The sequence below is a fragment of the Jaculus jaculus genome, chromosome 12 (genome assembly GCF_020740685.1).
Source record: "Jaculus jaculus isolate mJacJac1 chromosome 12, mJacJac1.mat.Y.cur, whole genome shotgun sequence".
NCBI classification, from domain to species: Eukaryota; Metazoa; Chordata; class Mammalia; order Rodentia; family Dipodidae; genus Jaculus; species Jaculus jaculus.
This window is the reverse complement of record NC_059113.1, coordinates 21,463,945-21,534,666: the sequence shown is the minus strand read 5'-3', so window position 1 is coordinate 21,534,666 and position 70,722 is coordinate 21,463,945. Positions and strand designations below refer to the sequence as shown.

General features: G+C 48.1%; 2 protein-coding genes and 1 non-coding gene across 4 annotated transcripts; 2 read left to right on the top strand and 1 right to left on the bottom strand.

The window, feature by feature from the left end:
* The first annotated feature begins 9,167 nt into the window (after positions 1–9,167).
* On the top strand, positions 9,168–9,241 carry Trnan-auu. Its single transcript has one exon. It is a non-coding gene; the product is annotated as a tRNA-Asn (tRNA).
* Positions 9,242–19,504: 10,263 nt separating this feature from the next.
* Positions 19,505–44,845, top strand: Ctsb (cathepsin B). 2 transcript variants are annotated; one of them, XM_045131621.1, is made up of 10 exons: positions 19,505–19,605; positions 33,564–33,714; positions 34,209–34,294; positions 37,597–37,711; positions 38,732–38,850; positions 41,004–41,089; positions 41,296–41,439; positions 41,803–41,919; positions 43,280–43,408; positions 43,915–44,845. In XM_045131621.1, exons 2-10 carry the CDS (start codon positions 33,589–33,591, stop codon positions 44,010–44,012), a joined length of 1,020 nt encoding a protein of 339 aa, XP_044987556.1. In that variant the 5' UTR covers positions 19,505–19,605; positions 33,564–33,588; the 3' UTR covers positions 44,013–44,845. The 2 variants fall into 2 exon arrangements, with proteins under 2 accessions (XP_044987556.1, XP_044987558.1); XM_045131623.1 differs by lacking the exons at positions 19,505–19,605; positions 33,564–33,714; positions 34,209–34,294; positions 38,732–38,850 and having other exon boundaries at positions 37,638–37,711.
* A 6,495-nt stretch (positions 44,846–51,340) lies between these two features.
* Positions 51,341–70,443, bottom strand: Fdft1 (farnesyl-diphosphate farnesyltransferase 1). The gene is given in 8 exon segments (XM_004671385.2): positions 51,341–51,748; positions 51,750–51,946; positions 59,203–59,355; positions 60,594–60,770; positions 62,198–62,389; positions 64,045–64,173; positions 69,093–69,276; positions 70,103–70,443. Coding segments are annotated over 8 exon segments (1,395 nt in total). The 3' UTR covers positions 51,341–51,726.
* Positions 70,444–70,722: the final 279 nt, after the last annotated feature.

Below are 70,722 nucleotides of genomic sequence, written 5' to 3'. Positions count from 1 at the left end.
GTCAGGTGTTATGGCATACAGATACTTGTTTTTTCTTTTTGGACCTGTAACCCTGACAGCTACTTACAAAATGGGGCCTGCCTTAGTCCTGATTTCTACCAATATGAGCTCTTATTATATAAGCCCAAAACATAACACAGAGATGTTTTAAATGAATAGAGGAAATATCTTCAAGATTTACTTCAGTGACTAAACTATATGCCCCTCGATCACTCAGCAACACTCTCTGGCTTTCCAATCCACAGGGTAGCAGTTGTCACAATAGTAGATTCTCGGGTAATGTTTATTAAGGACTTGCTGGCCTTGGCCTCATTTCTTCTGTTCACTACTGTACTGAGGCACACATGGTCAGGAGTGTCCCCACCCTGTTTGTTTGGCTGTTTTCTGGGATCTTCAAAGTCTGAGGCAGCCCTCTTCTCTAGCACAGAACTGCGACCCTCCCAAACATCAAGAGCCCATCAAGACCCCAGCCCTCAGAATGTGACTGTGTTGAAGGCAGGGCCTTTGATGAGGTAATGAAAATAAACAAGACTAGGCGGGGGATATTATGCTGGGATTGTAGTTCAGTTGGTATAGTGCTTGTCTAGCATGCGTGAGGTACTGGATTTCTTTATTTTTTTAATTTCCTTTTTGGTTTTTTGAGGTAGGGTCTCACTGTAGCCCAGGCTGACCTGGATGGAATTCACTAAACTAAAGAGTCTCAGGGTGGCCTCGAACTCATGGCAATCCTCCTACCTCTGCCTCCCAAGTGCTGGGATTAAAGGTGTATGCCACCACGCCCAGCTTTATTTTTTTTAATATTTTTAAAATACTTTATCTATTTATTTGTCTGATTGTTTATTTTAGAGAGGAAGAGAGAGAGAGAGAGAATGGGTACACCAGGGCCTCCAGCCACTGCGAACGAACTCCAGATGCATGCGCCACCTTGTGCATCTGGCTTATATGGGTCCTGGAGAAATTGAACCTGGGTCCTTCGGCTTTGCAAGCAAACGCCTTAACCACTAAGCCATCTCTACAGCCCAAGGTCTTAGATTCCGTCCCCAGCATCACATAAAGACAGGTATGGCGGTACATAGGAAATGGAGGCAAGAGGATCAGAAATCCAAGGTCTACATAGGACCAGGGAACAGCATCCCGCTTCTGCGTTTCCCAAAGAAGCGCCTGCCCAGACCCTGAGGGGTCTCCAAGGTGCTGCCTATAAGCGTGGATGGGTCACCCACCCAGAAGCCAAGATGCGTGGCCCCCTCTGCTCTGACTAGCTCAGGCACCCAGAGAGGAATGTGTCCCTGAGCTGCACCTTGTGCTGGGATTTACAAAGGAAATGGCTGAGGTGCTGGGAAATGAAGACACTAACGCAGCACCTCATGAAGCACAGGTTACTTTCTTAGTGTCCTTGCTCGTTTTTCGGTGCTAGGGACTGAATCCAAGGCTCTGGGCGCGTGCTGGGAAATGCTGTACCAACCATGGAACCACAGCCCCAGTTCTCTTTTGACTTATATTTCTGTTGGTGGTGGTGTTGCTGCTGCTGCTGTTTGAGGCAGGATACCACTCAGTAGCTCAGGGTGGTCTCATAGCTCGCCGCCTTCCTCAGCCTCCTGAGTGCCCAACTCTCTTTTAGCTTTCTCTCTCTTTCTTTTTCTTTCTTTCTGAGAGAAAAAATGAGAGAGAAAGAGACAGATGGAGAGAGAGAATGGGCATGCCAGCCAGGACCTCTAGCCAAAATCAAACCTGGGTCTTTAGGCTTTGCAGGCAAGTGCCTTGACTCCTGAGCCATCTCTCCAGATCTTTTTTTTTTTTTGAGGTAGTCTCACTCAAGCTCAGGCTGAGCTGGGATTCACTATGTAGTCTCAGGGTGGCCTCTAACTCACAATGATCCCTCTGCCTCCTGAGTGCTGTGGTTAAAGGCATGTACCACCATGCCTGGCTCTTTCTACTTTTGTTTGACATTTTTAAAAATAAGATACTTGAAATCATTTTTTAAATATTTATCTATTTATTAATGAGAGAGAGAGAGAGAGAGGGAGGAAGGGAGAGAATGGGTGCACCAGGGTCTTCTGCCACTGCAAACAAACTCCAGATGCATGCGCCACCATGAGCGTCTGGCTTATGTGGGCTATGGGGAAATGAACCTAGGTCCTTAGGTTTCACAGGCAAGTGCCTTAATAGCTAAAGCGATCTCTCCAGTACTTAATATTTTAAATTATTTTATTAATTAATTTATTTATTTTGAGTGAGAAAGAATAGACACATCAGGGCCCCTAGCCCCTGCAAATGAATTCCAGATGCATGTGCCACATTGAGCATCTGGCATATGTGTGTACTGAGGAATCAAACCTGGGTCCTTAGGCTTCACAGGCAAGTGCCTTAACAGCTAAGCCATCTCTCCAGCCCATCTTTTTTACTTTTTTTTTAAAAAAAGAAAATTTATTTATTTATTTGCAGCAGAGAGAAAGAGTGTAAGTGTGTATGGGTGCATCAGAGCCTCCGGCCTCTGCAAACAAACACCAGACACATGTGCCACTTTGTGCATCTGGATTTACATGGGTACTGGTGAATTGAACCTGGGCCAGCAGACTTTGCAAGCAAGCATCTGTAGCTGCTAAGCCATCTTTCCAGTCCCTCCTTTTTTGGGGGCAGGGATTTTGAGGTAGGGTTTCACTCTAGCTCAAGCTGACCTGGAATTCACTATGTAGTCCCAGGGTGGCCTCGAACTCTCGGTGATCCTCCTACCTCTGCCTCCCAAGTGCTGGGATTAAAGGTGTGCACCACCACACCCAGCCCTCTTTTTTATTTAAAATTTATATTATTTATTTCTTTGCAAGCAGAGAGAGATAGAAGACAGAGAGAAAATGGGCATGCCTGGGCCTCTAGCTGCTGCAAATGAACCCCAGACACATGTGACACTGTGCATCTAGTTTTACATGGGTACTGGGGAATAGACTGTCACTCATTAGGCTTTGTAAGCAAATGCCTTAACCACTGAGCAATCTTTCCAGTCCCCCAGCCCCTCTTTTGCTTTTTATTTTAAGGCAAGATCTGGTTATTATCTGGCCTTAAATTCACTCAGCAGCCCATAAACTTATTGAATTTGTGATCCTCCTGCCTCAGCCTCCCAAATATCTCGAATGACAGGGCTGTACCCCAGGCCCAGCCTCTTGATAGCATTTGATTCTGATGGGTTTAGTAAAGGATTTGGCAACTCCAGCTGTCATCAACCCAGCAGAGCACATTTCCAGTGGATGAGGAGATGGCTGTCTTTGGCCATTTGGAGTTTCTCAGTAAATTTCCCTGTCACCATCCATTATCTAGGGAAATGGATGTGCATTCATGACACACCCATCCTCTTAAAACAAAACCAGAGACTTCCTGGGGCACTCAGTCCTTCCTCTGTTTTTCTCACACAAAAGACACCCTTTGAGTCAGTTCATAGCCTCTGGAAATTGGTGTTCCCTGGACATGAACCCACCAGCTGAGGACACCTGCTGTCAGGCAGGGCAGACCTGGAGGATGCAAACCTCACATCACCACTGCCTCTTTCCTCCACCCTGGAGGCAGGGACCTATCCTGACCCAGCATTCAGGACGGATAATGACCAGCTCTCTGACCCAGGAGATTGGATGGGGTGGGGACCCTCTCCAAGCCAAAGCGTGAACTCTTGACTGTATACTACATGTGACATTGTAGAATAGCAACCCACACCCGAATGAGCCTCTGCGAATCACTCAGAGTAGACTGCCTGTTTGTTTGAAACAGGATCTCCCAGTATAAGCCTAGCTAGCCTGGAACTCATCATGGAGATCAAGCTGACCTCCAATTTTCAGCAATCTGTCTGCCTCAGCCTTCAGAGGACTGGGATTACAGATGCGTACCACCAAATCCAGCCCTAAGGCATTTTTTTCTTATCATTTTTTCTTGTCTTTTTTTTTTTTTTTAAGTAGGGTCTTATTCCATCTAACCCATGCTGACCTGGATCTCACTCTGTAATTTCAGGCTAGCCTAGAACTCGCAGCAATCCTCCTACCTCTACCCCCTGAGTGCTAGAATTAAAGGCATGCACCACCATGCCTGGCTCCTAAGGCTTTTTTTTTTTTTTTTTTTTTGGCTAAGGCATTTTTTTAAGTAGAGATTATTTTGGGTCAGTCCAAGTCTATGTTCTAAAACTCTTCAGAGTCCTGTTGTTAGAAGTTGTGAGAATGAGCCAGCTGTGGTGGCTCACATATACTTGCAATCACATCATTTGGAGGCTATGCCAGGAGAATCGGGAGCTTGAGCCATCTTCAAGCACATAGTGACGATGCCAGCTTACACTATGAAGATCTTGTCTCAAAAATTGGTAAGTTAATTAATAAACAAAAAATTGTGAAAATCAAAAAGTTATGAAATGCGAAAGAAAGATTTGGGCCAGATGTGGGGATGTCTGCCTGCTTTCAGTCCTAGCACTTAGGAGGCTGAGGTAGGAGGATCTCAATGAATTCAAGGGCAGCCTGATGCTACCGAGTGAGTTCCAGATCACCCTGGACTGTATAGAGCAAGACCCAATCTCAAAAAAACTTAATAGGGGTTTGGGATATGGCTCAATGGGTAGGAGTGTTTGCTGTGAAAGTATGAGGACCTAACTTTGATCCCCAGTACCCATGTAAAAATATGGGCACAGCTACACATGCCTGTAACCCCAGTGCTAAGGGGGGCAGAAACAGGAGAATTGCTAGTTAGCCAGTCTGACCAAAAAAAAAAAAAAAAGAGAGAGAGCTCTAGCTTCACTGAGAAGCTGTCTCAAAGAAACAAGGCAGAAGAGTGACACAGGTGAACCTCAAAGTCTTCCTGGGGCCTCCGAATGTACAAGCACAGGGCATGGGCATCTGTACACACACGTATACGCCACATAGTAACTACACCCACATACAAGAGTGAAGTATTACAGTTAATTCAAAGGAGACTGTGAGCCACACCCACATGCATAGGGCAGAAGCACAGCCACTCGGAGGCCTATGGAAGCAGGAAAGGCACTGGGCCTTCTCAGCAGCGCTTCCATGGGAAGAGAATTTGCGTTCTTCTATTAACGTCCAAATTACAGGGTTGTATCATGCTAACAGAAAATTAAAACCACAACGTGGGAGGAGGTGCTGTGGAAAATGAGGCGTGTCCCTGCTGTCAAAGAGCTTGTAGGATAATAAGGGGCTAGATAGGGCTGGCACTGTCATAAATATTAATGATCAAGATGGAATTGATGGCGACACATGCCCCTAGCAAGTGCCTGTCACTGTATAATTGGAAGACAAGCTCACTGAGAGTGTAGGGACAGGAACAAATATTTGCCATTAGATAACTGACAAGGTCAATTTGAGAGAAGGGGGAGACAATTTGGGGCCCTACCCTTCAAGAATAATTTTTGTGGAGTCAGTTTTATTTATTTATTTATTCATTCATTCATTCATTTAGGTTTTTTATTATTTTATTATTTTTTATTTAATTTAATTTATTTATTTGAGAGCAACAAACAGAGAGAAAGAGGCAGAGAAGGAGAATGGCCGCGCCAGGGCTTCCAGCCACTACAAACGAACTCCCGACACGTGCACCCCCTTGTGCATCTGGTTAACGTGGGCCCTGGGGAATCGAGCCTCGAACCGGGGTCCTTAGGCTTCACAGGCAAGCGCTTAACCACTAAGCCATCTCTGCAGCCCATCATTTAGTTTTTTGAGGTAAGGTCACATGGTAACCCAAGCTGACTGGTAGCTCATTTTGTAACCCAGGCTGGCCCTGAACTCCCAGTGATCCTTCTGCCTCAGCCTCTTCTGAGGGCTAGGATTTTAAAGATGTAAGCCATCACACCCAGCTATCAGTTTCAAGTTTTAATTTAATTTTACTTTATTGTATTTTATTTCTTGGGTTTTAGAGGCAGGGTCTCATATTGTGAAATTGGCCAGGAACTCACTATGTAGCAGAGAATGACCTTGAACATCTGCCTTCTCCTCCCAAGTACTGGGATTGCAGATGTGTGTCACCATGCCCAGCTAAGTGGGTTTTATTTTAGATTTTGTGCCACATGCTTGTAAGAGTTTCCGTAGCACAGTGGTTACCATGTTCGCCTCACATGTGCTCATAAGGCAGGAATATTATTCCAACATCTCCAATATGCTACTGTGAATATTTTTAAGATACTATTGCTCATACTGCCGTACTCATAAAAGATACTTTCCTTCCAGATGGCCAAGCCTGTTGTGCAAAATGGCATAGTCTTTACATAGAATCTTTGCACGTCCTCCTGAGTACTTTAATCCCTTGACTGCTTGCGATGCTTAACAATGTAAATGCTATGTAAGTAGTGATCATATATTGTGGAGAGCAATGACAAGAAGGGTGTTTGGTACAGACACAGGTTTTTTTTTTTTTGTTTGTTTGTTTTTTTTTTGTTTTTTTTTTTTTCTCGAGGTAGGGTCTCACACTAGTCCAGGCTGACCTGGAATTCACTCTGTCATCTCAGGGTGGCCTTGAACTCACAGCAACCCTCCTACCTCTGCCTCCCGAGTGCTGGGATTAAAGGTGTGTGCCACCATGCCCGGCTCAGACACAGTTTTTAAAATATGTTTGAGGGGTTGTAGATATGGCTCAGTACTTGCCTTCAAAGCCTAAGGACATGGGTTCAATGCTCCAATACCCACGTAAAACCAGATGCACCAGGTGGCGCATGCATCTGGAGTTCTGTTTGCAGTGGCTAGAGGCCCTGGTGCACTCATTTTCTCTCTGCTCCCCCCCAACAAATAAATAAATAATAGATGAAATGTTTTTTTAAAAATACAAGTTTGATCCATAGTTAATGTAGAATCTGAAGAGACCAAGGCAACTGTGCAAGTTGAAAGAATTTAAGTGAATTTGGCAATGAATATTCAATGCCCACCATCTAGGTTCTACTATGAATATTACTGCATTGGCTCTGTTGTGGGCGATCACCCATCCTTCCTCCCTCCCTCGATCCATCAACCCATCATCTGTCAAACTGTCATCTTAATGCATGTCACAGTGACCTGCAGATGTCCATAACTTCCACATCATGACCCAGAGCTCAGTATTTGTTTACAGATAAACTCTGTTTATTGGTATTTGTTTATAGGTACACTCCATTTACCTACAGTTACAGTATTTGTTTTTTTTTTAATGTAAATGCCTCTATGATAACTACCCCTTAAATCTGAAATGTTTATTCAACAAATATTGTCATACTCATACACCTGAGGCCAGGCACAGTGGTACATATCTGTAATCCAATATCAGGGAGGCTGAGGCAAGAGGATCATGAGTATGAGGTCAGCCTGGACTATAGTACTGGTTTTGTGGGTTTTTTTTTTTTGTTGTTCATTTTTATTTATTTGAGAGTGTTGTTGTTCATTTTTATTTATTTGAGAGTAACAGAGAAAGAGGTAGATAGAGAACAGGCGTGCCAGGGTTTCCAGCCACTGCAAACAAACTCCAGACACGTGCGCCCCTTTGTGCATCTGGCTAATGTGGGTCCTGGAGAATCGAGCCTCGAACTGGGGTCCTTAGGCTTCACAGGCAAGCGCTTAACCACTAAGCCATCTCTCCAGCCCTGGTACCGGTTTTAGATCAGCCTGAATGACAATCACGAGGGAGCATACCTAATAATATAATAGATAACATAATAAATGATAACCTAACAAACCCTTGTTAAAATGGAGAACATAATCGTCACTCCCTAAAGGGGAGCCAGTGTTATGATGCATGTCCCAGCATGGATGAGTTTTGCCTGTTCTAGGAACTCACTTGAAAGGAATCATACAGTACAGTACTCTATTTTTTGCTTGTTTAAATTTATTTACTTCATTTCTTAGGGAGAGAGAGAGAGAAGGGGTGTGCCAGAGCCTTCACCCACTACAAATGAACTGAGGACACGTGCACCGTTTTGTGCAACTGGCTTACGTGGGTACTGGGGAATCAAACTTGCGTCCTTCGGCTGTGCAGGCAAGCACTTAAACCGCTAAGCTATCTCTCCAGCACAAGTACAGTACTCTTGAAACAGACTTCTTCTGCTTGGCATCCGTACTGAGAGTTATCTGTACGATGTGTGCAATGTTCATCTGTTCTTGTGCCTGCAAAGTGGTAAGACAACATTAAGTCCTGATTCCTTCTTCTGTACATTGATGCCTGGTTTCTTAAAAATTTGGCTATTTTATGAGGGGAGGGGAGAATTGGGGGTCTCATTATGCAGCCCAGGCTGCCTTTGAACTCATGACCCTCTGCCTCAGCCTCTTGAGTGCTGATATTGTGGTGATTTTGAGCTATTCTGAAGAAAACTATTGACCAGTCTTCTACAGCTCCTTTTGTGGCTGTATATTCTATTTTCCTCTCTCTTCAATAAACAGTTAAAAATAAAGTTTGGGGGTCACAGAGTAACTCAGCATTGTTTGGTTTTGAGTGCTTTTTAAATTTTCAGTCTTTTCCTTTATTATTATTTTTATATGTTTATATGTGCTGTGTGTGTTCATGTATGTATGGGTGCATATGAATGTGCATGTGAGGGTAAGTCAGAGGGCAGCCTTGGGTGTTACTCCTCAAGTGCCGTTCACCTTTTTTGAAAACAATTTGTTTATTTTAATTTATTTATTTGAAAGTGACAGACAGAGAGAAAGAGTCAGGTAGAGAGAGAGAGAGAATGGGCACGCCAGGGCCTCCAGCCACTGCAAAGGAACTCCAGATGCGTGCGCCCCCTTGTGCATCTGGCTAATGCGGGTCCTGGGGAATCGAGCCTCAAACCAGGGTCCTTGAGCTACACAGGCAAGAACTTGACTGCTAAGCCATCTCTCCAGCCCTCCACTCACCTTTTTTTGAGACAGGGTCTCTCATTGGCCTGGAACTTGCCAAGTAAGCTAAACTGGCTGATTTAAAAAATGCTTTTCATGGAAAATGTTAATAAAAATTAAAAAATAAAAAATAAAATAAATGCTTTTATTTATTTGTACATGTGCATTGGGAGGCACACTAGGGTCTCTTGCTGCTGCAAATGAAAGCCAGATGCTTTCATCACTTTTTGTGCCTGGTTTTACATGGGAGCTGGGGGACTGAACCAGGCTGGCAGGCTTTGCAATCAAGTGCCTTTAACTGCTGAGCCATTTCTCCCAGTCCCTGTATATAGGTGTTTAAAATTTAGTAACAGTGTCTCTGTAGTGCAATTGGTTAGCGCGTTTGGCTATTAACCGAAAGGTTGGTGGTTCGAGCCCACCCAGGGACGAGGGGTGTCTATTTGGGGCTGGAGAGATGGCTTAGTGGTTAAGCGCTTGCCTGTGAAGCCTAAGGACCCCGGTTCGAGCCTCAATTCCCCAGGACCCATGTTGGCCAGATGCACAAGGGGGCACACGCGTCTGGAGTTTGTTTGCAGTGGCTGGAAGCCCTGGTGCACCCATTCTCTCTCTCTCTGTCACTCTCAAATAAATAAATAAAAATGAACAAAAAAAAATTAGTAACACACACCAAAAAAGATGAATAGCACTTGCCGAGGTCTTTGGGTTCCCATCAGGAATAGATGGTAAGACCCTATTGCTGAAGACTCCACATACTTGGGCTGCAAGACCACTGAGAAATCCTGCTGGATCTGAGCTGATAACCTCCTCCATGTAGACCAGCTGACAGAAAGCTGGAAAAAGCCATGCTGCATGCAGTTCAATGGGAGAGAGAGACATCACCAGTGAAGATACTCAACAGTGGACACTGCAAGCCTTATAATTGGCTAGCCAGACCAAATGAGCCAACAGGTGCAATAGTGGCACATCTGTCATGGTGGAAACCAACTGCTCCCTAATTGGACTGGAGGTCTGCTCCATGGGAGAGAATACATCCCTGAAACTGAAAACTTAAAACAGGAGTAGTCGTGAGCCCTAGTGGTGTAATGTCTGCTGCTGTCTGGATAAATGTATACACTATGCTTATCAAACTGCCCAGTAAGCACTTCTTTTAATGTTCATATACTCTCACTTTTGGTAGAGAATCTTCTCTTTGATGGCAGTGACCTTGGGACTACTCAGAGGTATCATGGTGCTGGAAAGAAGTGGCAGGAGTGCTCAGCACTGCAATATCTCTATCACACCTTCCAAAGCTCAGGGTGTATTGTGGAAGAGGTGGCAGAAAGAATGTAAGAGCCAAAGGAAGGGTAGGACTCCTTACAATGTGCTCCCCCCAGACACAAAATGACCTGGATATCCATGACCTCACAGTGCCTAACACTACTTACATAAGACCATTAAAATAAAAGGAAAGGATCATGACATCAAAATAAAAGACAGACTGATTGATAGGAGGAGGGGATATGAAGGAGAATGGAGTTCAAAGGGGAAAGTGGGGGGAGGGAGTGCATTACCATGGGATATTGTTTATAATCATGGAAGTTGTTAATAAAAAAATTTTGAAAAGAAAAAAAAAAAGATGAATAGCACTGATACTTCCTCAGATACTACATAGAAGTTAAAAAAATATAAAGCGCCGGGCATGGTGGTGCATGCTTTTAATCCCATCACTAGGGAGGCAGAGGTAGGAGGATTACCATGAGTTCGAGGCCACCCTGAACTATATAGCGAATTACAGATCAGCCTGGGCTAGAGTAAGACCCTACCTTAAAAGCCTGTGTTAATTTTAAAGATGCTAATCCTACTTAAATTTCCCTGGCAACAATTTCCCTAGCAGCAGAATAAACAATATGTTAATTCTATAACTACGGCTTTTCTGGAGGAAAAAAAAAATTGCAAGTTTTTTTTTCTTTTTAAAATGGTTATTCATATGTGGATGTATGATGTGTGTTTGACTGCACATACATGTGCCATGGTACATGTGTGGAGGTCAGAGGATAACCTAAAGGTGTTGCTTCTTTCCTTCCACCTTGTTTGAAACGGGGGCTCTCTTGTTGTTTGCCGCCGCCAATGCCTGTCCAGGTGGCCTTCGAGGGTTAGGGCTCTCCTGACTATACCTTCCTCCCATTGCTGCAGGCGTATGGGGATTAGAGTGTGTGCGTGGATCACTGTGTGCCAGTCTTTACATGGGTGCTAGGGATCCTTACACAGTGAGCACCTTTGACCACGGAGCTGTCTCCTTATTCCTAAGTGGAGATTTTCCTGGCATTTCCCCCATGGGTTTGATCGGTGTCTGCGACTAGAACACCATTGCTATGATGTTACTAAACAAGATCAGAAATTGCTGGCAAGTGGTTTTAAGACAACAATTTCCTGGCATACTGAAAAGTATGGAAACAGAAAAGAAAAAAAAAATGAATTAAAATTCTATAAAGAATGATCTCCTTGGACCACAAACTTCATCTGAAAATACACACTACAACTCTGGTGTCTAAAGATACATGCATCCTTTGTCACATTTTTTATGTTGTAATCATTGATTTTTTTAAAATATTTTTATTTATTTATTTATTTACGAGGAGAGACAGAAAGAAGAAGGAGAAAGAGTGAGAACACCAGGGTATCTAACTGCTGAAAAGGAACTCCAGATGCACGTACCACATTGTGCAGCCAGCTCTACATGGGTACTGGACAATAGAACCAGGGTTTTTAGGTTTTGCAGCCAAGCACCTTAACTGCTGAGCCACTTCTCAAGCCCTATTTCAATTTTTTTTTTTTTTTTTTTTTTTAGTTTTCTGAGGCAGGGTCTCGCTCTAGCTAAGAGTTGGCCTGGAAGTCACTGTGTAGTCTCAGGGTGGCCTTGAACTCATGGCGATCCTCCTATCTCTGCCTCCCGAGTGCTGGGATTAAAGGCATGCAAAAGGAAACTTCTCTGGCCAAAGGTGAGGTCAGTGCTAATCTATGGCATAAACACAAATAATTAGAGAACAATTTGATGGGCAAAATGTATCCATTTACAACAATTAGTAAGTCTGGAGAGATGGCTTAGCAGTTAAGGCACTTGCCAAACCAAAGGACCCAGGTATGATTCCCCAGGACCCACATAAGCCAGATGCCCAAGATGGTGCAAGCATCTGGAGTTCATTTGCAGCAGCTAGAGGCTCTGGTGCACCCATACTCTCTCTGTTTTTTATTTTTTATTTTTTTATTTTTTCGAGGTAGGGTCTCATTCTAGCCCAGGCTGACCTGGAATTCACTCTGTAGTCTCAGGGTGGCCTCAAACTCATGGCAATCCTCCTACCTCTGCTTCCTGAGTACTGGTATTAAAGGCGTGTGCCACCACGCCTGGCGTCTCTCTTTCAAAAATTTTTTTTAATACTTTTTATTTTTACTTTTATTTATTTATTTGAGAGCAACAGACAGAGAAAGAGAGAGAGAGAGAGAGAGAGAGAATGGGCACGCCAGGGCTTCCAGCCACTGCAAACGAACTCCAGACACATGTGCCCCCTTGTGCATCTGGGTAACGTGGGTCCTGGGGAATCAAGCCTCAAACTGGGGTCCTTAGGCTTCACAGGCAGGTGCTTAACTGCTAAGCCATCTCTCTAGCCCTCAAAAGTTTTTATAAAAGAAACAATTTAGTAGAAACATTATTAACTTCCCTTCTTAGCCTATAACCTTCCTAGCATAGGCTTTTGACTAGGTTTTCAGCACCAAGCATGAATTTCTTCCTCAAATCTCATCAGAGACCACTTGGTTGCCTCCATATCAGTCATGCCACTATTACACTGATGGGCACATCTTTCCTGGCTAGCTGGTTGCGTAGCTCCCAGGGTCCACTGCCTTTATAGCACTTGCCAGCACTGTGACATCTAGTTAGCGGGAAGGAGGCTTCCAGCTCCATTGCCGCTTAATTTCTCAGTGTCCTAAAACCAAAGCATGTGGTGTCTTCAGCAATACGGTCTCACCATGTAGTTCTGGTGGGCAACCTCTATGGCTTCTGGGAGCAACAGTTTCCACGCTCTGTACAGGATGCTTCTGCATAAACTCTCTCTTCTTTTTGTCTCTGTGTGTAGTCGATGGTATATGTGTGTGGGTGTATGTATGAGTCAGAGATGGGTTGTATGTGTTGATGTGGTAGCCTGTATGTATTCCTATGGAGACCAGAGGAGAACACGGGTGGCCCCTCCATCACTCACTCATGCCATTTTCATGAGCCTGGCTCTGCCTCCCTGCAGGCCCGGCGTTACAGACATGGGTGGTAATCCCAGCTTTTTTACTTGGGTGCTGAGGGAATCAAACGCAGGCCCTCCTGCCAGGCTTCACTACTAAAATTATCTCTCCAGCCAATTAAGTACATTTTTAATTAGCTAACAAAGTAGGTTTCCATATGTTTTCATAATGTCTTGACTTTTGGGGAACCTTCCCTCACCCTCTTCTCTATTCCCTTTCCCTCCTTTTTTGTTTTTTGCTGTTGTTTTGAGGTAGGGTCTCACTCTAGCCAAAGCTGACCTGGAACTCACTCTGTAGTCCCAGGCTGGCCTTGAACTCATAGCAATCCATTTACCTTTGCCTCCTGAGTGCTGAGATTAAAGGTGTATGACACCATGCCCAGCCCATAAGGCTTTTTTTTTTTTTTTCTTCTTTAAACTCTGGTTCTGGGAATCAACTCAGTTCCTCAATGTTGTGACTGAGCTATCTCCCCAAGCTTTAACTGCCAAAGTATTTTGTGTTGTTTTCGAGTCAGGGTCTCACTCTAGCCCAGGCTGACCTGGAATTTACTCCGTAGTGCCAGGTTGGCCTCAAACTCATGGCGATACTCCTGCCTCTGCTTCCCAAGTATTGGGATTAAAGGCATGCACCGCCACGCCCGGTTTGTCAAAATGTTTCTTAAGATAAAGTGGTTGTTTCCCATAGCATAGAGTTTGTTTGCGCTGGCAGGAGGAACTGAGGCCCTTATACTCATGTTCCCTCTCTATCTCTCTCTGTCTCTCAAGTAAATAAATAAAAAATACTTTAAAAAAAATTGAAGCCGGGCGTGGTGGCACACGCCTTTAATCCCAGTACTTGGGAGGCTGAGGTAGGAGGATCGCCGTGAGTTCAGCCTGAGTCTAATTCCAGTTCAGCCTGGACTAGATCAAGATCCTACCTTGAAAAACAAAAACAAAAAAGGTGTTTTTTGTTGTTTGTTTGGTTTTCTTTGAGACAAAGTCTCTAGCCCAGGCGGAATATGAACTATGTTGCTAAAGATGACCTGGAACTTCTGATCCTCCTGCCTCTACGTTGCGTGCTGGGATCACAGGTCTGCACCACTAGACCTGGTTTCCCTGGTGCTGGGGATTGAACCCAGGGCCTTGTGCATGACAGGCATGCCCTCTACTGACTAAGCAACATCCCTTGTCTCAATTTTGGGATGTTGTTCATTTATTGTTATTATTTTGTTTTGGTAGAGGGTGTCTTCTTGTATCTCAGGCTGGCCTTGAACTCTCTCCTCCTGCCTTGGCTCCGGAGTGCTGAGATTAGAGATATGGGTCACTACACCTTGCTGAAGACTGTAATTGGGTTTATTCTGAAATTTTCCCATAAAATGAAGCATGTCCCAAATGAGTTAAGCAGAAACAAAGGCAAAGGGGACTGCTCACCACATGGTGACTCCTTGCAAGGAAGGTCCGGGACATGAACAATGGCTAAACTGATTGGTTCCCAGCAGGTTACTCAGGTAACCTTTGTGTCAGGATTAAGGCAGGCAGAACTTTATTATCAGAACAATTAAACTGGCCCTATTGAAAAATTTCACTGTTATCCCTCTAATTCTGGTTTCAGTGTAACAGTTTTACTTCAGTTTGCTTATTTCCGCACGAGTGATGTGATTTTGATTTTTAGCCTGGTTTGTAGGGGTCTAGAGCTAATCCAAACAGTGGCCTCCCTTCACTGCTTTGTTTGTTTGTTGTTTTGTTGTGGTTTTGATCTTGAGCTCTGAATACGCCTGCCTCTGCCCTCCAAGGGCTGGAATGGGGGTGTGTCACCACCCCCAGCTCCCTGTTGCTATCATTTTATTTATTTACTGACTTAGTTTGGTCTTTTGAGGTAGGGTCTTACTCTAGGCCAGGCTGGCCTGGAATTCACTAGGTAGCCTCAGGGTGGCCTTGAATTCGTGTTGATCCTCCTACTTCGGCCTCCCAAGTACTGGGATATTAAAGGCATGTGCCACCAGACTCGGCTTTTGCTAACATTTTAAACAAATTTGGGGTTGGGGTTGGGAAAGTGGCCCAGGGTCAAAGATGTTTATTTGCAGTACCTGTCAGCCTTGGTTCAATTCTTAAGCCACCCATGTAAATCAGATGAAAAAAGTGGTGCAAGCATCTGGCGGCAAAAGGCCCTGATGCACCCATACACATGCAAGTAAGTGAATTCAATAAAAAAAAAAAAAAGCTTTCTTGCCGGGTGTGGTGGCACTCGCCTCTAAACCTACCACTAGGGAGGCAGAGGTAGGAGAATTGCTGTGAGTTTGAGGCCAACCTAAGACTCCATAGTGAATTCCAGGTCAGCCTGAGCTACAGTGAGACCGTACCTTGAAAAACAAAGCAAAACAAAACAAAAAATCAAGGTAGGGTCTCACTCTAGCCCAGGCTGATCTGGAATTCCCTATGTAGTCTCACGGTGGCCTTGAATTCATGGTGATCCTCCTACCTTGGCATCCTGAGTGCTCAGATTTACGGCATGCGCCACCACACCTGGCTAAAGAAATGTTTTCTTTGTATTTATTTATTTTCAAGAGAGAGAGAGAGAGAGAGAGGAGAAGGAGAGGAGAGAGAATGGGTGCTCCAGGGCCACTGCAAACAAATTCCAGATGCATCTGGCTATATGTGGGAACTGGGGAACTAAATCTAGGTCATTGGTCATTGCAGGCAAGTGCCTTAACCTCTGAGCCATCTTCCCAGTCCAGCAAATACCAATTTTAAAATACGCAAATTTGACTAGGAAGGTTTGTCTGATTTTGTAAGACGTTCACATTGCTAAACCTGAAGCAAATCTGAACTAATGGATCTAAGCACTCATTAGGAAGAAAGAGGGCAAAGAGGATTCACTCCTTTTGCTGCTGAAACGCAGGTTACACCAAGGAGAACTGGCCACTGGCAACCCATGGAATATCAAAAAACCTTCTTTGAAGAACAATTCCTGAGTTGTGTGTGTTGAGGAGTTAGGTATGTAATCTCAGTGATGCAAGATTTTGGCATTCAGAGAATTGCCCAGGTCTGTGAACCCCATCATTTGGGTTCTTGTCCATTTTATTTTATTTTTGTCTTTTCCAGGTAGGGTTTCACTGTAGCCCAGGCTGATCTGGAATCCACTGTGTAGTCTCAGGGTGGCCTCAAATTCATGTGATCTTCATACCTCTGCCTCCTGAGTGCTGGGATTAAAGGCATGCACCACTATACCCAGATTATTTATTTATCTTTAATATTTTTTATTTTTTTAATTTATTTGAGAGAGGGAACAAACGAACTCCAGATACATGCACCACATTGTGCATCTGGCTTACGTGGGTACTGGGGAATTGAACTGAGGTCCTTTGGCTTTGCAGGCAAGCGCCTTAACTGCTAAGCCAGCTCTCCAGCCTGACATTATTTTCTAATAAAATATTTTATTCATTAATTTGCCAGGAGAGAAAGGGAGAATGAATGGGTGCACCAGGGCCTCTAGCCACTTTTGGCATCTGGTTTTTTATGTGGGTACCAGGGAATTGAACTCAGGTTATTAAGCATTGCAGGCAAGCACCTTAACCACTGAACCATCTCTTCTAGCCTTCATCCTTATTATTCTACACTCTTTAGTATCACTTTCCAAACCTTCTATCTTGTCTTCTTGCCCAGACTGAGGCAACATTAATCTCCTATCTATCTCTGGGCACTTCCATATGTGGGATTATACAATCATGTGGTCACTTTTTCCGCACATTCGCGCATTTTATTTTGAAGATTACCCATGTTGTGGCGTGAAGCAATACTTTACTCCTTTTTGTGGTTGACTACTACTCTGTTTTGCAATTATGTAACACTTTGTTTATCCACGCATCAGTTGACGGACAAGGACTACTCCTACCTCTAGGCTACGGTGAATACCGCTGCTGGGAACATTTGGCAGGCTTCATGTGAGGACTTCAGGGTGTATACATAGCCTCCTGCCCATGTGCTCAGAAGGAAGACACTTTCATACAAACAAGCCACGGTCCCTGCGTATTCTGAGAACTGCCCCTGAGCTCCAAAGCTGGCAGAGGAAGCCAAACCTTCACCCTCAAGGCCCACTTCATTCATCCATGTGCAAACCCACTCAGTGCATAGGAATTCCTTCTCTTCTAGGTGCCGGGCGCTGTGCTCTGTGCAGCAGGAAAAGGAGAACATTTTCTTACTTTTCTGAAGCTTAATTCATGAAGGCCGTAAGGAAAATAAACAAATATACTGCTACTACCACCTCCCCAAAGCATTCAAGGTCAAATTTGACTCTACGAGTATTTATTTACTGTTTTTTAAATTTGTTTGGGGGGAGGGGGGTTCAAGGTAGGGTCTTGCTGTAGCCCAGGCTGACCTGGAATTCACTATGTAGTCTCAGGCTGGCCTCAAACTCATGGCCATCCTCCTACCTCGGCCTCTCCCACCCAACTGTTGGGATTAAAGGTGTGTGTCACCACACCTGGTGTATTTAGTGTTTTTTTTTTGTTGTTGTTTGTTTGTTTTGTTTTTTGAGGTAGGGTCTCACTCTAGCTCAGGCTGACCTGGAAATCACTCTGTAGTCTCAGGGTGGCCTCGAATTCACTGCAATCCTCCTACCTCTGCCTCCCGAGGGCTGGGATTAAAGGCGAGTGCCACCACACCCGACTGTTTTGTTTTTGTTTTTTTTTAAATGAGACAGGGTTTCTTGCATTCCAGGCTGTCTTCCAACTCTCTATGTACCCAAGAACGATGTTGAACTTCTGGTTCACGTGCTTTTTCCTCCCATGTGCTAGGATGGCATGTGCTGCCAAATCCAGTTTATGTGATGTGGGTGACAGAACTCAGAGCTGTGCGGATATTAGCAAGCAGTCTACCGGTTAAACCACCTCCCCAGTCCTGCTTATTGTTTCTTTTCTTTTCTTCCTTTTTTGTTCTTTCTTTCTTTCTTTCTTTCTTTCTTTCTTTCTTTCTTTCTTTCTTTCTTTCTTTTTTTGTCTTGGGCAGCCCAGGCTGGTCTCAAACTTGTTATGTAGTTCTATTCTTGATCCTCCACCTTCCAAGTACTGGGATTACAGATCTGTATCACCATACCTGGGCATCCTACTGCTTTTACTTCCAAAGAAACTTGTATTTCTGTAAGGATACATTGAGATAATACATGCACAACACTCAACATGTGGGCCGTATCATAGAGAAGTTTACCACGGCTGCGTCCTCCTTCCTTAATGCCACTTATGAATCCCTCGGGACCCACATGAAAGACGATATACCAGACAACAAGTTTGCAGTCTGCAGTTCTGGGTTCGCAGATGAGGCTGGGGAAAGCAGGAAGCTGGACCACTTTGATTTGGAGCTTTCATCCCCATAGGTGCCCTTAGTTCTTGGGTATCTCAACCTATTGGAATTCAGAGACCATGCTTGCACTGTAGAGGTTTTTTTTTTCCCCTTCCAGTCCTATCCTTAACTTGCAACCAACTAGGTCAGGGGTACCTGGTTCAGCTGGCTCTGTGACGGACCCTAGCAGGCTCTGGGGCGATGTGACAAATGATGGCCAGGCATCTGCATACTGCAGCAGACTGCCAGGGTTCTTGGACTCTAACAGGCCCACGGCTTTCTTACCATCACAAGCCTGGATAAAATACTAGAGTGTAACCAGACTGTCATTGGGCAACACCTACTTTACAAGGTTTCCCTAAGGTTGGGAAAGGTTTGAAGGTGTTTGGAGGAGAGGCAGAACCCTGATGGAAGGAGATGCTATGACTTGCCAGGCAAGGTACATCAAACAGCTTCCTTATGGCCAGGGGCCAGCTCCCAAGCAGTAGGCTGGAGTAACATTTCAGGGTGGTATGTGTGCCCTGGTTCGAGTTGTAGCTTCCATGATGGAATCCAACCAATCCGGTGCCCCCTGCCACCTCTGCTCACCCTCAGCGCCCAATCCAAGGGTCCCTACCTGAGGGACCTTAGGAACAGCGTTCTAGGGTTTTGTTGCTTTTTTTTTTTTTTTTTTTTAAATTCTTGGGTTCAATAACAAGTAGAGTGTTACTTGGGCTACATCCCATCCGGGTTCTAGTTTCTATGACGTGTGTTAGGGTAAGAAGAGGAGCAGGAGAAATCAGGGCACGTGATCCAGCCCTGTCGTCTGAGCCCCCCTTTCCTTCAGTCCTGGGGATCCCCCCACGCTCGGGCACGGTGCTCGGGGCTTCACGGTGTGAAGGGCTAGGCAGGCGATCCGCCGGTCTTCCGGTCGCCAGCCTCGGGGGGTCTCGTAGGCGCAGCGGGCTGCTGGGCTCGGGGGTGGCCCGCGGGACGACCTCTGGCTTCCGTAGGGCCGCGGGGCCCTGGGATCTGCCTCCCTCCCGGGCGGACCCGAGGACCGGGCGGCTCGGCGGGGCGCGGCGGGGCGGGGCGGGGCGGGCGCGCGGGTCACGTGGCGAGTCAGCCGGCGGCGGGCGGAGCGGCGCGGGTACTTAGGGGCGGGCGCGCGGGGGAGGCTCGTGCTGGGCTCCGGGGTCGGCGGCTGCAGGCCCAGGCTGTCGGCGTCGCGATCGGTGAGTGCGGGCGGGCGGAGGGTGACCTTGACCGGCCACCCGGAGCCCCCTGCGCGCGGGTGCCGGGGACGAGGCCCCCTTCGGAGGCTCCCCGGCGGCGTCCCCGGCGGAAGGAAGGTCGCGGGCGGCGGGGATGTTGCCCGGGGCCGAGCGCAGGCGGCGCGGCCCCCCGCCCGGCACCGGCTGGCTGGCGCGCTCCCCGGGCGCGCACGGCCCGGGCGGGGCTGGCGACTTTGCCCCGGGAGCGCTCCGAGGGAGGAGCCTGCGGGGAAGGGCTCGGCCCGGGGCTGGCGACCCGCGCTCCTGCCCCGGCCGCCTCGTGGGCTCTGGGCGCTCGGGACAAATTGATGTCTCGAGTGTCGATTTGTACGTGGAGTGCCCAGGCGACTGTCCGCCTGCCTGCACCCCCCTGCCCCCCAACACTGGTCCTGCTTGAAAACAGGAACCAGGCGGGGGTTGGGGTGGAAGCTGCGCGAAGAGTTAAATAGTCGGGAAGAGAAGCTGATCAGAGTGGACGATAGAGGGGACCCGTGAGATTTGGGGGTCAGAGTCTCTTTCTTTGGGGGAAGGAGTAAGTAGAAAGCCATCACTTCATACCCCTGGACCCCCGCGAGGGAGGATAGATGGCTTCAGGACAGTATGCTGCAGGACCGGGAGGACTACCTTTAGGACCCAGCAGGCCGGGAGCGGCAGGATCCTGGAGGCGATGTGGGACATTACCGACCCACGGGGTGGGGAAGAGCTGGCCTTGGCCCTTTAAGGTCCTGGGTCAGTGCCTTAGGCCCTGGGGAAGCCCGTGGTCTAACCCAGAAAAACTCACGGCACCCCCACTCCATGCCCACGGGGAAGGGAGATTGTGGAGTCTAAAAGACTAGTGTCTTGAGCAAACTGAGCCTGACGTCCCTCCTCTGGAAGAAAGTGGCTGACGTGTGTTCATGTTGACCATCTGTAAGGGTGGGTTGATGAAGGAAGGAGCGCTCATCTTTCCTTGAGTGCAGAATGCCTCCCAGTTGGCTCTGGCGATCTCCAAGGCTAGGGATGTCAAGAGAGAGAAAGAAAGGGGCATGGCCAAAGAGAGTTGAAGGAGCCCCAGAGAGCAGTGGCTTCTGCTTTTGGAGTCCCCCAGCTGGACTGTTCCAGGGCAGAGGTGCTGAGAGGCCAGTGGAAGCCAGCCGGTCAGGCTGTGCAGTGGGAGCCTTGGCTCTCCAGGTGGACGCCGCCCTGCAGGTTCTGATTCAGCAGTCCGGGCTGAGGCTGCTCGGTAGTGAGGTGAAAGCACTCACAGGGAGGAGTCACACACAGGTTGGTGGCTGGGTTTTCATGGCCTGACCGAAGGGAAATGTTCGAAGTGAATGAGGTTGAACTCTCTGCAATGGAAACTTCGAAAGTCAGAGAAGGAAAACATGTACTTTGCTATGCTTTTGTGAAGGCTGATAGGGCCTGCAGCCTGGGTGAGGGGTGTAAGGGGGTGCCATGTCCTTGCTTAGTTAGCAGTCCTGAGACCAGTCCACCATCTCAGTGCACGCTCCAGGAGCTGCCTCCGAAAGGATGTGTGGAAGGTTCTTTAGTTGTGGCTGCTTGTGGTCCACCAGGTTTAAACGTGGTGGAAGATCTAGAGGTCAGGCTCCGCTACATGCTTAAACTGTTATTATTTGTGTGTGTATGTGTGGTGTTGGGGACCCAACATGGCCTTTTGTATGCCAAGCATGCATTCTGTCTGCCGTTGGACCACATCACTGGAATCTCCTCTTGCTTGTTTGGTTTTTCGAGGTAGGATCTCACTCCAGCCCAGGCTGGCCTGGAATTCACTCTGTAGTCTCACGCTGGCTTTGAACTTACAGCTATCCTCCTACCTCCACGCCCTTGCTCTTGTTTGTTCTTTCAAGGCTGGTGTCACTCTAGGCAGTGCTAACCTGGAACTCACTCTGTAGCCCCAGGCTGGCCTCAGACTCATGGTGATCCTCCTACCTCTTCCTAGGATTAAAAGTGTATGCCACCACACCCAGCCCCTCTTTGTGAGATGGGTCTTGCTTTGGCACCAAGGCTGCCCTTAAAAGAACACCATATAGCCCAGGCAGTCCTCCTGCCTCAACCTCTGTCTCTCATGCATCTTCAATGTATTGACCTATGGGGGGACAGATGATTTCTATCTTGATTTTTTTCCCTCCTACTTTTTCATGATTGCTCAGAGTGCTACAGTAAATATCTGTATCTTCCAGGCACATACAAGAGTGCTTGTTGGGCATAAGCAGGAGAATGGATTGCTGGGCCCGAGGCCTGCACGTTTTCTATCTGCTAGAAATTGACAAGTGCCCCTCTCCCCCCCCTATCAGTTTCTATTCCCAGTGTGGGAATTCTTAGTCCTGCTATTTTCCAGTACTAGATTTTAGCAATCCTTAGGTTTATTTATTTTTCCCCAATCTGATGGGTTTGAAATGGAACCCACACTGTAATTTCCATAAGCACGTCATGGTTTGCTGAAGCCTCCTGTTCAGTTGTTGGTCACTGTTACAGTCACCTCCTGTCTGTTGGACAGACACTCAGACCAGAAACAGCTTATGGGAGGAAAGGGTTTATTTTAAGCTTTTAGAATCCAGGGGAAGTTCCATCAGGACCAAAGAAATTGTCTCCTTCAGCATCTACAACAGAGAAAAACCAACAGCCAGCAAGCATGAACAACCAGAGCTCCCACTGGCCCTGAACACATCTTAGTGTGGACTACAAATTCCACCCCCAGTGACACTAATCCAGCAGGCTGCTGGAGACTTAAGTAGGAAGTTCACCCTTAATCAAAAATCCCTGAAGATGCCAGGCATGGTGGCACACACCTATAATCCCAGCACTCGGGAGGCAGAGGTAGGAGGATCTCCATGAGTTTAAGGCCACCCTGAGACTACAGAGTGAATTCCAGGTCAGCCTGGGCGTGAGACCCTACCACGGGAAAAAAAAAAAAAAAAACCCTGAGGCTATGGGGACATACATTCACATCCAGACCACCACAGTCACCATAGCTCTTGTATGTTTTAATGCATTTTAAACGTCTAGAACTGAGTTCTGTAGGTTGAAGCCCTAAGTATCTGAATTTAGCAGCAAATAGGTATAGTTTCTGATATGTATACATTTTTTTTTTTTTAGTTTTCCAGCATATTGGATGACTTAAAAAAATTCTGTTTGTTTGCATGTGTGTGTGCATGTGTTCATCTGTGCATGTATATGGGTGCTCCAGGGTCTTTTACTGCTACAAACAAATGCCCATCCAGCTTTACATGGCTGTCTGGGGAATTGAACATAGGCCAGCAGGCTTTGCAAAGCAAGCACCCTTAACTGCTGAGCCATATCCCCAGTGCAGAAAAACTCCTAAGAGGCATGTGAGGTTTAGGGAGAGAAGGTCAGGGAGCAGCCTTTGGCTTGACAGATGAGAAAAACAGGGTCACTGCAGGTTTTCAGCATAATCTGTTAGATAATTGTGATAGAATTTCACCTAGCATCTGATCTGGCAGTTATCTATTAGCAATACCCATTCAGATCTTGCCCACAGTCTCATCTCAAGCCTCAGTTTCCCTTACCTGAAACACAGAAGCCTGATATAAAACTGGAGGTGCCCTTCCAGCACTGATGGAATACTTGTGCTGGGAAGGACATATGGTTTGTGATCTCTACTGTTATCTTTGCCAGGCCAATAACTCCTTCAGTTTGGGCAAGATAATCTGGGGTTATTAATAAGCAAGCTCTGGCAGAAGAGGATGGGACTGATAAACACCAAGTTAGTATACAGAGAGCACTAGAGAGCTTTTAGGTGATCTGACCTAAGAGCTGCAGGGAGGTCAGGCAGCTCCCTGACCCTCTGACCTGCTGATCTAGACTGGGCAGGATGTGCCCTCACACAGGAGTCACGCGGCTCTGGCTTGCGCAAGGTCTGGCCTGTGCTGTCAGCTAAGGCTGGTGCCAGTTGAGGGTCTGTCAGACCACATCAGAATGCCTGCCACTCATTCTCAATTTACTTGACCCATGCCCCCTCCCTGGGGTTTGGACTATGTTTGTTTTGGTCATCAAATAGTAGGCTATATGTCAACATTTAGGGCTTTGTCACTAAGCGTATGATGGCCATAATTTTTTTTTTAACCAAAACTGGGATCTTTTTTTTTTTATATGAGAGAATCTAAATGAATATGGGTGTGCTAGGGCCTCTTGCCACTGCAGACAAACATAAGACACATGTGCCACTTTGTGCATCTAGCTTTAGGTGGGTACTGAGGAATTAAACCCTGGTGTGGTAGTTTGAATAGATGGCCCCCAATATATTCACTGCTTTGTTAGTTTGTAGTTTGGATCTGCAGCCACCTGGCTGGAGGCAATGTCACTGGAGGGCAGATCTTAAGGTGTGGTGGTGGGCTTGAGATTTCAATCTAACGATATGCAAAGTGTGCCTAGCTGGAGTTCCTGAAGTGGCTTTTGGCTTGTGCCTCTCTCTCTGTGTTTGGTCCTGTGAAGGCAGGCCAGCTTCTTCTGCCATTATGGAACTTCCCCTGTACCTGTAAACTTCAATAAATCCCTTCCTCCATAACTGTGCCTGGTCTGGAAGTTTATCTCAAGCAAACCTAAAGCTGTCTGCTACACCAGGTCAGCAGACTTTGCAAGCAAGCAAGCAAGCAAACATCTTTAACCACTGAGCAATCTCCCCAGCTGCCGCCGCCGCCTTTTTTTTTTTGAGACATGGTCTCACAGTAGCCCAAGCTGACCTGGAACTTATTCTGTAGCCAAGGATGATCCACCTGCTTCTACCCCCCGAGTGTTAAGTTTACAGGTGTGTGTCACCACCCGTTTCACATTGAGGGTGTAACCCAGGGCTTCAATGTACACTAGGCAAGCACTCACTCTCCCAATGGAGTTACATCCCCAGTCCCGAACTGGGATACTTTAAAAAAATAAAGATAGCAACCCTGGGAAAATAGGGTCACATGAATCCCATGCTGGCCTCAGACTCACTGGGTAGCTGAGGGTGATCTTGATCTTCTGATCCCCCTGCCTCTACCTCCTCAGTGCCGGCATTACAAGCATGTGTGTGCCGCCACCATGTCCAGTTTATGAAGTGCTGGGGTTGGAACCCTGGGCCTCGTGTATGATACCTACTGAGCCACATTCCCAGCCCTGCTGTGTCTGATCTTAACCATTGGACCTCTCATGGACTTTAACCAGGGTGAGAGGGGGAAACTTGAGCATACGGGTCCTCCTGCACCAGGTGAGAACAGTACCTTGCTTTGGATAGTTGGGAAATGGCCTGGGAATAGCCTGAAGGGTTCAGGTGAGTGAGTGTTCCCAGGCAACCTTCTTGCTGCCTCTTCTGGTTCCCTTGAGCCAACCAGGGCCAAGCAGCAGCACAGCTGGCTTTCTGGGTCATGCAGAACTTGGCCACGTACGGCCCAGCTTTAGTTGACCGATAAGCGAGGCCATCCTTCAGGATGGAGATGAAGCCAGGGCTTGGGAGCCTTTGAGGGTGTCAGTGATGGCTGTTGCTACTTTCTTAGGAAGCAAACTGGGGCCCTGTGCATGCCAGCCAGGTGAGTGCTGAACCACTGGGCCACACCTCCAGCCTCTTCTTACAGATGTGTGTGGGTGGAGGGCAGCTGTGGGCAGCTCTGGGCTGTTTTTGTTCTCAGGGATCAACCAAGAACCAGTTACACATTTTTCCACGGCAGCGTTAGGATATAAACGTGCAAGTCCACATCGAGGCCTTGGCTCAGACTTCCTGTGTCTGGGCCCCTTGCACTCGCCCCCACTACAGGCTGCTCCACCGTCGAGGCACAGCCAGGCGAACTAAAATCTATAGGCGTTGGAGAGCTGCAAGGTGTTGTTTGGTGGGTGGACTGAAGTGGTTGAAACTTGAGGAACAGGTGCCTTTCATGACAGAGCCAAGACAAGTTTTTATGGGTAAGAAAGAAACTTGTAAAGTACCCTGGCAAGATCCCATCCTGTCTCCCAGATTCTCCTGCCTTCCCGTCTTCCTGGTCTAGAGCCACTCTGCCTGTCTGAGAGGGGACAGTTGTAGTTTGTGGCTGTGTGCAGAGGAGGCACTCTTCATGTGTCTGCTTGTTGATAGCTGGCATGGTGTTTACAACATTACAGGTAAGAAAAGCAGAGTGCTGTAGGAAGACCGCCCGTGGGCCAGGGTTCACTTCTTTGGTAGGTAGCCTATGGAAGTTGCAGCTATATATGCCTTGTTTCCTTATATCCTTTTCAGATTCAAAATCTGGTCTGCCTGAGGGCTCTGCTCCTACCTAGGAAAATTCTCTTTTGTCCTTGGAAATAGGGTGTCACGTATCCCAGGCTGGCCTTGAATTTACTGTGTAGCCGAGGATGTCCTTGGATGTCTGATCCTCCTGCCTCTACCTGTCATGCTGGGATCACAGGTGTGTCCCACCCCCCCCGCCCCTCACCTCATTTGGTGTTGAGGCTCTAACCCAGGGCCTTGCTCATGCTAGGCAAGCTCTGTTCCAAGCAAGCTATGCCTCCAGCCCTGGAAAGCTTTTTTTTTAATTTTTTTTTTTTAATCAAGCTTGTTGGTCCCCAAAGCCTGTTCCGTTAGGAGGTCAGTACATGACATTTCCTTCGTCTAGACTGGCATACAGACGCAGGAGCCCTTTGGGTAGTGGGAGTGCCACCACAGAAATAAAAGACATCTTGTTTAGAAATCCAGGTTGTCATGGAAATGGCCCTCTTCTTTCTTGGGTTTCTTAGAGGTCCATACCATAATTTTTCAGAGTCCCAGAGGCCATGTCTGTTTCAGGAAGGGAATGAATCCTGGCGTCTGCAGAATGGGTTTGCTGGGGTTGATGGGACCACCTGGCCATGGCCCTTTGTGCGCATGACAGTGTTCTGTAGAGCCACAGGGGCACCCTGAATGCCACCTAGTAGAAAGGGAGGGCTGCAGCGGAACCTAGGATCAGCTGATAACGTAGGCTAGAAACGGCCTCTGTTCACAGCTGCCCCCACACCTGGTGTTCTCCTCTCTTCCGGTCCCATTCTAACATGAAAGACTTTTTTTTTTTTGAGACAGGGTCTCACTCTAGCACAGGCTGCTCAGACTGAACTGGAATTTACTATGCAATCTCAGGGTGGCCTTGAACTCACAGCAATCCTCCTACCTCTGCTTCCCAAGTGCTGGGATTAAAGGCTTGCGCCACCACACCCTGGCATTAAGGACTTTTTGATCTTCCATAATAAAAAAAAATTATAGAATTGGGAACTAAAGGGCAGTGTTAGACCAAATTGAGGGAAGTGAAAGCTGGTTGCTGTTTCAGGCAAAGAGCACGAGACTGCCATGGGACCCACGGCTGAGTTGTGAGCTGCAAAGCTTGTCATTGTCGCTGCTGCGTTTTGCGAGGTGTCCTGATGTCCAGAGAATGCAAAACCGGTGCTCACTGCCCCGGGGCTAAATTATCACTAGTCTCCGAGTGTCCGTGGCTGTCTGTCTCTGTCTATGAGGGGGACATCTGGGTCCTCAACAGTCTCAGGACCCTCCCATTGGACTAATTGCTTTAGGACATGACATGTGGGGTTTCCTGAGGCTAGAAGGTGGTTTTTTCAGACTCTGGTGTGGAGGTCTTGTGAGTAGCTTTGGAGTGGGCTGGGATTAGCGCAGCCTGAGAGGTGGGGGTAGAGAGGAGCGGGAGGTGGAGCCTCTGAACTAAGCCCTGCCCTCTCCTCTGCGCACCGCACCGGGCCCAGGGCCTGTGCCACCCTCCTTCCGTCCTGACTGACTTCCACCTCGACACTGAGCCTCCGTGAGGGGTGATCATTACAGATGTAGGCTGGCTACTTCCAGCAGGGCCCATCCCATCCATACATAGCAGCTGATGGCCAAGTAAGTCAACCCCAGCCATGCTCTTGGAGAGGTGGAGAGTCCCACGGGGCTCAGCCCCGGTGTGAGCGGGGCGTCGGGTGAGCAGTAGTGGACCCAAGCCCAGTGCACAGGTCTGCATGCCACACGGAGCCTTGGTGATGAGGAAGGAGAGTCGAGGTCAGAGGAGCATCAGGGGACCTCTGTAGAGTGTTCTCTGCCACCACAAAAACAAAAGACATCTTGTTTAGAAATTCAGGTTGCCATGGAAGTGCCCCTCTTCTTTCTTGGGTTAGACTTTAACATCTCAGCAGACACCAGGTTCCACCGGAGGATGCTCCTTTTGCACGTGCAGGATGGTGAGGGGCAGTCTTTGAACATGGGGACCTAATGGACCTGCAGGCTCCTTAGTCCAGATTCCCGCCCTGGGGAGGGGACACTTGTAGCCCTGAGAAAGGCTAAGTTGTCTGGTGGACGTCAGAGGGTGTTGTAAAGAAGAAAGGAATCTGACTTAGCCGCGTCCGTCCAGGACATTCAGGAGCCCATGCAGCGGCGTAACATGAGTTGTAAGACAGTGTAAGTCACTGGAAACAGTTAAGTGTGTTGAACAGAAAGTCTACAGCGGAAGCCTCAATGATGGCAGGGAGATGGATGTAAATGTGTTTGGGGATCGTTTTTTTTTTAAAGGCCTTTTATCAGTTTGGTGACTCAAGGTTTTTGGTGCATTGTGTGATTCTTCCTAAAAGAAACAGTTCTTAACCAGCCATGGTAGCACATGCCTATAGTAATCCTAGCACTCAGGAGGCAGAGGCAGGAGGATCACTCTAAGCTCAAAGCCAGCCTGGTCTACACAGTAAGTTTCTGATCAGCAGGGCTATGTATATAATGAGACCCTCCCTCAAAAATTCTTTGAAATATAAGAACTTGCCTGTTAGAAAAACAAAGGGGGGCTGGAGAGTTGGCTTAGTGGTTAAGGCATTTGTTTGCAAAACCAAAGGGCCCACATTAGATTCCCCAGTACCCAGGTAAGCCAGATGCACAAGGTGGCACATGTGTCTGGAATTTGTTTGCAGCAGCTGGAGGCCCTGGCATGCCCATTCTCTCTCTCTCGCTCTCTCTTTCTCTCTCAAATAAATCAAAATAATTTTTTTTTAAAGCACTATAAGTCACTTTATTGTGAAAGAGGAGGGACAGGGTCCACCGGTCTATGAAAATATCCCTAATACCAAGACTCGGGATCTGTTTCTCAGATAAAATATTTTTTTTAAAAAAAAGAAAAAACTTGTGTCAGTCCATTTCCAATACTATGATGAGATATTTCATTATAGTTTTGAATAAGAAAAGATTTATTTGGGTAAAAGTTTAGAGGCTCAAAGGCAAGATCAAGTGGCCACGGGTTTGGTCCCCTTGGCTGGGCCACACTAAAGTGATGGCATCTTGATTGATATGCAATAAGGAGAGATAGGTGATCTCCCGCTAAGCTTCACCTCTTGAAGACTCTGTACTTAACATTACCAAGCTGCTAACACAGGAATCCGAGCCACAGAGGATGGAAAAAGAAGCCTCCCAGGTGCAGTTCCTACTTTTGTGTGTTTTTCTTGCAGCAACAAGACCACACACACACCTGCTTAGTAGGCACCAACCCTTATGTTGCTCAGTGGTCTGCAACCTGCTGTTTTCTCACTTAACAGTATGACAGTGAATTGTTTTTTTTTTTTTTTTTTTTTTTTTTGAGGTGGGGTCTCACTCTAGCTCAGGCTGACTGGAATTCACTATGTAGTCTCAGGGTGGCCTTGAACTCATGGCGATCCTCTTACCTCTGCCTCCTGAGTGCTGGGATTAAAGGTGTGCGCCACCACACCTGGATAACAGTGTTTTTATTTTATTGGTACAACATGAGATACTTCAGATAGGTTTGGGTTTTTTTTTTTTTTTTGTTTGTTTTTTTTAGGTAGGGTCTCACTGTAGCTCAAGCTGACCTGGAATTCACAATGTAGTCTCAGGGTGGCCTCGAACTCTTGGTGATCCTCCTATCTCTGCCTCCTTAGTGCTGGCATTAAAGGTGTGCGCTACCACATTTGGCAGAATTGTGTTTTTACTTCACTCTCTTGTTTCTTTTTTTAAACTTATATTTATTTAATTGCAAGTAGAGAGAGAGATAGGAAGAGATGAGAGAATGGGTGTGCCAGGGCTTCCAGCCTCTGTAAACAGGCTCCAGCTGCATGTGCATCTGGCTTTATGTGGGTACTGGGTCATTAGGCATTGCAGGTAAGTGCCTTAACCGCTGAGCCATCGCTCCAGCCCTAAGCACTGTTATTTATTTGCTCTGCATGCATTCCAGGGTCTCTTACCATGGCAAATGGAATGGCAGAAGCTTGTTCTAATTTTTGTGTCAGGCTTATTATGATACATGGGTGGGCTGGGGAATTGAACCTGGACTGTAAGTCTTTGCAAGCAAGTGCCCTTAATCACTAACCAGCTTCCTTCGCCACCTCCAGGTAATTCATTTTCAGTGTGTCTGTTTTGAATTCTGTTTAACCAGTTACAGTAGTTTAATAGTAACTGTGTTACTGGAAATTTACCTCATCTCCGGTCTTACACTAACACAAAGCAGATTTTGTGGACCCACATGGACTTGTGTCTGCATTTTGGGGTTACTCTATACCTGTAGGGTATGTTTCTAACTGTCAGGAGGCTGAGCCTGTGTACGCAGGCTTCACAGCTGACGGGTACCACCAGGTTGTGGCTTCTCCATGCTTGCAAGTCCCTCCCCTTCTCTCAGTGCTGCTGTTTCCCCTCATTCTAACCCTCATGAGAGCCCTTTGGGGCTCTGATACACACATGATAAGCACCTTGCTTTTAACCTGTGTCTTGAAAGTAATTTCTTTCTTTGCGCGTGTGTGTATGTTGCCATGCAAGGGTGCATGCATGCCCATGCGTGCGTACAGGCAGGGTGGGGAGCCACAACAACTTTGGGGGTTATTCCTCCCCTTTCACCTCATTTTAATTAGAATTTCTCTCATTCTCAATTTGCTTCCTTGCCGCATTCTCAGCAAACCTCAGAACTTCTGGGAGTCTCCTGTTCCCATTCCCCTTCTCACCTGGGATTACAGAAGCCCGCGTGGCTTCCAGCTTCTTACTTGGGGCTAGGGGATTGAATTTGGGTACTTAGACTTGAGCTGCAAGCACCTTATCCACTGAGCCGTCTCCCCAGCCTTAGTGGGAACAGTCTTATGTCTGTGTTGGTCATTTGTACTTTCCTGTAGTCACTGTTGTTCATTTTCCCATCATGCTATTTTTCTGATGGTGTTTTTAAATTTTACATTATTTATTTCCAAGGCTAGTGCATTGCATATGCCGTAAGAGGGCAGAGCAAGGCGGGCGTGATGACGCTCGCCTTTAATCCCGACACTTGGGAGGCAGAGGTAGGAGGATCGCTGTGAGTTCAAGGCCATCCTGAGACTACATAGCAAATTCCAGGTCAGCCTGGGCTAGAGTGAAACCCTACCTTGAAAAAAAAAAAAAAATAGAGGGCACAGCAGGCTGGGCAGTAGGTGGAGTACTACCAGCAGCTGGTGGGGTCCTCAAATGTGTGTCCTTGGGGTGCTGAGAGTGGATTCCAGAACCTCACAGATGCTAAGCACTTTTTTTCCCCCAGCTGTGTTGCAGGCCCCGGTCCTCTGGTTCCCAGGAACCTTGTCTATATATATCATATACTCAGCCTTTAATGGGAGGAGTGTTAGGTTTCCTGTTTGTTTTTGTTGCTCCTTTTTATTTTAAAGAGAGACTTTATTTTAATGTAACCCGTTAGGAGGTGTTTGCTCTTTTTTTTTTTTTTTTCTGGTCAGACAATTTTCTGTATGTATCACTGGGTATTACTATACATACCAGGCTTGCCTTGAACTTCTGGCTTCCACCTCCGGAGTGCTGGGATTCCAGATGTGCACCACACCCAGCTCAGACGTGTCTCTGAGGACTTCCTTCCATGGGGCACCTTGTGTGTGGGGAGCCAGGTGTATAAGCAACCTTCTTGTTGCCCACGATGGGCAGCCAGCTTTGTCAGGACATGTGCAGGAGTGGGTCATTTCCTCTTCACCTGGCCTGTGCGCACCGTGTTCCCGCACCAAGGATGAGCTCCACGTGGTCTGACGTGTTCTTGTTGGTGAGCTGTCCTGGGCATCGCAACATCGTAGCAGAGCTCCATCAGAGCTTTTCTAGAACAATATTTCTTTTTTTTTTTTTTTTTTAGAACAATATTTCTGTTCTTAATCTTCTTCTAGATGAATTGCTACTTAAATCCCCCCCCCCACCCCACCATTAGACTAGCAGTCATTCTAAGATGTTCAGTACACCAAGTGTAGACCTGGCTTCTCTCTACAACCTACTGACGCAACTTAAACAAGAGGTTGGGATTTTCCCTCGTAATAGTTTTGTGCCTCTAACCTGTGATCCCAGCGCTCAGAAGGCAGAGGCAGAAGAATCTGGAGTTCCAGGCTAGCCTCTGCTATATAGTGAGAACTTGCCTGAAAGGGAAAAAAAAAAATGTTTGAGTGGGGATGCCAAGCACTGATGCCAGGGTCCAGTGAATTTATAGCCTTTGACCTCTGAGGAGGTAGAGCAGTAAGTCTTACAAGCCCTGGAGATCTGTCAGGACAGGATGCCAGCCTTACCCACACGTGCTCCTTTGCTCCCACTAGCTAGCCCCTAGGAAAGACCTGTTAGCTGCTTGCCCAAGAGGATGACTCATGGGTTGCACTGGAAATCACTGGTCTACTGACGCACATTAGTGCAAGGTCAAAAGGCTGAAGTATTGATGTGATATTTCTCTTGTCTCAGAAGCCGGAAGTGGAGCTCTTGGCTGACAGGAAAAACCAGAGAGGCCCTAGGAGCCTGGTGCTGCTGGCACAGCCACTGTAGTTCCTGAGTCTTTAGCAGTGGGCACCAGCCCAGTGGTATTTGCTTGAGATGTTGCAAGAATGTACTTTGTGAACATTATTACTTCCCCTAGATTGGCTATCCTTCCCTTAGTACATCAGCACGCAGATTGGCTTGTTTTGTTTCGATGTTTTCAGACAATCTCATGTAGCTAAGGCTGCCCTTGAACTCGTGGTCCTCCTGCATCAGCCTTGCTGAGTGCTTGGATTACAAGTGTGCACCACCACACCCAGTTTTTTATACCAGGATTGAACCCAGGCCCCCATGCATGCTAGACCAGCGCTGAGCTACATCTTCAGTCCTTTGAGGCAGGATGTAGCTATGAGTCCCAGACGGGGCTTGAATTCTCTATCCTCCTGTCGCAGCCTCTCCAGAGCTAGAATTATTACATGGTGTGCCACCATGCGTGACTTCAGACTGACTGTTCTTCCAGAACACCACCTGGGAAAAGTCTCTCAAACTTTGTTCAACAAATGCACATGGTTTAAAAACAGCTGGGAGAGCGTGGTGGCACACACCTTTAATCCCAGCGCTCAGGAGGCAGAGGTAGGATTGCCGTAAGTTCGAGGCCACCCTGAGACTACATAGTGAATTCCAGGTCAGCCTGAGCTAGAGTGAGACCCTACCTTGAAAACAAAAAATCAAAAACAAAAATCTAGGAGAGGACTTGGGAAGTAGAGGTAGGAGGATTGCTGAGTTTGAGGCCAGTCTGGACCTACAGAGTTAGTTGCAGGTCAGCCTGGGCTAGAAGTGAGACCCTACCTTGAAAAACCAAAATGTACACGTGCTTGCGGAGTCAGGAGGGCATGGGTGGCACACCCCTTTAATCCCGACAGTCAGAAGGCAGAGGTAGGAGGATCATTTCGAGTTTGAGGCCAGCCTGTGACTACAGAGTGAATTCCAGGTCAATCTGGGCTAGAAGAGAGACCCTGCCTTGAACACCCCCTCCCACCAAAAACAAAAGACAAGCAAAAGGCAGGAGAGCCCTCGGTTCTGTGTATTCAGAGCACAGCCCCTGGCATGTGGGGACATGCACACTGAGGTGTGTGGCACACAGCATCCTTGAGGGCTGTGTCATGCCAGGCTTTACAGAGGGGCCATAAAGGTAAAGACATTGGGCTTGTCTGCTCAAGGCAACGTCCTTATTTGGAAGCCATTCTGATGCCACCTGTCCCATCCTTTCCAGGTGGATATAGGATCCAGATTCCAGCATGTGGTGGCCGCTGGCCTCTCTCTGCTGCCTGCTGGCACTGACCAGTGTCCAGAGCAAGCCTTCCTTCCACCCACTGTCAGATGAACTGATTAACTACATCAACAAACAGAACACCACGTGGCAGGTGAGCTGTGAGGCTGCTTCCTGTGCCTGTCCCTGTCCTTGGGTCGCCTTATGCACACCAAGAGGCTCTGGCTGTGGCCACAGGACGTTTTGTCCTGAAGTTGAGGCTCAGGGTCACACTCACTTCATTCCCATCCCATGTACTGTGTGTGCATGGGAGTACACGTGCACCCATGCACGTGTGTGAGTGTGCACGTGGAGGTGTGTGGAGGGACCCTGGGAAGTCCACCATCAAAGGTGAGGTGATTCATTAGTACTGCCCACCTCCCATTTCCCTGCTGCCTTGAAGCCCTGGGACTCCAGGGCCTCAGGAATGGGAATGAGCCCTATCCAGGGTGGGGCAGAGTCTCCTGTCAGCAGCTGCTCATAGGTCAGAAAAATTAGCCCTGGTCTTCCTCCTACTTCCTTGTTTCCCTTAATTGGATGGGACCCCTCATCCCCGGCTAGGAAACCCCGTGGTTGGTGGGTGACTGTCTGGGGATGGCTTTTTTTCAGGCAGGACGCAACTTCTACAATGTGGACATGAGCTACCTGAAGAAGCTGTGTGGCACTATCCTAGGTGGACCTAAGCTGCCTGAGAGGTGAGTGCCAGGTCCCAGTTCAGGAGAACAGTAGCCCTGGCGTGGGGCAGCAAGGAGGGGAGCCCTTCCTAACTGACTAGGCATCTCCTCCTCAGGGCTGCCTCAAATTCTGGCCTTTCTACCCTGTGTCTCCAGGGTATCTCGGAGGCCCTGGCAATGCTCCAGGCATGGTGGGCAGTACATACAGGTCTGGATGCATTCAGCTCTGAATGATTAAAGAAACCTCTAAGAAAAAACTGGAGGTGTTGCCATTCATGTTTTATTTTTCCAGAAAATTCTGCAGTGGACATTTTCATGCAGAAATTACTCATAGCAAGCATGAGAAATATCTATCTGAGGGCTGGAGATTAAAGGTTGACTACAAAGCCTAACAACCCTGGTTTTCGATTTCCCAGTACCACGTAAGGCCAGATGCACAAAGTGTCACATCCATCTGGGGTTCATTTGCAGCAACTAGAGACCCTGGTACGCCCATTATCCCTTCCTCCCCACCTCTCTTTGCAAATAAACTTTTTTATATGAAAATGATAATTAAATTTTAGGACTCCACCATGTACACCAAAGTGCTGTTAAAAAGTGACGCCGGGGGGGTGGTTGGCTGGAGAGATGGCTTAGCAGTTAAGCGCTTGCCTGTGAAGCCTGAGGATCCTGGGTGGAGGCTCAATTTCCCAGGACCCACATTAGCCAGATGCACAAGGGGGCACACGTGTTTGGAGTTCGTTTACAGTGGCTGGAGGCCCTGGCGTGTCCATTCTCTCTCTCTGTCTCTTTGTCTGCCTGTCACTATCAAATAAATAAATAAAAATAAACAATTTTTTTTTTAAAGTTATGGGGGAAAAGTCTTGTCGAGCTGTAAGAGAGGTACACTTTTGAGTTTTAGAGATTGCAGGTCAGAAAGGGAAGCTTGAAGGCATTTGTTTGGAGAGTCATACATAGCAAGGTAAGTACAGGAGGAAAGGTCCAAATTACAGGTCTCTGCGTGGCTCTCCCTTGTGTGTGTGAGGTGGTGTGTTAAAGGCGCATACATGTATGCACACGTGGCACCTTTGTCCACTTGTGGAGGTTGGAGGAGCACATCAGGTGTCCCCCTCTGTTGTTTATCTGCGTGTTCCCTTGAAATGGGGTCTCACTGATTCCAGAGCTTGCCATTTTCCCCACAAGCCCCCGTGGTTCTCCACTGTCTCCTGCTCACAGGCTGGACTTGCACATGCTTGTGGCCACACCCGACCATCACATGTGTAATGCGGACTCAGGTTCAGGTGGTCTCAGCCCCTCTTCAGGCCCCCGTACTTGCGCAGGAATACTCTTAACTGCTGAGCCATCTCCTCAGCCCCAGCTCTCACTTCTGAAAATCATTACATCACATGATCCTTATACACTGTGCCATTGCAGATCTTGGAGACAAGATCTTTTAAAAATACTTTTCTATTCATTTGCCAGGAGGGAAGGAGGGAGGAAAAGAGAGAGGGGGCGGCGAATGGGCACAAAAGAGCCACTTGCCACTGCAAACGAACTCCAGAAGCATGTTCCACATTGTGCATCTAGCTACACATGGGTGCTAGGGAATTGAACCCGCTATGCAAGCAAGACCCTTTAACTGCTGAGCCATCTCCCGAGCCCTGAGACCAGGTATTGGTAAATAGCCCAGGCCTGCCTTGAGCTCCTGGTCCTCTTTTTATTTATTTATTTATTTATTTATTTACTTATTTATTATTTATTTATTTATTTATTTATTTATTTGAGAGCGACAGACACAGAGAGAAAGACAGATAGAGGGAGAGGGAGAGAATGGGTGCACCAGGGCTTCCAGCCTCTGCAAACGAACTCCAGACGCGTGCACCCCCTTGTGCATCTGGCTAACATGGGACCTGGGGAACCGAGCCTCGAACCGGGGTCCTTAGGCTTCACAGGCAAGCGCTTAACCGCTATGCCATCTCTCCAGCCCTCCTGGTCCTCTTGCCAGGTACGTCCCACTATACCTGCTCCCCCTACCCCCGATCTCTCCAGTGCTGGCATCAGACCCAGGTACTTACACATGCTAGACCAGTACTCAGCCACTGAGCCACATCCGCTGGCCTGGTTGGAGAACCTGAATGGCTTCTGTAGGTCCACAGCTGTAATGCCTAGGGTAGGGCACATCTTGCTACACTGTTCCCTGAGTTCAAGGACGAAAATGAGATTAATCTCAGCACTGCCCCCTGCAGACTCATTCCACCTCTTCTACGAGATGAAAACCAAAACATGAAAAACTAATTAGAAGGATTATTATTATGTGTGTGTGTGTACATGTGTGCTTGCTCGTACGCGTGCACACGTGGAAGCCAGGGGACCTCAGCTGCCCCCTCCCCCAGGAATGGGGTTTGCCTTTTTGAGACAGGATTTGCTTATTGGCCCAAAGCTCACCAATCAGAGACTGACTGGCCAGCAATCCTCAGGGGTATCCTGTCTCCATCTCTCCAGTGCCCGGCATGGCATTACTGTGTACTGGGGATTGAACTCAAGTCATTGTATATACAAGGCATGCACTTTACCCACTAGGCTAACACCCTAACTCAAGATTTTACACACACACACACACACACACACACACACACACATATATATATATATGTATGTATGTATATATATTTATTTATATTTATATTTTAAATATATATATATTTATATTTATATTTATTTATTTATTTTAATTTAAGAGAGAAACAGATATAGAGAATATGAGCATTCCTGGACTCCTCCCCCTTGCAAACAAACTCTCATGCATGCACCATTTTGCACATCTGGCTTTATGTGGGTACTGGGGAGTTGAACCCAGGCTTGCAGGCTTTGCAAGCAAGTCCTTTTAGCCACTGCACCATCTACCCAGCCCAAGATTATTATCACTTTTTAAAATAGCTTGAATTGGCATGGTGGAACAGCCAGCACTCATTCTGGAGGCTGAGGCAGGAGGATGGAGAATTCTCAGCTAACCTTGCCAGAGCCTATCCACTTCCTGCCCAGCCAGCACAGGAAAAATGACATGAAGGTCCAAGGGCACATGTGTGTGCTTGGGGAAGCAAGAAACCCCTGAGTCCTGTGGGTAGAACGGTTGAGTCATAGCCGTTCGTGCATGTGGAAAGAAGCACACAAAATGCGCGTTTGTGTTGAACAGCAGGAAAAGCAAGGAAGCCTCCGTGCTGACTTCTGCCCATGTCGCACTTGCGTGCTGTCTGGGAGGTGGAGGGCCAGATGCTGCTCTTAACCAAGGGCCTTTGCAGGGACAGGAGGGTGAGCATTTGTCATGAAGACCTTTCTTTGTCCAGGGTTCAGTTCGCTGAGGACATTAAGCTGCCCGAAAGCTTTGATGCACGGGAACAGTGGCCCAACTGTCCGACCATCAAGGAGATCCGGGACCAAGGTTCTTGTGGCTCCTGCTGGGTAAGACCTTGCTGTCTGGGATGGCGTCAGGAGGGGACACGCCAGGGAGTGGTCAGCATATCTAGAAAGGGACCAGCCATGACAAAGCAAATGAGGAAGCCGTGGGAGTCTCCGCTCCCGCTAGTATACTTACCCCGTGAGGGACAAGCGGGATAATGGGTGTGCAGCGTTGGAATGGTGGCTGTTTCATGAGTGTCGCCATCTGTCAACAACCGAGTTGTCTCAATTTTGTTTGTGAGTTGTGGCAAACTACACCATATTCGTTACTTTTCTCATTGTTGTGACCACATACGTGACCAGAAGCGACTTGTGGGAGGCTGGGTTTGTCTTGGCTCGGCTTGAGGTTACAGGCCACCATGGTGGGGAAGGCATCGGCAGGAGCAGGAAGCAGAGTTGTCACATTGTGTCCACAGTCATCAAGGAGGGGTGGACCAGAAATGAGGCCAGGCTCAAGTGCCTTAAACCCCCCGCCAGTGGCCCCTCCCTTTTTCCAGCAAAGGTTCCACAATCTTCCCAAACAGTGACATCAGCTGGGAGCCAAGTATGCAAACACATGAACCTGTAGGAGACATTTCATATTCAAACCACAATATATATGTGGCCAAATGCTTAACCCTTTGTTAAGTGTGTCCCCAGAATTGCTTCTCGACTACAAGTCAGGTGTAAAAATGCCCCCAGTGTTGTATAATCTCCGCTCCCACTCACCTACAGGATCCTGACACCTCCCCACCGTGAACTGCACACGTCACCACTACGTCCCTGTGCTCCTGGTGGCCCCACCTGCTCCTTGTACTTCCTATGAGGGAACTCGTGACACTTGGCTTTTGACTGGCACTGCTTTTGCAGTGGACGTTATATAAGAGAACCAAGTCCCCAGACCGGGGTGGGTTGGTCTTTCATGCTGAGTATGAGCCTGGGGGTCTTACCTGACAGTGAGCAAGAGGAGCTGTCTAGAATCCGGAGATGCCACAGTGCAGGCATGGTGGCCTTCTCACAGGGTGCACCTTCTTGTCCTCACAGGCATTTGGGGCTGTGGAAGCCATTTCTGACCGCATCTGCATCCACACCAACAGCCACGTCAGTGTGGAAGTGTCTGCAGAGGACATGCTGACCTGCTGTGGTGGCCAGTGTGGGGACGGGTGAGTCTCGTGCATGTCCCTTGGGGACAGGACCCTGAGCCCTACCTCCTTGGTGTAAAGTACTTCTGAGGGCTCCCTGGGGGGGGGCATTTTCTTGCCCGAGGCAGAGGGAAACGGGGTTCTGCAGTAGGTCTCCTGGCAGCTGATGCTCTGGGGAGATAGGTGGCAGAATGTGGGCTCAGGAAATTTGGTCACATTTCTTTTTTTTTTTTTAATTTTTTTGTTCATTTTTACTTACTTATTTGAGAGTGACAGAGAGAGAAAGAGGCAGAGAGAGAGAGAGAGAATGGGTGTGCCAGGGCCTCCAGCCACTGCATACTAACGCCAGACGTGTGCGCGCCCTTGTGCATCTGGCTAATGTGGGTCCTGGAGAATCGAGCCTAGAACCGGGGTCCTTAGGCTTCACAGGCAAGCGCTTAACCGCTAAGCCATCTCTCCAGCCCATTTGGTCACATTTCTGATCCTGGTCTGGTTTTTGTTTTCTTTCTCAAGGAAACATACTTGATCTGTCATTAAGGATAATGGGTCAGAGTGGGATCACACTACACTCGGTTCTTATCTCAGGTGCTTGCTGTCTGACCCTGGGTCTGCAGCAGTGGTTCAGGTTAGACTCACTGAGAGCTCAGAAGAAATGCCTCACCTCACACCTGTGGAATGAAAATCACTGCATTGATGGGTTCTCCTGAGTACAGCCCTCCCATCTAGAGGGGATGTGCTTTAAAAGTCCTCACTGGATGTCTGAAACCAGGGGACACCCAGCCCTGTATTTGCTGCATGTTCCATTCCCAGCCCTGTTTCGGTCTTAACCCAACCTGTGCTGCTCACTGTGGCCACATCTCCTGGAGCTTGAAGTATGGCGGCAAAACTCCCACGAATCCTTCTTTCTTTGCACTTCAAAGGATAGCGGGTGGGCTGGAGAGATGGCTTAGCGGTTAAGCGCTTGCCTGTGAAGCCTAAGGACACCGGTTCGAGGCTCGGTTCCCCAGGTCCCACGTTAGCCAGATGCACAAGGGGGCGCACGCGTCTGGAGTTCGTTTGCAGAGGCTGGAGGCCCTGGCGCGCCCATTCTCTCTCTCTCCCTCTATCTGTCTTTCTCTCTGTGTCTGTCGCTCTCAAATAAATAAATAAAAAATGACCAAAAAAAAAAAAAAAAAAAAAAAAAAAAAAAAAGGATAGCGGGTTCATTCGTACCATAGATCTTAGCAACTTCAACACACCCACCCCGCACCCCTTCATTAAGTTCAGAACTTTCGCCTTTGATCTGGGCATGGGGGTGCACATCTTTAATTCCAGCACTCGGGAGGCAGAGGTAGGAGGATCGCTGTGAGTTCGAGGCCACCCTGAAACTACATAGTGAATTTCAGGTCAACCTGGGCTAGAGTGAGACTCTACCTTGAAAAACCAAAAAAAAAGGCACTTTGGACTTCTGTTTGACATGTGAGTTGCCAGCATCAGCACTCTTGTGTTCTGGGATAAGTAAGATGGGGTGCTAGGGAGATGGCTCAGCAGTTAAAGGCACTAGCTTGCAAAGCCTATAGGCCCAGGTTGAATTGGTCCACTACCCACGTAAAGCCAGATGCAAAAAGTGGCATATGTGTCCACAGTTCATTTGCAGTGGCAAGAGACCCTGGCATGTCCATGCCCTGTGTCTCACACACACAATAAATAAATAAAAATCTTTTTCAAGGGCTAGAGAGATGGCTTAGTGGTTAAGTGCTTGCCTGTGAAGCCTAAGGACCCTGGTTCGAAGCTCGATTCCCCAGGACCCACGTTAGCCAGATCCACAAGGGGGAGCACGTGTCTGGAGTTTGTTTGCAGTGGCTGGAAGCCCTGGCGTGTCCATTCTCTCTCCTTGCCTCTTTCTTTCTCTGTCTGTCGCTTTCAAATAAATAAATAAAAATAAACAAAAAAAATTAAAAAAATATTTTTCAAAAGTAAGATGAGCAGTGCACCACAGCTGTGGGTCTTCTGTCCTGGAGTGTCCTAGCAGACAGAGCTCGGGTAAATTCCTGAAGGAATGACTCTAGGGGAGGAATTGGGCTTGGATGCCAATTGCCAGTGGTACTGCAGGCCCAGGAGTGACCTGGGTACTTGCACCGGGCGGTGATCTGGGAACAGCTGAACTTCATAACTTAACAGCAGCTCTTTTTCAGCTGTAATGGTGGCTATCCCTCTGGAGCCTGGAACTTCTGGACCAAAAAAGGCCTGGTGTCTGGCGGACTCTACAACTCCCACATAGGTAAGCGTTCATGCCCCTGTCTCCCAGGTGGGTTTCCTAGGCAGTGAGTCAGGATGGTTTCCTTTTCCATTGTAATGCTGAGGACAGAGGCCCATCTAGGGGACAGTTAGCCAGCCTGCCCTCTGAGGCGAGAGACATGGGCTGGCCACAAGGAACTTACGGCAGGGCCTGCATGCTGACCCCAGCCTGTCTGCTCCACCCATCAGGCTGCAGGCCGTACTCCATCCCTCCCTGTGAGCACCACGTGAACGGCAGCCGGCCCCAGTGCACGGGGGAGGGCGACACTCCCAGGTGCAGCAAGAGCTGTGAGCCCGGCTACTCCCCGTCCTACAAAGAAGACAAGCACTACGGTAAGGTGGGGCCTGGCGGGGGCGGGGGTGGGGGTGTCTGCCACCGGGAGGAAGAGGCCGAGCCAGGAGCAGCAGGAAGAAGCCAGGGCAGCTCCCATCTCAGCACAGGGAGCCACCCTCTTCCTCGTTCTGCCTCTTCCACCCTCCATCCTGCTTCAGTCCCGAGCTGCAGAGGACATTGTGCAGAGAGTGGCTTAAGAACCAGCTCTTAGTGCCTTGACTTCCCCTTGGCCTCTGTAGGACCTCTCACTCATCCCCAAGCCCAGGTCACCCCTTGCCCAGGGAAGCCTAACGTGGCTTCCCTTGAAGGGCTGCCGGGGGACGTGGGGCAGCCGCCTCACCCCGCCTGTGCCCCTTCTCCAGGGTACAGTTCCTACAGCGTGCCTAGCAACGAGAAGGAGATCATGGCGGAGCTCTACAAAAACGGCCCGGTGGAAGGTGCCTTCACTGTGTTTTCGGACTTCCTGACATACAAGTCAGGTATGCGTTTACCCTGGCTGGCAGCCAGGGCTGGGGTCTGGGGTCCCACAGCAGCTCAAGAGCCCATTTGTGTCCACGTGAACCAGCAGGACTTGCAGGGCGGGCTGGGGTCCTCCCCGTTTGCCCTCCTTCCTGGTCGGTCATATGGTTAGCATGTGGTTCTGGTGGTCTTAGGAGGGCTACCCCACCCCCATCCTGCTCCCGGCTTCCTTCTGTGCAGGGTGCCCCACAGGACCTCTCCAGGGACATCTGTTTGGCTGATTCCTCCTCATTCCGGCCCACACAGCTCAGCTCTCGGCTGACCGCTTTCTCCCTCCCCAACAGCACTCTCCTGTCTTTGTCTCCATCTTCCTCAGCATCTACACTGGGTCGGTGGAGAACCGAGAGTCCCTTTCATTCCTTTGTCCTTATGTCTGGCACCTAAAGGATGAATGAACAGAGGTGTCTTGCTCAGTCTCACAGTGTTGCTCAGGCAGGTTTTGAACTTGATCCTCCCACTTCAGCCTCCAGAGCAGCTGGGGTCCTGGGCGCGTGCCGCCACACACTGCTCAATGGGGATTCCTCACAGCCTCTACCCATATAACTGAGAGGTGCATTTTCCGCTTGAAGAAGTGGTTCCTCTGTGAGCGGAAGGCCTGGTTAGACTAGTCCTCTGAGCCCCTCGGCCCCTGTCTTCTTCCTCAGCCAGCAGTGGCTGCCACCCCCACCCATTCCTCTTCCCTCTCCACTGTACCCCGGAGGAGCAATTTTAAAGCTATGCAAGCCATGCAAACCTTTCAGTAAATGAACATCTATACGGACTCTCAGGATGTTAAATAGATAGTTGGTCATTGCACATTAAATTTGGTCTATAAGTTAGCATTTAATCTAAGACTTAGTTTGAAAGCCAACCAAAAATACTTCATGCGGGAATCCATCTTAATATTTACTCCATACACTTGAATGTGATGGGCTTTCAAATACATGTTTACAGTCTGGTATGATGGCACCACTCGGAGAGCTGAAGTTGAAGGACTGAGTTTGAAGCCAGCCTGGCTTAATAGAGACCCTGTCTCAAACACATGCACATGCATGTGCATGACCCATATCACATCCACATGTATGTCTACTTAGACACCCTAGGTCTCCTCGATCCTTCTGGTGGAGCAGTGGTGCTTTAGGAATGCTGGGGATCTGGCCAGAGACCTGGTCGGTACACGCTGGGCCTTCCCTCAGCCCCTGAGTTCTGCCCAGCCCTCTGGCGGTTTCCTTGGAGGAGAGCATTTGACCCCTGTGGAGCCTGTTTCTCCCGGTGGGGTGCCTTGCCGCTGTGGGGAGTTAGGGTGGCAGCAGCTGGACAGGCCTTTTCTCCCTTCCTCAGGAGTGTACAAGCACGAGGCTGGAGACATGATGGGCGGCCATGCCATCCGCATCCTGGGCTGGGGAGTTGAGAATAACACCCCCTACTGGCTGGTGGCCAACTCCTGGAACACTGACTGGGGTGACAACGGTGAGTGGCAATTGTCTTCTGCTAAAAGTAGGGAGTGATGGCCAGAACAGCACAGCACCTTAGTCTTTCTGCTCCACCACAGCCAACGCACGCCCAGGGTCTAAGGCACGACCAGAACTGCCTTTCCCTTTGCGCAGGCGCTGTCCACGCCCCCTGCAGGCGCCCTTCACCAGCAAGTGGATCCACGTAGCCGTTCGCCCCATTCCCATAGCAGCTGGGGTAGTGCTGTGGAGGGGTGAGGGGAGTGCCACATGGGGTTGCTTGGGCCATTGAAGCTGCCGGGATCAGGCTTTGGTGATGTACTGTTGGTCTGACAAGAGTCAAAACCCAAGGCAGCCAGGCATAATGGCACCCTCCTGTAAAACCCCAGGGCTTGGGAGGCTGAGACAGGAGGCTGGAGAAAGGTCGGGCCACTTTGAGCTACAGAGTGAAACGATGTCTCAAAGAAAGCCATCACCACACCAAACTCAAGGCACATTTTCAAGCACCTTATTTTCCTTTCCCAGGCTTCTTTAAAATCCTCAGAGGAGAGGACCACTGTGGAATCGAATCAGAAATCGTGGCTGGAATCCCACGCACGGATCAGTACTGGGGAAGGGTCTAATCTGCCATAGCCTGTCTAGCCAATCCTGGAGGAGATTTTCCCTAAATGTAGCTGGGAGTGAGGCAGGGCAGGAAAATCTTGGATTCTTCTAAGTTCATAAGATGCAAGACATTTTTGATGGGACTTGAATGACCTCCAGGCCAAACTCAAGACCTGACATCAGAGCCATCTTCCGCAGAAACTGTCCTTTTCCTGGCTCGCTCCTGGCCTGTTCCATGGACGGTGGCCACAGTGCAACCAGATCCTCCCCTAGAATAGAGCTGTTCCTAGCGCTGCTGCTCCGGCTCTGGCTGTCGCCCCTCCTGCATCTCCAGAACAAGACCGACCCAAGGACTTTGGCTGCAGGTTGTCCAGAGGAATAGAACATGGAGTTCCTGACAGGGACAGGTGCCCACCGTCAGCAGCGCCTCACCCAAGTAGCTTTGTAGGTGTGTGACGGGCTCCAACCAAGAACGGGTGCAGCCTGTAGAGAAAACCACCTCCTCCCAGGGCTGGGTGCCTGTGTCCGTTGCCCCTGGTAATGTTGCAAGCCCTCCCTAGTCTTGTTCTTGGTTAATTTGTTTTTAATAGTTTTATTTTTATTTCTTTGTGCACCTCAACTGATCAGACAAACAAATGAGCCCAATAGCTGGAAGAGCTGTGTTCGTTTTGCAGACTGTCTCCCAATGGTATGGCTCAAAGCAAACTGGGCGGTCCTGGTTTGCTGGCTGACCTATTGACTGACCTCAACCACTACAGTGAAGCTAGTTGAGGAGAAACCAGCTTTTACTGTTCCTGCTTCACCCTAACAATCTAACAAGGAATGACTGCGCCAATAAAATGTTTCTCCTCCAGGCTGGAGTCTGTGTTCCAATGGCATCCCTGGGGCTGGGTCAGTAGTCATGGGCTCTGGGACAGCAAAGCCTTAAAGTTCTTACAGCCTTGTGGTAACCTGTCACCACCAAGCTGTATTGTTAAGCCATGGCATCTCTTTCCCCTTAATTTCCTGACACCCTCATCAGCCCTTCTCTTGAGTCCATCCCCAGAACTGTGCCTAAGCCTTGAAGAGCTGCCTGTTTAGAGAGAGATGGGCAGAGTGTTTACTAACCACAAGCTGGGAATAGCCTGTCTGAGGTTTCTGCAAACAAAAGACAGGCATGCCAGGTGTGGTTACGCAAGCCTTTAATCCCAGCACTCCAGAGGCTGAAACAGGATCACTAGGAGTGGTCAGCCTGAGCTAGAGTGAGACCCTGCTTCAAAAACAGCTAGGTGTGGTGGTGCATGCCTTCCATCCTAGCACTCAGGAGGCCGAGGTAGGAGGATCACTGAGTTCAAGGCCACCCTGAGACTACATAGTGAATTCCAGGTCAGCCTGGGCCAGAGACCCTACCTTGAAAAACCAAAATACTAAAAAACAAACCAAAAAAACCCCTCATAGGCAGGCATGGTGTGAGTCACGTGATCAGGTGATGACTGACTATTGTGTTCTGGAAAGCCATGCTTCCCTTGGGCAGAACCAGAGCCTACATACTGTGCTTTTAAGTTCTGTCATGGGACTATATAGCTGGTCAAGAGCTAGTCCCTTACGTAGTCCTAGATAAGAATCATAAATAGGGCTGAGAAGATGGCTTGATGGGTAAAGTGCTTGCCTTGCAGGCAGGAGGACCTGAGGTCAATCTCCAGTACCAAGAACTGAGGAGGCAAATACAGGATGCCTGGAGCTCGCTGGCCACCTAGACTGGCTGAGAGTAGATGGCGTCAGGGCTGGAGAGATGGCTTAGCGGTGAAGCGCTTGCCTGTGAAGCCTAAGGACCCCGGTTCGAGGCTTGGTTCCCCAGGTCCTACATTAGCCAGATGCACAAGGGGGCGCATGCGTCTGGAGTTCGTTTGCAGAGGCTGGAAGCCCTGGAGCGCCCATTCTCTCTCCCCCTCTGTCTTTCTCTCTGTGTCTGTCGCTCTCAAATAAATAAATAAAAAATTTAAAAAAAAGAGTAGATGGCGTCCTAAGGAAAACATCCAAAATTGGCCTCTGGCCTCCACCTCCAAGCATACAATCAAAATGAAGTATAGCTCTTCCACCAGCCTGTGGCTACCTCAGGTTTTTTTTTCCTTCCTGCTGAATGGAAGAGGATCTTTCCAAAAGCTTAGGAAGCTTGCCTCCCCAAGTTAGAGGTCAGAAATATAACAAATAAGCTCTCTATATGGCCTGGTGGGAGGTCCAAGTGTAGCTCAGAGGTCCAAGAACCTAGCATGGGTATTAGGCTTGATCCTAAATACTGCAATAATGCACAAAAATCTGGTAGGAAGTTAGTGATGCTTCTACTTCCGTGTCTCTCTTGCAGTTTCTGGCACATCATAACCTCTAATTCTGAACATGGTTCTGCCTCTTCAACTGAATCAAATGTTCGCACTTTCGTGTTTCCTACCTCATCACATGCTCAGCTGCGACTCCGTCCCCACCCGCCTTCCCAGAGCCAGTGGAGATGGGCTGAGCTGGGTCCTCTCTGGTTCAGCAGGGAGGAAAGAAACTGGGCAGCCACAGGCCAGTGAAAAAAAGTGCTAATTGTTATAGTTTCCTGTTGCCTAAGAACTGTACTTTTTTTTTTGGTTTTTCAAGGTAGGGTCTCACTCTAGCCCAGGCTGACCTTGAATTCACTATGGAGTCTTAGGGTGGCCTTGAACTCACCGCGATCCTCCTACCTTTGCCTCCTGAGTGCTGCGATTAAAGGCGTGCGCCACCACGCAAGACTTGTACTTCATTTTGATGTCCTTGCTGGAGGGCAGTTGGGGATGGCTCTCTGCTTCCTGTAAACTGCAAGTTACTCCATGGACCACCTCCTGTGCCCAAGTCCCTGGGGTTTCTTGGGTGTCTGTCCATGCATGAAGCTTGATGGAAGGTGCGAAGTCCCCTTTCAGTCTCCCTGCTGTGAGGAAACCACTGTCACAATCAGGCCTGTGAGCTGTCATTTGCATCCTAACAAGAACTAGGTAGTTATCACCTATGTTAAAGTTGGAGCAATGCTCTTCAAACTGGTCCTGTGACAAGCAGCATCCTTGTCATCCAAGGACTTTTGTTAGGCAAGCAGATTTACTTTTTATGAGAGAGAGAATGGATGTGCCAGGGCTGCGAGCCACTGCAAATGAACTCCAGACACATGTACAACTTTGTGCATTTGGCTTATGTGGGTACAGGGGAATAAAACGCGGATCCTTAGGCTTTGAAGGGAAGTGCCTTAACCACTGAACCATCTCCCCAGCCAGGAAAATTTTTTTTTGTTTTGTTTTGTTTTTGTTTTTCAAGGTAGGGTCTCACTCTATCTCAGGCTGACCTGGAATTCACTATGTAGTCCCAGGATGGCCTCGAACTCTCAGCAATCCTTTTACCTCTGCCTCCCGAGTGCTGGGATTAAAGGCGTGTGCCACCACGCCCAGCTTAGCCAGCGAAAATTTTTAAGAAAAATATTTGAGACGATGGGCACACCAGGGCCTCTAGCCACTGTAAATGAACTCCAGACACATACATCACTGTGCATCTGGACTTATGAGTACTGGGGGAAATCGAACCTGATTTCTTAGGCTTTGCAGGCAAGCACCTTAACCACTAAGCCATCTCTCTAGCACAAGCAATTATTAAAGTTTTTAAATGATTTTTTTTTGGAGTCTGTGTAAGTACATGCCACTGCACACATATAGTGGTCAGAGCACAGTTTGAGGGCGCTGGTCCTTGCCTTCTACCCCATTTGAGGCAGGGTCTCATTCTCATTTCACTGTGGGTACATCAGGCTCGCTGGTCTGCTTGAGCTTCTGGGATTCTCCTGTCTCCACCTCCCATCTTAGGCAATTTCTTTTTGTTTTTTGAGGCAGGGTCTCCCTGTAGCCCAGCCTGATCTAGATCTTACACTGTACTCCCAGATTGGCCCTGAACTCACAGTCATCCTACATCTGTCTCCCACTCCACCATACCTAGCTAGGCAAGCAATTTCTAAAGCCAGACCTAACTGATCAGAAAAGTGTAGTCCCAAGCCAGGTGTGGTGGCGCACACCTTTAATCCCAGCACTTGGGAGAGGCAGAGGTAGGAGGATCGCTGTGAGTTCAAGGCCACCTTGAGACTCCACAGTGAATTCCAGGTCAGCCTGGGCTAGTGAGACCCTACCTCGAAAAACCAAAAAAAAAAAGGTGGTCCCAGAGCAATTGTGTTAACACACCAGGGTCTGAGAAGCCCAGCTTTAGGGCTCAAGTCTCAAAACTGCCCAAACCCCAAGCGCCACATGTTCTCCCTCATATGTGGATCCTAGCTACAGATGACTGGGCTTCTGCGTGAGAATGAAAATACTTAGTAGCAGAGGCCAGTAAGTTGAAAAGGAGACATAAAGGGTGGAGAAAGGAAGGGAGGAGGGTACTTAATAGGTTGATATTGTATATATGTAAGTACAATGATTGTGATAGGGAGGTAATATGATGGAGAATGGAATTTCAAAGGGGAAAGTGCGGGGGGTGGGGAGGGAGGGAATTACCATGGGATTTTTTTTTATAATCATGGAAAATGCTAATAAAAATTTAAAAAATTAAAAAAAAAATCACTCACACACACACACACACACACACACACACACACACAAAAAAAAAAAAAAAAAAAAACCACAAAAAACCTGCCCAAACCAGCTCCTCCACCCCAACCTCTCCCGGGAAGCCTCTGGGAAACGACTCAGTAGGTAAAAGAACGGGCTCTCCAGGGAGCTGCTTCAGCAGCTGCCCAGAGGGAGAAGAGCGAGGGCATGAGGAATTTGTACACATCCCCAGAGACTCAAGTACAGAGAGAAGGCTCCTGTTTCCCACTGCTATGGGCCTGAGGAAACGAGCACACCATAATAGAGTCGAGTCCAAGTATACTACGCCAAGGATGCAGTAAATTGTACAAAGGCTGGAAGTGTGGCTTAGCAATAGGTTATTTGCCTAGTGTATGCGATGCCCTGGGGCAATTCCCAGCACCACACAAGAATGGGGAGCAGGGCTCGAGGATGGCTTAGCAGTTAAGGCATTTGCCTATAAAGCCAAAGGACCCAGGTTTGACTCCCCAGGACCCACGTTAGCCAGATGCTCAAGGGGGTGCATGCGTCTGAAGTTCATTTGCAGTGGCTGGAGGCCCTGGCACACCTATTCTGTCAAATAAGTAAGTAAAAATAAAAATATTCTTTATCTGAAACTCAAGTTTAGCTTGGCATTGTATTATCTACTTACCCTCAAGATACCTGTAAAACAACTGTCTCCCTTTCCCTCTCTCCTGTAGCCCAGGCTGGCTAGTTATCAGTGATCAGAGGATGACCTTGAATTTCTGATCCTCCCGTCTCCACTGAGCTGGGCTTACAGGAGGGTGTAACTAGCTATCAAAATCGATCTCGAAAGCTTCGGAGAGGGTAAGTGTGACCCTCATGCATCAGGAACAACAGAAACCAGAGCTGTGGAGGTGGGTGGGACCCGGTCAACTGAGCCACACAGCACAGGGAGCGAGTGCCACAGGAATTCGCAGGGGCTTCCAGACCCTTCAGTCAGAGGTCCAAGTCTTAAGCATGGTTTAAAAGAATGGAATCTTATATTTCACACACAAACTTGTAACAACCTATTTGGAAACCCCACTTTTTCTTCCCCTCCCTTTTTTTTCCTAGGCAGGGCCTCATGTAGCCCAGGATGACTTCCAACTCACTAGGTAGCCAAGGATGACCTTGAAATTCTAGTCTTTGCCTCTGCCTTTCAAGTACTGGGATTACAAACATGTACTACCAGGCCCACCTGGATTTCTGTGGTGCAGACCGAATCCAGGGCCTCGTGCATGCTAAATGAACACTCTACCAACAGCTATACCCCCAGTCCCCAAAGAGTTCTGATGCTGAGTCTGCCCTACAGTAGCTGTACCTTTTCTGACAAGTTACTACAATGCGTCTCAGCACTACATTTGTCTAGGACTGAGCCTCAGATGATCTAGACTGTCCACAGCAGTGTGAATCCAATCTGCCCGCTTGGTGGGGGAAGGGACAGCCCTAGCATAGAATGAACAGAGTCCGTGCTCTACACACGGCAGCAGTTTCCAAATGGCTTCGGTGTCCCCAGAAGGTTTACATACTAGAAGCTTGGTCCCCAGCATTGTGGAGAGATGGTGGAACCTCTGAGGCTTAAGGCAAAGTAACCAGGTCACCAAAGCAGTGTCTGCAGAAAGGACTGACGCTGGTCTTCCAGAGTTCTCCTGAGATCAACATGTGAGGGAGAGAGCAGCCTGGCTGGACATGGTAGCCCATGCCCATAATCCTAGCACTCAGGAGCCCGAGGCAGGGGGACTGCTGCAAGGCTACCCCCTTTCTTGGCATCTGTCTCTCCATGTATTCTTCTGCATGGGTCCCACCATTGGGGGTACCCTGCGCCTCCCATGAGGCCCTCTACTGGGTGAGCGATGGAGCCATTTCAGCTTGGATTTTTTTATCCTCCAAAACTGTGAGCTTAACCTCTTTTCTTTATAAAGTACCTACTCTAGCATCTAGTTATAATAGGAAAGAAACGAACACGTTTACCCGGAGCCTCTACACTTCACTGCTGACAACGCCGATTCCCAGATACACACTTAGCAGGGACCATGACCTTAACCATGGTGAGAGTATCACATGCTCCAGCTATGCTTGAAGGCAGGATTAGGGACCAGTTCACCTTCCAGCCAGTCTCCTGAAAACATCTTTTGTCTTTGAGATTTCAGTATATAAACAAAATATTAAAAGCCTACAGGGGAAGCCGAGGCGGCTGGTGGAGCACACATAGGTGACTGGCTATTGTGGTTTGGATGTGAGATGCCCCCATAGGCTCCCACGTCCCCAGCTGTTAGGGGAGCTTGTGGAATCTCTAGGAGGTGGAGCCTTGATGGAGGAAGTGGATGTCCGGTCATGGGCCTTGAGGTTTTATAGCCTGGCCCCACTTCCTGTTTGCCCTCTACTTCTTCATTCTGCCTCAGTGGGGCCAGCCAGCCTCCCATTCCTGCTGCCATGTCTCCTCTTCCCTGATGGCAAGTGTCCCTTGAACTCCAAAGATTCGTCCCCAGCCCTTACACCATCTCAACATTTCTAGCCTTAAAGGAGGTCCCGTTCCAAACACAGGCCAGAGGCGATGCTGCTCTCTGAAAGCTTAGCTCCCATCTATGAGGAAATAATGCCAGAACACCGACTTTCACCCCAACCTCTATGGGCACAAGACACACCTGCATTCTTAGCGAGCATGGCCATGTTTCTGAGAGCGACGAGCATTCACATCCACCACAGTCAAAGCAACGAAAGAAACAAACTGATGAGAAAAATCAGAAACCAGACAGAAGGAAAATTCCCTTCATTTTCTATTATGGTAGATATTCAAAGGCTTCTTCAAATTAAATACATTTAATTGTCACTGTAGCCAGGAGTCACTAAGATCTTGAGACTAAGTCGTGTGTGGCCACTTCAGCTCAGGTGCAGTGGGCAGGGCACTGCCAATGGCCATGAGAAGCATGGGGACCATGACCCAAGTACCAGGCTGTTGAGGGGGAAGCGTTCTCTCCTTTGTGTGTCACATTCTCAACTGCATGGCACAGTTTCTAAAGGTCCAACACACAGTATTCTTGAAGGATTAAAGTAGGAGAAAAAGAAAGGGAAGTCAAGTCAATTTCCATCCTTGAGGAAAAAATAACCCATTTCTTGAGCACTTCAGCTTCCAGACAAATTCAAATCAATGTTCTCCTGTCCGAGCAGTCTTCCGTGACTTGGGACAGGGTGGTCAGGTACTGCCAGCTCAGAGCAGCCAAGAGCATGACGAAGGGCAGGTAGACGGGGGAGTAGTGATTTCGGGAGATCAGCTGACAATTAGGAAGATTCTGCATCCTGATTTGGGAGATGATCTCCCTGGTTTTGCTACAGGAAGGGTCCGAGTCAGGGATTCTGTTATAGATCTGTAAGAGAAAGAGGAAGTGCTTGTTAGCGTGACATCACAAGTACGGGTGCCTATGAGCACCTTCTGTGGTGACAACGGGCAGGCGTTGACGCCCATCTCACCAAGGAGGAAACATGCCCAAAGGCACTGTGCTGCTAAGAGAGGAGTGTTCGCCTAACCCGGTAACGCTGAGCAAGAGAAGGCACGCACACACTGCACCCAGGACCTCCGGGCACCGTGACAGCAGCCTGGAGCCATCACAACCTCCAGCAGGTGCCCAGCAGAGGCTGACAGTTCTGTTAAGCTGAGGACAGGAACACGGAGAAAGGGAGAGGACTCTGGCACAAATGGGCGAAAGCAGCTTCATCCTGGAGTCCCAGCTGGACCTGCCCACCCGCCCCTGCCTGAACCTCCCACCCATCTGCAGAGTCCAGCCCTCCACATTCCTGCCATCACTGTCCAAGGTCACACCCTCAGTGAGCTGCATCTGAGCTATTCCAGGCCCCAAACAGTCCCCGCCTCTATGCTTGAGCCCCGATCCACTCAATGTTTCCACGGTTACCACAGATCTGGTAGCGATAAACCCCAGAGGACCCCTCTCACTAACAGACTACCTGAGCTCCTTCTTGTGGGCCACACTCCTCCCCAGATGCTCAGGTCACACACTATGTGATACACTATGCTACCTTCTTTCCCATCATGGCCTCTGGAATGCTTCTCCACATCCTATCACCTCAATAGGCTCCTTGCATATCCCCAAGTCTCAACTTAGGCACAAAGTCTCCCAGAACCTCTGCGCTGGACCAAAAACCCTCTTCTGCACATACGCTGACCTTATTAGCCACGTAGTATGGGCTGCCTAACTAGATTATAGCTGTCGCCTTCACAGTTCACAAACAGCACTGTGCCTCCCACACCAGGCCATCAAGAAATACTGAGTCAGGGGCTGGAGAGGTGGCTTAGTGATTAAGCACTTGCTTGTGAAGCCTAAGGACCCCAGTTTGAGGCTGGATTACCCAGGACCCACGTAAGCCAGATGCACAAGGGGGCACATGCATTTGGTGTTCATTTGCAGTGGCTGGAGACCCTGATGCGCCCGTTCTCTCTCTCTCTCTGCCTCTCGGTCTCAAATAAATAAATAAAAATAAACAAAGAAATACTGAATCACCAAAAGTTGCTGAGAGCTCAACACTGACATAGACTTATGACACACCCACCAAGGCTCGGAATATCGTGCGCCCCACAACTGACGGAATGCCTAACCCATGACCCCATGATGAACACCAGTACCCCACTGAGGGCCTTCAGTGGAATGGGAGCAAAGAGGAGAGGAATGAGAGCAACACGTGGTTTGTCCATACAACAGTTTCTAACTAATGAAAAGAAGAACCAGGTGTGGTGGTGCACACCTTTAATTCCAGCACTTGGGAGGCAGAGATGGGAGGATGCTATGAGTCTGAAGCTAGCCTGGGACTACAGAGTTAAGTGAGTGAGAGCGTACCTTCAAAACAAAACAAAACAAAACAAAACAAAACAAAACAAAAAGATACAGAAATGCTGAATCAAACTGATGAGTCAGGTCAGAGGTTGTTGGAGAACATGGAGCAAATGTTTGAACAATAAGTTTTTAGTCAGGCATTGTGGTACACATCCATTATCTCATCACTCAGGAGGCTGAGGTAGAAGGATCACTCTGTGTTTAAGGCAATCCTGAGCTACAGAGTGAGTTCCAAGCCATCCTGGGCTAGTGTAAGGCTCTGCCTCAAAAATAAAAAACGTGGTCATAATAAAAAAGAACACTTTAGGGTGTTTCTTCTATAAGGATATCTTATATTCTTTTATTTATTTGAGAGAGAGAGATACAGAAATAGGCAGCTAGAAAGAGAAAGAATGGGCACACCAGGGCCTCCAGCTCTGTAAATGAACTCCAGGAACATCCACTCCCTTGTGCATCTGGTTTATGTGGGTTCTGGGGAATCAAACCAAGGTTCTTTGGCTTTGCAGGCAAGCTGCTAAGTGCTAAGCCATCTCTCCAGCCCAAGATATCTTACATTCTTGACACCATTCCATTTCTGTCTCCCCCCCCCCAGCAAAGAAAAATCTGGAATACAAAGAAATAGAAAATTAAAGGTGGAAGATGATGCTAGTTTTATTTTCATGTGTGTGTGGGTGTACCAAGGTCTCCAGATTCACGCATCACTTTGTGCCTGGCTTTATGGGGTACTGAGGAATTGAATCCAAGCTAGTTGGCTTTGCAAGCAAGTACTTTTACCACTAAACCCTTGCTCCCTAGCCCTGACACTGTTATTAATGTGTGTGTGTGTCATGTGGTGTATGAATGTGCTATGTGCACATGCGCAGAAGCCACAAGAGAACTTCGGGTGTCCTTCTCTATTGCTCAACAGTGTATTTCCTTGAGACAGAGTCTCTCTTCCTCAACCCAGAGCGGATGTCAGTGGGGCTTTCTATGGTCTCTTCTTACTGCAGACTCTGGTTGCAGACTTGCATGGCCATGCCCAGGTTCTCAGGAGTCAAAGGAGGTAGTGGCTGGCAAGTGAGGGTCTCATGCTTAAGTGGAAAGCACTCTTAACTGCTGAGCCATCTCCTCGGCCCTAATTTCTTTTTATAAAAATATACATTCAGGGCTGGAGAGATGGCTCAGAGGTTAAGCACTTGCCTGTGAAGCCTAAGGACCCCAGTTCGAGGCTCGATTCCCCAGGACCCATGTTAGCCAGATGCAGAAGGGGGCACATGCATCTGGAGTTCATTTGCAATGGCTGGAAGCCCTGGCGTGCCCATTCTCTCTCTCTCTTTCTCTGACGCTCTCAAATAAATAAAAATAAACCAAAAAATATATATATACATACACACCAACATTTTTTTCTTCCCTTCTTTTCTCTTCTTAAAAACAAGGTGTTGATATATTGCCCAGGCTGGCATTATTCTGCTTCAGCCACGGAGAGCTTGGATTACAGATATACAACACTACTTACCTTTAAAATTATTTTAGGTGATGAAATTCTATTTCTAATAGTGGTACCACTTTATTTATTTGCAAGCAAAAAGAGGGAGAGAAAGAATGCTAGCTGCAAACGAACTCCAGATGTGTGCGCCACTTTATGCAGTGGGCTTTTTGAGAGCAAGCACCTTTAAACGCGGAGCCATCTTCCCAGCCATCCCCGTAACAGCAGTCCAACTTTCTCACTCTAGCCTTCGAATCCACAGGTTGGGGTGGACACTTAAGAGCTTTTGCTAAGCCCTTGCAGAGAAGCACAGGCCTGGTCCCCTCTTTCCTCCCTGGCTCTGGACGCACCAGCTTTCCTCACCACAAGCTTCCACCAGTACCTGCATGATGCGCTGTCTTGACTTGGGCCCACATAACGGGGCAGTGAGTCATGGGCTGGAACCTCCACACCAAAGCCAAAATAAATCCCTTCTCTTTGCCAGTCAACAAGCACAAGTAGTTCACTGTGTTTGCAGGCAGGTTACTGTGTTTGGGGTGACTTCTATTGGATAAAATCTGTAATTGCTGGGTGAGAATGCAACGCACCTCAGTTTTTGACAGGCATAAAAGCACACAGACCAAATGAGACATGGAGACTGCTTACCTATAGAGTTGGGAGAAGAGTGGCCTTTAGGATGTGCCCTAGATTGAAGGAGCAAGCAGAGAGAAGCAGAAGACAGGGGCACAAGCAGACATTCAACAGGAGTGTCATAAGCCTAGAGACCAAGGGGCTTCAAAGACAGAGCAAACCAGTGTCACATGACATAAGAGGGGCCAAGGAAGATTTCAGACAGAAATTGGTTTCCAGCTTTAGAATTAGAAGGTCATCAACAAATCTTTTCTCCCATCTCTCCAGGGTTGTATATAGCAAGAGCCAGTTTATACAGTTAAAAGAGTCTGCCACAGCCTGGTGATGCCCCAGAGCAACACAGGGAGGGGAGACAGGATGCTTAGAGGGGCTGAAAAAGATAGCACTTGCCAAGGAATTCACTTTGGCAGAGTAGGAATGGAAGTCCCTGGCTGTGTGCCTACACATCTCAAAATAGCAGGATGAGCTCCCCAGCGGGCAGCGGGCAGTGGGCAGGCTGATGTGAATCAAGGCTGCCCCTGAACAAGTGGTATCCATCCACCTGCTCAGGAGGAAGTGGACCTCCACGTGCGTCCTCCTGTGAGCAGCCAGAGCAGCCTCTGGGGAGCCTCTTCTGGCTCACTCTCCTGTAAGCCCAGAAACTCAGCAGAAGGGAAATGTTCTCCCTCTCTCCCTCTTTCTTTCTTTCTTTTTTTTTTTTTTTTTTTTCAAGGTAGGGTCTCACTCTGGCCCAAGCTGACCTGGAATTCACTATGTAATCTCAGGGTGGCCTCGAACTCACAACAATACTCCTACCTCTGCCTCCCGAGTGCTGGGATTAAAGGCATGCGCCACCACGCCCGGCTATGAAAGGAGGACCCTTTCTTTTATTTTTTTTTAATCTTATTTTTATTTATTTCTTTTATTTGACAGAGAAAGAGGAGAGAGAGAGAGGATGGGCATGCCAGGACTTCTAGCCACTGCAAATGAACTCTAGACACATGTGCCCCCTTGTGTATCTGGCTAACGTGGGTCCTGGGGAACCAAACCTGAGTCCTTTGGCTTTGCAGGTAAACACCTTAACCACTAAGCCATCCCTCCAGCCCGGAGGACCCTTTCTTAACCACAGTGACAGACTTGGTCAATGAAGACAAACAGGGTCAGTTCTTGCTGGCAGCTGGACACCAGCGGAGGTCAGCATAGCCGTGGACTTCACACAAGTCTTCATTGAAAGTATCAAGGGCAAGATTTCCTTAATGCTGACATGAAAACCATCACCAGCTTCTACAGATGAGTGCCACAAGGAGATTTCCCTGCACCACACAAGCTGAGGTCTCAACATTCCCTCCACCTTGCCTTTCAGTGGCAGGACTTTTAAACAGATACTGGTGCCCTAGGTCAGAGGTCAGCAGACTTTCTCTTCAAGGGCTCAACAACTTTTTAGCTATCTAGGCTACCCTCTGTTGTAGCTGCTCAACTCTGCCCTGAAATTGCAAAAGCACCAGAGACGACGAGTAAACAGATGGACGTGGCTGAGTTCCAACAAAAAAGTACTTCACAACACAGGAGGTTAGTCTGCCTACACTGCCCTCAAACTCGGTGTCACAAGCAGGACTGAATTCTAATAGTTAAGGAAATCACAAATAAAACTGGAGCTCTAAGTGTTACTAAAGTGAGTTTCTAAGGGCCTGGGGAGTTGGCTCAGCAGTGGTAGCACTTCTGTGCAAGCATGAGGGCCTGAGCTCTGTCCCCGCACCCCTGTGAAAAGTCGGGCATGGCTATGCAGGCCTAAGACCCCGGTTTGGGGGAGGGGAGAAACGAAGAATGGCTGGGGCTCACAGGTCAGCCAGTCTCACTGCGCATGCGCGCGCGCACACACAAACACACACACACACACACACACACACACACACACACACACACACACACATATTCTAAAACGTGTGGTCACTCCTGCATGTATTCTCAGTACATGGGAGGCCAAGGCAGGAGAATTACAGTGGGTTCAAGGCCAGCCTGTGCTGTAAGACCTTGTCTCAAAGACAAAGTGAGAGTCAAAATGCAAGACAAAGCTATCTGTGAGCTGCACACAACATAAGATGTTTCTAAATTATAGAAAATAATGTAACTATGCCGAACAGCGCAGTTCACTGAAAAAGGGTGACTGGAGTCTTAGAATACAGTTAACGGCACAGGCTGAAGTCAGACAGATGTTCAATTATGGCTCTAGCCATGAGGCTGGTGCCTCAGTTTTCCTGATGTTAATAAGAACTCATCTATTTGGTTTCAACAAAACTGAAACAACCAACCGTATAGCCCTGATGGTGGTTAGCTCTGTGGAACACTCAGGCTGAGGAAGGCTGGTTTCTGTCTTTAATGAGGTCCCTTACATACCACAGCATCACCATAGGCCTGTTTTTAACCAGTGACCACAGCACCTAGCCTTTCCAGGTGTGGCAATAAGGACATGTTCAGACACTACCCAGGGCTTCCTGGGGGAGGGAACACATTATCTCCAGTTCAGAACTAGGGCTCTTGGTCCTGAAGGTCAGAGATATCCATTTTCCCAGCAAACTGTTGTACCCAGGCACACATTGCCCTTTGTGGGGGCGGGCATGGCTTCAGGAGGTACATTTGGCTTTAGGATGGTTTGGCATTTGCAATGAGAATTGCAGAGAAAACTCAGAAGTGATTGTAGCTCCGTAGTCTTCCTTTGTCTGCAAATCTGGTTTTTCAGTTGAGGCTTGTGATGTAATAAAACCGGGAATCAGGACACAAGAGTCAGAGTTGGTAACCGTGAGGCCACACTGCGCGTTAGCTCACCAAAGTCTCCACTTCCCACTCCTCACTCATGAAATAAGCTCAGCTGTCCCCTACCATCACGTCACAGCTCAAAAGCAACAACTCTTTCCAGAGGCTCCAGCATACAGCCATAGTTCCTTATCTCCTGTCACAAAAGGCACTGAACCATGCACATAGTTCTTGTGCATGTATTTTTCCTAATAAGGGACACCAATCCTGTTGCTTTAGTCTATAACACTGAGTTTTAGGATCACTTAATATTCAAACATAGCTTGTTTAAATGGTGACTGTGATAGTTAAAGTGTTGTCAACTTGATCTGTTCAGTAATTCACAGAAATCTCTTTCATGTTGGTCTCTGACGTTGCTTCCAGGAACAACTAAAGGAGGAAGTGCTTCCCCCACAGCGGGCACCTCTCTCAGAGGGGGACTTCATGTAAGGAAGCTCTAGGTGAAAAGAGCTCCTTCCTTCTTCCCATTTGGCTGCCAGAGCTGCTCGCTGCCTTCCAGCGTGGATTGAAGACAAGCGTCAACTGATGACCCACATCAACTGAAGACCCACATGGATCGAAACCCAGTGGCTCCTCAGGAAACTTCTAGGCCTTCCGGCGCCATCTGCGGTGCCAGATCGGGACTGCTGAGGCATCTGGCCACATGGACTGAGCAGCTACCGGGTTCCTTGATTTTCCTGCCTACAACTGCTATTGGACTACCATAAGCTAATCCAATAAATTCCCTTTTTAAAATAATCCATTCTAGCAGTTCTGTTCCTCTAGAGAACCCTGACTAATACAGTGACATTACTTAAATCAAGAAAGCAGCTATAAATTATCTAGGTAGTTAAACAGAACCCATCTTTTCAACATAATGCAACACTAACAGTATGGCTTTGACAAAACCCACCTCTTCCACATACTGTAAGAGTATTGCTTTGACAGCTGGCATATTTGTGGCATCCATCATCAGGGTAACTGCTTGCCCCTTCCGAATCTTCACCACCCCTTTGAACACTTGCTGATTATTGTAACAGGCAGCTAGAGTGGCAATGGCCATAACCTAGATAATAAAGCGGAAGGGAACGAATTCAGTTCATGTCATGAAAGGGAAGGCAGACCTTCTGCAGAACACACAAGTGCCAAACAGCGAAGATGCGACTAAAGAAAAGTCAGTCAGGACCTCCCTCCCCACTCCTGCCTCCCTAGCTAAAGAAACAGGACCTGGAGAAGTCAAGACCGCCACCTCCCACAACATTCTTCTCTCCCTTTCTCAGTTAAAGATACCTGGAGATGCCAGTCAAGACCACCTTTCCTGCCTCCCCCCATCCCGCTCCCCTCCCTCACATTCTCCCATTCTCAGCTAAAGAAACAGTCAGTCAAGAGTCTGCCATACATATACTTTTCCCACTCTCAACTAAAGAAAAAAGTACCCAGAGAAGTCAGTCCAGACCTGCTTACCCACTCCTCCCTTTCTCAACAACACAGCCTAGTGTCTTTGCAGGGTTAAATTATTCTGTCATGTAGCTACAAAAATTCCATTTTAAAACAAACACAAGTAAATAGAATATTTTCTATCAAGTAAATCCATTATTTCTATATTAATGAAATGGATTATCAGAACTAAGGTACATTTCAAAATAATATCCAGAATTTTTTAATTTATTTTTTCTGGTTTTTTTCCTATGAAAAACAGATAATACAAGATGAAAACCACGGAAGGGGAGACAATGGTGTCCTGTATCAAAGGCAAATTACTTCCAGGACAACTAGTCTAGCATCAGGTTGTTCTCTCCTGCAAGCAAAAAGAGACACAGAGAGAATGGGAGTGCCAGGGCCTCCAAACACTGCAAATGGACTCCATGTGCATGTGCCATGTTGTGCAACTGGTTTTACATGGGTATCAAACCCAGGTCACTGGGCTTTGCGGGCAAGCGCCTTAACCATTGAGCCACCTCCCTAGCCCTCACCCTTGCCCCAGTTTTAACCAGCCTCCTCCTCACCTAAGCTCAGGCCCTGGATGTAAATGCAAGCATAAGGATCTAGCTTAGGACAAGTGATGGGAAAAGGGGAAGAGTCTGGGAAGTAGCAGACTTAACCTTGAACCTGAATACGGTGCGGAGAGTATGTTGCGAATCACTGCCTACTTCTGAGCAAAAGAAAACATGTCACATTCACTTTCTTAAGGAACCCTGGATATAGCAGAGCAAGAAAGTCACTACTCTGTCACTCTACCAACACCCCAACTCTCCTTATTTAACCCCTCTGTCCCCAAGATTGGAGCAGATGGCCCCTCCATACCTGCGGAATAGCGCAGAAGTTAAACACACTCTGGTTCCGGAGCCGTGACAGGTAGGTGATGACATCGGGAATGTGGTGCAAGGTGTTGGTTATAAGTTCATTCATGCACTGCACGGCCACGTCAATATTCTCTGGCTTAGAAAAATCTCCCAACTTCTTAGCATACCTGCCCCAGACCTGGCCAGGTAAGAAGATTACACAAGTCAACAGATGGGCAGGAGAACTTACATACAGTAAGATTTCCACGGGGGCCGGGGTGTGACCCAGTGGTGGGGGGCACGCGCTCAGCATGTGTGAGGCCTGGGTTCCTCCTCCAGCACCAAATTCCCAATGAAAAGCACTTTTGTGAATAATGACTGCTTCACAGAATAAAATTTCTTTGCTGCTGATTTCGCCACGATCCAGGCTGTTTTAAGCTGCATGCAACAGCCATTTGTGACTACCAGGACCAGGACCGGTCCAGTCCCAACGCAGGAGCAAGGGTGGGATGTGGTAAGGTGTCCTTACAGACACCTGGCACAGCCGGTCATAAGCAGTCCCTTACTGACTCCAGACTACAGAGGCCACGTGCTAGTCAGGAAGGCATGAGTCTACTGTGAGAAACCCCATCTACGGGACTGGCTGCCACAGTACTTACTACAAGCAAAATGTTCAAAATCGCCAAGATGGCCAGGCTGGGCTGGGGAATGGCCCAGTGGATAAAGCACTGTGGGTACCTCAGATTGGATCCCCAGACCCCACCTAAGAGCCAGAAGCTGTAGCAGGCCTCTGACCTAGCATGCTTGCTGTGCAAAAGAAGGGGAACAGGAGAACTCCCCAGAAGCTCACAGACCACCTAACCTCAAACTCTAAATTCTCCATCCCCAGCCTTGAGCACTGGGATTATAAGCATGTGTCACCAAACCTGGTTGATTTTTACTACTACTTAGAGGTTTCTCTGCAGCTAGCAAATAACTTTCTTTGATTAAAGGTAACATTTCATATTACTTTATATGCTCCTCAAATGTGCGCACCAGGGCCTCTAGCTGCTGCAAATGAACTCCAGATGCATGTGTCACTTTATGGATCTCGCTTTACATGGGTACTGGGGAACTGAACTCTGATCATTAGGCTTTAGGAGCAAGCGCCTTAACTGGTGAGCCATCTCTCCAGCCCAGGACTAGGCGAGTCTACTGAAAATCAGATTTTTTAAATCTGTTCTGAATTTGTGACAAGCTCTTGGAGGAATACATCTCTTGTGTTGAGCAGGCCTAATTTGGGTCTACCTGTCAGATGATGCAGCCCTCTGGGGACAGGAACACATTCAGATATGGGCCCCAAAGCCAAGCCCCTTTCTGAGAATGTGTTGTTTAGTTAGTGCCCCCGGGATGGGTCACTTGGAGGCTGCCTGTCCAGAGAAAGGCGCCAAAGCCATTCGCCCAGCCTGAATCCCTACATCCAGCCAGTCAGGAAGCAAACGAGACCCTAAACTCTTCATGCCTTCTCTAACACTGCATTGCTTATGGCAGTGTGACTTGTTCCTGTCATTTACGATCACAGGGTTCAGTGACTCATGTTCAGAGAGGAGAAAATTGTTTTTCCCCCAAATACCCCGGATGCGTTACCTCTTGAGGCCAAAACTCTCTTCCCTCTTGCTGGTCTTCCAGATAATCACGGATGATGTTTGTTTTCTGCAGAAACAGGCCCATTGAGTTGGCTCGCTCTGTGTCCTCACCAACTAAGGGATCTTCGAACTCTGAGGCCGAGAACAAACGGGAAAGGCCGATTCCCACCAGCCCAGCGACATAGTAGCAATACTGAAAAAGATTATTAAAGTGCTTTTAATAATGACACCGGTGGAAAAGCTGGGTATCATTAGCCACAAAGAGCAGGCTCAAATGGAAGGTTTGAGCTCTCCTCTGGACTGAAACACACAAGTCTACATGAATGTACCTGTAAAGCTGCCCTCAGGATCTAACTATCACTGTGTTCTTGACATTGCCATATGCACTTCCTATTCAACCCACAGAAATACTTCGTGAGGTACCTACTGTTATTACCCGCATTTCCAATGGGGAAACTGAGGCACACAGAGACTGGTTACCTTGCCAATGATTTGGAAAGTCAGAGGCCATGAAAAAAAACAAGGTATTCTTTCTTAGTGTTGGGGATTGAACGCAGGGCCTTGCACATGCTAGGTAAGTGCAGGTCGACAGCTATATAGCCAGTACCCAGCCCACTTTTATTTGATTTTGAGACAGGGTCTGGCTAAGTTGCCCAGGCTAACCTTGAATGCATCTGTAGATCAAGCAGGCCTCAGTAGTGTGATCCTCCTGCCTCAACATCCAGAGTAGCTAGAATTAGAGGGGCATATCATTATGCCTGGCTATGAAGGTGTCATGTCTCAAGAAGTGGGCCTTGGTGGGCATGGTGGCTCATGCCTTTAATTCCTAGAGACCCTACCTCAAAAAAAACCAGGGGAAAAAAAAAAAAAGAATTGGGCCTTACTAACTTTTCCAAAAAGGATCTTATCAAGAATTGGAGCTAGGGAGATGGCTTGGTGGTTAAGGCACTTGTCTGCAAAGCCTAACAATCCAGGTTCGATTACCCAGTAAAGCTGTGAGTTTGAGGCCAGCCTGAGACTACATAGTGTGTGCCAAGTCAGCCTGGGCTAGAGTGAGGGCCTACCTTAAAAAACCAAAAAGAGGGCTGGAGAGATGGCTTAGCAGTTAAGTGCTTGCCTGTGAAGCCTAAGGACCCTGGTTCAAGGCTTGATTCCCCAGGACCCAAGTTAGCCAGATGCACAAGGGGGCAGATGCATCTGGAGTTTGTCTGCAGTGGCTGGAAGCCCTGGCACACCCATTCTCTCTCTCTCTCTGGACTCTGCCTCTTTCTCTCTGTGCCACTCTTAAATAAATAAATAAAAATAGCTGGGCGTGGTGGCGCACACCTTTAATCCCAGCACTCGGGAGGCAGAGGTAGGAGGACTGTTGTGAGTTCGAGGCCACCCTGAGACTCCATAGTGAATTCCAAGTCAGCCTTGGCTAGAGTGAGACTACCTCGAAAAATCCAAAAACCAAAAAACAAAAAAATAAACAGAACTTAAATAAAAAAAACAAAAAGAAAATAACAAAAAAAAGTTTTTAAAATTTGACAAGTATTATGTTTACAGGAAATAATCTAGTCATTTGCCTAAAATTTCGCACCAATTGAGCACATTTTATAAACTCAGTGTCTATACCTTCAAAACAAGTTAAACCTAGTTGGCCTTGCTTAACAGTGAGCTCTGAGGGGCACAGGTATCTCTCATTGACAAAATATTGAACTTTAGGCCCCTATGAAGTGGTTATGAAGAGACAGTCAGCTTAGGTATGAATAGAAAGCCAGAAACTCCGGAGCTCATTCTGAACTTTACAAAAGGCTGCTGGCTCTCTACTCTCCACACACAGGCCCTGGGTATGGAAATACTTACCTTGTCCCACTCCTGTTTGGAGGTCACATTCTTATCCACAAACTCTGCCATCCCAAACCCCATTTTCTTGCAAATGTCAGCAATCACTATTTGATATTTCTTAGCCAAATTTCGAAACTCCAGGGAGATCTGAAACAGAGACAATTAAAAAAAAAATTTATAATATTTATATGGTACCAAACAGAAAGCTGTGTCCTTGTAGAGCTCAGACTAGAGTGGAGGTCAGCCAACCAGTCCCTTCAGTCAGCTTCCCCACGGCATGCCACTCTAAGGCCACACCTTTAAATCCTTAACTTGCTCCCTCAGTGAAGCCTGCTGCCAGCTCCATGCAGGAAAGTCGTATCAGCCGGGCGTGGTGGCGCACGCCTTTACTCCCAGCACTCGGGAGGCAGAGGTAGGAGAGCTACTGTGAGTACAAGGCTGCTCTGAGACTATACAGTGAATTCCAGATCGGCCTGGGCTAGTGCGAGACCCTATCTTGAAAAACCAAACAAACGGGCTGGAGAGATGGCTTAGCGGTTAAGTGCTTGCCTGTGAAGCCTAAGGACCCAGGTTCGAGGCTCGGTTCCCCAGGTCCCACGTTAGCCAGATGCACAAGGGGGCGCACGCGTCTGGAGTTCGTTTGCAGAGGCTGGAAGCCCTGGCGCGCCCATTCTCTCTCTCTCTCCCTCTATCTGTCTTTCTCTCTGTGTCTGTCACTCTCAAATAAATAAATAAATAATTAAAAAAAAACAAACAACAAAAATAGTAGTATCGATGGCTTCAAATTTATTGCTATTGCAAATTTCTGGTTCCAATTCAAATATAGCATAAGGATACTATGAAATTTTTGCTTTTTGAGGCCAGACTGACTTCAAACTCATGATCCTCCTGCCTCAGGCCCCTGTGTACTGGGATGTCAGGTATGTGCCACCAGGCCCTGCTCCTCAGTTAAACTTCTGAAAATGATGCTGTGAGATGGCAACTGTGCTTACACACAATACTGAAGACAGTCAACAGATACGAGTAAAGATCCCAAGTGTGAAAGCTGTGTGCACAGGAAAGTTAGGAAACCTTAGGAGAGACGTAAATCTTACATGGCCTGACTGAAGGCACACCAGCTGGCCTGAGACAATGTCAGATTTCTCTGAAAAATACCAACCATTAAATCCCCCAAACACCATAAAGTCACTGGCCTTTGCAACTCTCTTCTTTCTAGAACAGCTGCTGTAAGTGGATGCCAGAGGTAATTCCTACGGTAGATCGAAACCAACGGAACCTCCCGGGACTCCGCGCACACGCTGCTCAGGAGCAGTTCTATTTATAAGGGACAGGCCAATGAGGGCAGCAAGAGGAGGAGCTCAGACTCCGAAAACAAACACTCCAAAATAAACACTCCCACTTCTGTGGCTGACCTAGCTTCTTCAATGAGTTGTGGAACTTACTAATTATGAAATTCAGAAAAGTAAAAACAGACACATCTAGGAAAAAGCCGCGAAGAAGAGCACCATGTTTCCCAGAACTCTGAGGCCCACTGTGCAGATTCTCCAGGCACAGCCCACTCTGCCAGAGGGACTGTGCCATGCTACAATGACTCCCCCCCCCCCCCCCCCCCCCCGCCCGGTCCTTGGATCACTTTCTGACCAATCCCAGGACATGAAAACAAAATGCAGGAGTGAGTTGTCAGGGACAATAAAGAATGCTCAAATCCCAATTTGTGGTCAAGGGGGTCAGGCACTCCTATTAACTTGCAAACACAAATTCCCTTCGTTATGGGAAGATTCTGACCTCCAACTCTTGGTCCTGCATTTACCTCCTGAAGTGCTAGATAGCAAGTGTGAACTACTACCAACTAGCCGTTTTAACCTGCTGTGTGCGTTTCTTCTTTTGTTTATTAAGGCAGGGTTCTCGTGTAACTCAGGCTGGCCTTGAGCTCTTGATTCTCCTTCCCCCAAGCCAGTGCTGGTATGGCAAGCGTGCACCACCAGGCCCAGCGATCATTTTTCTAGCGGCAGGATAATGTGCGAAGATTAAACACGAGAGTCCTGGGGCCCGACCTTCTGGAGTCTAATCCTGATCCTTCACCAAGCATGGAATTTAATTCTACCTCGTCTCAGCTATGCAAAGTATGGATGGCACAGGACATACTAGGTAGCCTGGCTGCTGAGTGTGGTGGCACACGCCTGTAACCCCAACACTCCAACAGCTGAGATAAAAAGATCATGAGTGCTAGCCAGCCTGGCCTATATAGTGAGAACCTACTTGGAAGGGAGGGGAGAATCTAAATTATAGATAAAATAGCACAAACAGTAAATCAGTAATGAAACATTCTTAGATACATCATCATAGTACATTATTCTATAGTCACTATCATTATGCTATTATTACTAGTATACAAAAGTAGCTCTGTGGCCAGATCCAGCTGTACATGTCTACAATCCTAGCACTCGGGAAATACATACAGCAGGAGGAGTTCCAGTTCTCAAGTTTAAGGCCAGCCTGGGCTTCATAGCAAGACTCTGTTCCTGAAACCAAGGGCTTGCCTACCACAAGGCTCTGGGCTTGATCCCATATTCATTAGTTATATTCAGAGGCACAGTTCTTAAGAACTTGAGCTTGCCACTACTATGAAAAGAAAGGAAGTCATACCCTAATTAAATCTATAACATATAATGAAAGCTCCACAAAGTGTAGCCCAGAATGACATCAACTAATGGTTACTAGAGCACAAGGTAATGGTGCCGTCCTTGGACTGCTGCACTTGGTCATTGTTCCATTCAGCATATTCCTGAATCTGTGAAGCCTAGAACAAGAGTATGGATGAAGGTCCACATATCATGTGGTAAAAATACTAAAATTATCCTTCTGGCTAATGTGTTCATTAAAATACATTTTATCCATCCTGTCTTGACAAACGTACCTTTATACACATATTATTTATTTAGTTATAAGAGAGAATGGGTGTGCCAGGGCCTCTAGGATCTGCAAACAAACTCCAGATGCATGTGCCACCTGGTGCATCTGGCTTTATACAAGTACTGGGGAATCGAACCTGGGTTCTTTGGCTTTGCTGGCAAGTGCCTTAACCACTAAGGCATCTCTCCAGCCCAAACATACCCTGGGCCATTTAGGTTTCAATTTTAAATGCTTAACCCTCAGAATTTTGTTCCAAATAAAACTGGACCCTGGCTCTGTCCAATACTAGGAGGAACCCCATACTCCAATGAAGGACACCCTAGCTCACAGGCCAGGCTTCCTCCCCAACCATTTTAAGGCCAGCCCCTGGCCTTCCCTCTAAGTCCTCATTCAGTCCTGTTTTACTCTTTGGATTTACAGTGTCACGCGTATTCTGGACTTGGGCCCTGAAGGTGTGATCTCAGCAATTGGAAAAAGCCTTTGCCCCAAAGGAGTTGTTCTCAAACCTTTTTTTTTTTGGTAACAGATTCTCCTTCTGACACCCAACTGCCTCCTACTCAGATGTATGGATTAGATTTGTTTTAATCGTCAAAGCCACATAAGATCTGTTCTCTGGGCTGGAGAGATAGCTTAGCGGTTAAGCACTTGCCTGTGAAACCTAAGGACCCCGGTTCGAGGCTCTATTCCCCAAGACCCACGTTAGCCAGATGCACAAGGGGACGCACATGTCTGGAGTTCGTTTGCAGTGGCTGGAAGCCCTTGTGTGCCCATTCTCTCTCTGCTTCCTTCTCTGTGTCTGTCACTCTCAAATAAATAAATAAAATTAAAAAAAAAAAAAGATCTGTTCTTTAAAACTCTTGGCAACTATGCACCAAAAGGCCTTCTTTAGACTATTAGGAACCATGTGACTGAAAAATCAAACCTTTATTTATATAAAGATATAGAGCAACCATTGTCTGCAATATGACATCCAAATTTTTATTTTTTAATTTTTTTTCCTTTTTTGGTTTTTCAAAGTAGGTTCTCACTCTAGCCCAGGCTGACCTGGAATTCACTATGTAGTCTCAGGGTGGCCTTCAACTCACAGTGATCCTTCTATCCCACGTGCTAGAATTAAAGGCATGCACCACCACACCCCAACTCAAATTCTTTTTTTTTTTTTTTAATTTTTATTTATTTATTTGAGAGCGACAGACACAGAGAGAAAGACAGGTAGAGGGAGAGAGAGAATAGGCGCGCCAGGGCTTCCAGCCTCTGCAAACGAACTCCAGACGCGTGCGCCCCCTTGTGCATCTGGCTAACGTGGGACCTGGGGAACCGAGCCTCGAACCGGGGTCCTTAGGCTTCACGGGCAAGTGCTTAACCACTACGCCATCTCTCCAGCCCCCAACTCAAATTCTTGACAAGGAGGAAGCCAGGCACATGTGGAACATGAACTGCAGGGCCTCTAAAACTCAGCACTGGAATTACAATCCCTGTTACTCCCAGAGTGGTGAACCAAGGGCCAGTACTTATGGAAAATTAGTATGAGGCAGGCATTAACCTAAGCACTTTGAACAAGGACCTGAATCCGAAAGCAATTACAGAAAGGTCAAGGATCACACAGCTGCAAGTGGTAAGGACCACCTTGCTTCTCAAGCTTCACCACAGCTACACAGGTGTGAGCCATGCTGAGCACAAATCCCAGGCTTCCAGCTCAGGGGGCACTGTAGTCAGCAGGCCTGTATAAACCAATCTGAAAATGTACCTTTCATAAGGAAAAGCAAAGCCTTTTGAGAATCTTTCCGTACACTGAAATCTACATGTAACCTTCCACACAATGAACATCAGACCACTCACACCATCTGGCAGCCAGGACCGAAGCCAGTGCTACTTTAAGAGCTTTACCCATGCTAACACTGGGAGGGCAGGCCCACTGCTGTTTCTAGCGTACAGAAGAGGAAACTGAGGCAGGGTGGGGCGTGCAAGTAGCTATCAATTAGTAAGTCTGGATTCCAACCCATAGTCTGTCTACGGAGTCTCAGCTGCCAGTGTCGTGGGCCCTGGTGACATGCTGCCCGCTGTCTTTACCTTTCTCTACAGCTATGCGGGTTGGCAGACCACTACACTCAAGCATAAGCAAGAGTACACAAAGAAACTTGTAATTCTGCTACCGTGGGGAAGTCCTCCAGCACTTGTCGATGCTTGTCCTTGCTCTCCGTGAAGCGCCAGTCTGGGTCATAAAGGAAAGTGTGAAATGTCTGCAACAGTGGAATTTTCTTCTCCGTACTTAAGGTCATGTCATCTTCCAGAGTGTCCAAAGCCCGAAGAACCAGGTAAAATATGCACACTGCATGACTGTGATAAAAGAAAAACCGTCAACATATGGCATCAAACACCCACAGGTATTTACTCTCAAATAACATTTAAACCAGACACAGTGCACACTCCTGTAAGCAGAAGGATCTCGAATTCAGGACAACCTGGGTTACTTTGGGAGACTCTGCACTGATCAGTCAGTCAATAAAATCATTTGATTTGTAACCAGCCCATTTCATAAGCTGCCTTACCCCTTATAGAACTGTGAAAGGACATACAAGGCATGCCACACTTAAAACTTACACTAGCTTTCTGTCTTAAACAGGAATAATAGACTTCTTTAAAAAATAATAAGCCAACTAGGTAAATGCCACTTCTGACCAGCAGGCCAAATGTTTACACTGAACTAGTGTTTCGCAGACAGAAAGGTCAAAAGAAACAAAACAACTAGGCATTGCTGTCACATGTACAGCAAGTGGTATAATTCGTGTGTATTCTTGCACAGGGGCGACTGGAAGAATCACAGACTATGCAGAAATGCAAAACTGTAGGAAAGCGGGAAGCAAAGAAAAACGCCATGTTCAGAAACAGGCTCAGCTGCCAGGGCTAAACAAACTTGACCAACACTGCCCCCAGCACCTCTTCCCTGAAAGCGCTAGCCTGCAGGGTCACTAGCCATGGCCAGGTGCCCAGAAGGGCATTCACAAGTAAACACATGGGCGTTCCCACCCCCTACCCCTGGCATTTCTTTCTCTCAGGAAGGGGTCTGTCCTGCCATGGAAGCCCATGATTCTAAGTGCTGGCTCCAAAGCTGGCCCGGGAACTCAGGGCCCCAGACAAGCTCAGGCCGGCCTCGGCCACTCACCGCATTTCCCCGTCCAGCGCCTGGATGACAGCAGCGAAACTGCGGCTGGTCTGGTTCAGGTACTTGTAGCAGGTTTGCAAGCTGCTGCTCAGGGAGTCCTGCGGGCAGAGCAGACACACGTCGGTGGCGGTGGGGGACGCGGAGGAGCACGCGTGGGGCCAGGGCAGGCGGCAGGGCGCCGTGCTGCGGAGCAGCGGCCGGTCCTTGCCCGGCCAGGCGGCGGGAGGCACCGGGCAGCCCCGCGGGGCCGCGCCGGGGGTCCGGGGCGCCGCGGCCGGGCTCAGCACCAGGGTGCGCTTGAACAGGGACATGGCCTTGGCACTGCCGCCGGCCGCGGCCATGGGGATTGCGCGAGGGCCGGCGGGCGCGGGAGTCTCCTCCATAGACCCCCGCGGCAGGCCCGGTCCTGAGTGGGCGGGCCGCCCCTCGCCCCACGCGCGGAGGTCCGCCCAGGCTTTGCCCGCCGAGACCCCGCCCCTCCATGTCCCACCCCGCGGCCGCGCTCCAGCCTGACCCCGCCCCGACAGGCCCCGCCCCCGGGCTGAGGGTGGGGCCCAGCCCGACTCCGAAGCTGGCCTTAATGCCACCGTCGCATGGGTGACGGACAGAGCTGCTCCTGG

Excerpts from the sequence above, each read along its gene's own strand:
- Ctsb (XM_045131621.1), top strand. The coding sequence starts at position 33,589 with ATGTGGTGGCCGCTGGCCTCTCTCTGCTGCCTGCTGGCACTGACCAGT. Across the intron at positions 34,295-37,596 it reads GGACCTAAGCTGCCTGAGAG|GGTTCAGTTCGCTGAGGACA; the intron begins GTGAGTGCCAGG and ends TTCTTTGTCCAG. Across the intron at positions 41,090-41,295 it reads ACTCTACAACTCCCACATAG|GCTGCAGGCCGTACTCCATC; the intron begins GTAAGCGTTCAT and ends TCCACCCATCAG.